The sequence below is a fragment of the Sarcophilus harrisii genome, chromosome 5, assembly GCF_902635505.1.
Source record: "Sarcophilus harrisii chromosome 5, mSarHar1.11, whole genome shotgun sequence".
NCBI lineage: Eukaryota > Metazoa > Chordata > Mammalia > Dasyuromorphia > Dasyuridae > Sarcophilus > Sarcophilus harrisii.
Window position 1 is genome coordinate 176,997,454 of NC_045430.1, and position 60,568 is coordinate 177,058,021.

Consider the following 60,568-nt stretch of genomic DNA (forward strand, 5'->3'; position numbering starts at 1 on the left):
ATCTAAGGAAAAACCCCTTGGTTTCAGATTTAGGTAAGTGGAGGTTAGACCACAGATTGTCAGGAAAGAGATGGCCGGCAGACAGATTGTCGGCCCCTTAAGGGGAGAATTAGAGCCCAAGCTTGGGTGTGAGGAAAGCATGCTTGCAACCATAATCTGGTTGGGTCTCTAAGACTTTTTGAGTTAAAATGAATAAGGCTGGAGCCTCATCCTGCCCTAAGAACCATTAATGGTTCCAGACATGTGCCTAATTTGCCTGAAATGATTGTAGTTCTTAGAAAATAGGGTCCTTGGTATATGGGACTCCAATTCTGCTCAACTGGAAAAGTGTGATTAATGAAGGTGACTGACAGGCTACTCTGTAGGAGAAATGGAATCAGGAGCTAGATTGGGCAGCTTGGGTCTATAGGGACAGGTCAGCAGGTGGTGAGTCAGGGGGTTATAAGCAGCCTGTAGCCCCAAATACTTGGCTGATGAAACCCCCTTGCAAACCTCCTGGGGGACCCCACATGGCCCAGGGGAAGAGGATAGACTAAACCCTCTGCCAGGAGACAGGGAGGTGGGAGGGGGAGGGAGGGGGTTTTGGCAAGACAAGATGAGCATTGTGCACGGTCTGTTCCAGCCCCATGTTGCTGCCCATCCCAGGGCCACAGCTCATGGACTATATTGAGGGCTGAGTCACCGTCCCTGCTGGGTCAAACTGACTAGTGGGCCCTGAGTCAGGACCCAATTTATCCTGGAGAGCAGCAGGCTCAGATTGCAATGGGGGAGGGGCCGGGCAGTGGAGGGGTGACGGGAAACATCTACTGGCAATGTTCCCTCCTCTGCCCCATTCACTCCCCTGTATACTAAGCAGTTGGGGCTGAGGGAAGGCTATCTCTTTGTGGACCCTATGCCCTTCTCTGGGCACTGTTTTCATATTCACGGGGAATTTCCCTTCATTATCCATGATTGATTGGTATTTTCCCCAAGGGGAGCCAGGAATCACCATACTGTCCTATTGGTGCTAAAGGGTCAACACAGGGATGGCTCAATTTCTCTACTCCTAATGTTACGAAATCCCTCACTGTAAACTTCAATTAATTCATCAGATTCAAAGATCATAAAATCATCAACTTATAGCTGGAAAAGACCCAAGAAGCTTATAGTTCAGCCTTCTCATTTTATATTATAGATGAAGGAACTGACATTCATATTGATCTAGTGACTTGTCCAGGCTCATAGAATGAGAATCAGAAATGGGATCTGAGTGTTCAAACTCAGATTCTCTCACTCAAAGCTGCATTCTTTCCACCCTACCAAGCTGTTCTAGTGGCTATGGCTTGGGAATCTAGAACCAGGATTGTTCTTTCTCAGGACCCCACCCCCAATTTCAGCTTTATGGGATGGGGCCTCATGAATGCAATGGAGTCAAAGATCATGTTTTCCAATTTTTTTTTTAAGATTTTAAGAATACTACTTCAGCTTCTTTCCTTCCTGACCCTTTTAGCCCAAGGAGAAAAATCCATATGTGCCCAGGACCTGGGGAACTCTTTCCTCAAACTCAAATAATGGGCAATAGTGATTGCCATGATTTCATGACTTTGTTGGTGGAATGTTAATAGCTTGGTGGAAAGGGAGACTGAGGGAGTGGGGGGCAGGGTGAGGGAGGTGAGCTGCAACCAGGACAGTGGAATTCCTTAGTATCGCGTCATAGCCAGCAGACAGAACATGAGCCTTGGAGCAGAGGGCTATTTATATTCCAGCTTGTCACTATCAGGGCCCCCAGAGCTCTCCTCTCTTCTCCCCTCCCCCCCACCGTCACTAGCCAGGGCTACCACTACCTGATGCTTTGTGCTCCTTTTCCTACTCAAATTCTCAGAACAGTCTCTTGGGGAGTAGGGGAAGCATATATTACAGCTATAAGTCCTCCCCAAAAAATAACAGCACTTCCCTCTAAATGACCCTAATGAGGACAGCCTGGAGAAAGAGTCTGCTAAGTTCCCCACAGCCCCACTCCTCACAAAATTCAGCGAGTCACTCAAGGGCCCCAAGAACATTCCAAAAGTCTCCTCAGCTCCACCGTTCTGGAAAATGGCAACACTGGCTGAGTCAGGGAGCTGCCTGGTCTGAGGCCTTCCCACCTTTCTCTCAGGGAGACCTTGGAGTGTAGCTAATTCCCTCTAGGCCCCCACTCTCACTTCTGAAACTGCTTGCAGAACTGTTCAAGATGGGCTAGCAAGGACACAACTGAGACTAGATTGAGTCCTGTGTTTCTGGGACCCAAGGCAGATCTGTTCCTCAGTTTCCCTAAAACTTATCAGTCTTTTGGGCCACTGTTCGTTCTTGGAAGGGCCAGGGATTTCCTTAGTATTAGTCCCCTCCCTCTCTTCACAACTCCACTGGGAAGGGTTAGTCCCATTGCTCTCCTCTCTCTCCAGGGTTCCCTCTGATTACTTCCATCCTATCTCTACCAGACTTCCCACAACCTCAGCTCACATTCCCCCCTTGGCTGATGCCAACAGGGATCTCCCTGGCTGGCTGGCCAGACGGTCCTCCTTTCTGGCCAAGGATGGACACAATGAATGGGAGGGTGGGGGTTCCCTGTCACAGAGGGGGAGGTCTGTCCTCACTCTTGTCCCTGGAAATATCGTCTGAATCAATTTCTGGGGTCTGAGAGGATGGGGAGTGGAGAGAAGTGACTCATAGTCCAGAATCTGAACGTTCTCCTCACCCATTTCTGAGAGGGTGAGCCTAAATGGGTTGATGACACTAAATGGAGAGTGGGGTGGGGTGCGGAGCAACTACTGTATGTCCAGTCACAGAGGGGAAACCCATTCTAGCCCATAGGGAGACCTCTGTACTTCAATCCCAGAATAAGAGAGAAAGGGAGTCCTTAAGAAAGCCTTTTCTTCAGTCCCATTGCCTTTATTTCCATGTTATTATCCTGTTTCCCCCTCCCTGCCCAAATGCACTCCTCCTCCTACCCCAAAGAGCTCTGACTATGACATGGATGATTAATAATTGGACTTTCAAGCTCAGTCATTGCCATATTAGATCTCTGCTGTCAGTTCTAACCCCTCCACTATTCCTCAGTTTCCCAAATCTATCTCTTCTCTAAGTCTTAGTCATCTCTGTTCCTCTTCCTCTCATCTTCAAAGACTTCATCCCCACCTGTGACTCAGCTCAGATACGGGAGGGAGGGGAGAAGAAGGAGGGGACCAGAAGGGGGAGGAGAAGGCCGTTATGATCCTCCCCATTTTCCTTATTCACCCCCATCTCTGAACTTGGCAGAGAGGCAGATTTGGGGAGCAACGTCCTAATAATAGACCTTTGTTCCTCTGGCTGAGGAGGGGGTCATATTGGTATGAGAGTACGAGGAGGGACTTGGAGAACATCCCCTGTCGGGTTCCCCCTTCCTTTCAGATTCTCTAGGCTACTGAAGGGTAGGCGGGGCCTTCCCTGATCCCCCTCCCCGCCCCCGCCCCCCACCCCCCGCAGGCCAGCCCCGCCGGCCGGCATTCCTGGGAGGCCGGCGCTCTGACGTGAGCCTGAGGAGGGGGAGGCCCCCCCGCGACCCAGGGGCTTCTTAAACCCCCCGCCCCCGGTCCGGCCCTGCATTTCCCCAGAACCGCTCCGCCCCCCCCAAAGGGAGAGACAGAGACCCAGGTTCAGCGAGAGGCAGGCGTGGAAAAGGAGGAGAGAAGATCCCGAGTCCGATCCCCGAGCCTGAGGACTAGAGATCGACCTAGCAAGCTCCCGAGAGAGCCGAAGTTTGAGAAGTGAAGAGGAGGCAGGAGCTCCCAGGACCGCTATCCAGAGCCAGCAGCGGACACTGCCCCTCTAGGCCAGCCCCAGGCTCCGGCCACCCCACACCCCCGCTCCACCGAGCCGGCTCCGGACCCCCTCCACGGGCATCTTCAGGCGCTGCACGCCGCCCCCCCCCCCAATCTAGTCCTCGGGACCCCGCTTCGGGATTCCCGCCAACTTGCTTAGCCCCTTCCCCGGACTTAACCCGAGCCCCTGAAGGGATCACGATGAACAACAGCAACTACCCAGAGGGCCTGGGCGAGGAGATGGACGAGATGCCGTCCACTGAGAAGGACCTGGCCGAGGACGCGCCGTGGAAGAAGATCCAGCAGAACACCTTCACCCGCTGGTGTAACGAGCATTTAAAGTGCGTGGGCAAGCGCCTGGGGGACCTCCAGAGGGACCTGAGCGACGGCCTGCGCCTCATCGCCCTGCTCGAGGTGCTGAGCCAGAAGCGCATGTACCGCAAGTTCCACCCGCGGCCCAACTTTCGCCAGATGAAACTCGAAAACGTGTCCGTGGCGCTCGAATTCTTGGAGCGCGAGCACATCAAGCTCGTGTCTATCGGTCAGTGCCTGGGGAGGGACGGGACGGGACGGGGCAGGGTGAGGTGGGGTAGGGAGAGAAAGGGCCCGGGCAACCCGTACCCACGCGGGGGTGGGACGGCTCCCCCCACTTCCCCAGGGCCGTAGCGCTGGGGGGGCGTCCACGCGCGGAAAGCCAGAAAGGAAACTTTGGGGCTTTTTCCATTGGCCAGTAGAAGGAACCTGGGGGAGGAGCCTTCTATCGTGGAACCCACTGGGCTTGAACCCACTGGCTATTGGGAGAGCCCCTGGGGGTTTGGGTAGGGAGGAATAGTCGGGGAACCCTCCTGGGGAGTGGAGAGGAAGGAGGGTTCAGTTACTGGGACAGAGAAGTTCTCTGGCACCGATGTCTCACACACCCAGACACTGCTACCCACACCAACCCCAAAGTGGAGCACTTTCTCCTGCAGTCACAGACACACACACCCCTTAGCTAGACAAGGAAGGGATACACGTATCATCAGGGGACTCACCCCTTTCTCTGCCTTTCTCCCTCCTATTCCTGACCCACCCCAGCTTGGCACCCAAGCTTCTCTCTTCAAAGCCCTTTGCCTTCCATATCAGACCCTTGCCGACAAGTGCAAGTCCTGGGATCCCCTCAGTTTCCCCTTCTGGAAACTAACAGATAACCTTAAAAGCACCTGTCCTTCTCTTCAGTTTTTTGTGGTCACTAGAACAGCAAGTTTAAGTGTGGGGTTTAGGGGAGACCAGGAGGCAGGATATTAGCCACTAACCAAGTTGGCCTGCCATTGTGAGAAGTGGTTCTGTGACAGAATGGTGACATTTTCCCAAAGAGTTCCTTCTAAATGAGGTGAAGGTGTTGGGGGCTGGGGTAGCTGAGTGGTACTGAAGGCAGCAATGACATCTTCTCTCTCCTCTTGTCCCTCAGGCTAGGCATGTGCCTGGCAGCTGGGCCCAGCCCCTGGGGGCCTTTCCAGGGAGGGGGGGGGGAGAGGGGGGTAGGACCCAGCCTTTGAAACCTAAAAAGGCACTGAGTGAGCATAGGAAACATTAACCCCTGCCTGTCCTTACCCATTTCCATCTACCTATGAAGGGTCTTCATATACAATCCATTCCTCTTCCCACCCCCAGGCCAAGGGCAGGGAACAAGGTCCTCCTAGAGAAGGGGGAGTAGAAATGTTGAGTGTCACTAAAGCCTGAAGTTGTGTGCGAGGAGGGTTGAGGCAAAAGAATCACAGCTGGAAGTGTGTGTGTGTGGGGGGGTAGTGAAGAGGGGGGAAGAACCAGTAACATCTGTCTGGAACTTAGAAGAGCTCTGAGAAAGTAGAATTCCCTTCTCCTGGTTTCTATCAGGAGAGAACTGTGTGGGGGCAGGGAAAGGGGAGGGAGAGAGGAAGGAAAGGGCAGTGGCAGAGCCAGGGAGTTGTGGACATGATTTGAGCAAGAATAGGGTTATGGAGGACTTAGGATCAGTTATTTAAAAGGAATACATGTCTCTGTCAGCTAAAAAAAGAAGCCCTCCCATAAGGGTGCCCTCCACAGTTCCGTGGAGCTCAGAAAGTGAAGGTACATGGAGAGCCGTAATATAGGATGGGATTCCCACACCAAAATAGGGGTAGCTGGCATATTGCACACACATGATGTGGGGGCAGGGAAGAATCCTTCCCAGTGGGAGGTAAGGAGAGACATTCCCTGTTAATTCTGCTATCTGTTGGGCCCCGCATCCTCCCCTGAGCCACTACTAGCTGTGGGCCTGCCTGAATTAGCAGCTGAGGTCAGCATGGGGCCCCTTCTCCTGTCCAGTCCCCTCCCTCAACTTCACAAACTCCTTCCCCAATGACTGACGTCCCCCTACCCCACCCCCACCGCCTGCCCCAGACTGGAAATAGCATGGCCTGGTTGTGACACAGCAGATGTCTCTGAGCTTTCCAGAAGGACAGACCATGTTGGAGCCTCACCCCTGGGTGAGGGTGGGGGTGGAGGTGGAAGAGGGGATGCCCACTGAGGCAGGGGGATCTGGGGAACTGGCAGTTTAATAGATGGGTGGGAAAGGCAGAGAAGATCAAAAGCGTCTGGAACAAGTTTCAGAGGAAACAAGAAACAAATTAGGGGGTTACAGAGGATAAAAGGGACCCCCTCAGAAATACCTGACCTGGCTGAATCTGAGGAGTGGGATCAGTTGGAGAGAGAAGGATGACATCTCAGTGACTAGGCTGAAAGCAGATGATGGGGTCAGAAGCTAGTACAATTGCTGAGCAGAGTTTATTAGAAAAAAGAGTCCTGTTCTTCAGGAACTCCTCCTGCATCTGCCTGGAGAGAGAAATCACTGGTGAAACTGTCAGCCTCATATACCACTTCCAACTCCTATCCGGGGGCCTCATCCTCCCTGGCCCTCATTCATCTCTCTCCACATCTTCACAAAAAGTTTTCAGCCCAACCACCCTCACATCCAACACTGCTGGAGGGAGCTCATGGAAGACCGGGAAAGGGCTGAGGTGCTGTTAGAGGGGAAAGGAGGAGTGGATTTGGGCAGTGGGGAGGAAAGAAGGATCAAGACAGAATTCTTGCTTCCTGTGGGGAAGAAGGAGAGCCGTTCACTGTCTGAGCCAAGTGGCTCTCACACATCTATGAGATAAGCTGTCAGCAATGCAGCTCCAGGGGTTAGGAGGGAGGGAGGGGAGAGAACTATTGACAATGGAAGGGTCTGCCCAGCTGTGAACAGATGTGAAGAGTTGACTTTTCTGCTCTCTGGTGATATTCTGCCAACTGTGGTCAACTCTTTTTCCCTGCCCATTTGAGTGTGAGGGGGGAGACCCTAACACTGGGGGAGAAGCCTGACTCAGCTCTTTCCTGTTGGTACTATTGACCCAAGATGTCTCTGCCTGGGTATCTGAAAATAAGAATTTGCTGGGTTTTCCTTTATCCCACATCTTTGAGGGAGCTAAGGCCCCCAAAGTTTCCCTCTTTCCCCCTTAGTTCTCTTATCCAGGCATTGACTGTTATTTGTGAAGAAGGGGAGATTTGGAACTAAACCTAGTTTAGGAATAGAGAAGAAAAAAGGCTCCCTTGAGAGAGAGGGGAGGAAGGGTAGATTCTAGATTGCTCGAGATCCCCCTCTCCACCTGGCTCCTGTCCTTAGACCTCCAGCAAATACCTCCACTCCCCTTAAAGTCAGAAAACCACCATCAACAAGTGTCCTCCTTCTTTTCCTGTCTCAGCCTTCTTTGAGACTCAGCGGGGGGGGGGGGGGGGGGGGGGAGAGGGATTTCAAGCTAGGTTAAAGGTGAGATTGCCCCTTCCTGACTTCACCTCCCCTCCCCATCCCGTCCCCCAGGACCTGTGAACAAAGAGCCCAATGAGCCAACCTTGTCTCTCAGCTGTTCCCCAGTTGCTATTCCTTCTCTCAGAGCCAACAGCTGGGGGGTGGGGGTGGGAAGAGGGAGCAGAGAGGGGGAACATGAGGGAGTGTCAGCTGTCCCACTACCTCCCTCAGCTCATCCTTTTCCCTCCTCTCTTGCTGAGTCTCAAAGAAGGCTGAGACAGGAAAAGAAGGGGGCCACTTGTTGATGGTGGTTTTCTGACTTTAAGGAGAGTGAAGGTGTTTGCTGGAGGTCTGTGGTTAGGAGCCAGGTAGAGAAGGGGATCTCGAGCAATCTAGAAGTCTCTTGCCTCATAGTTAACGGTCTGCCTGTTCCCTGCCCCCAGCCCTCTCCCTAGCCCATGGCTAACTTCAATGCTTGGACTGGTGCCGGTTGCTGGGGGAGACAAGTTTTCCTTCCCAGCAACCAGGACCTATCCCAGCTCCCACCCCCAACTCTAACATCTCCTTCCCCCTGGGAGCTTCCCCCTCCCCTTCTCATTCCATCTTCATGTGGGCAAACACTGGTGCTGGAAGGGAAGTGTGGGCTTGTTTATATGAGGTTCTAAGTGTCCCCCCCAATTAGGGTGTCAGAAGTGTGAGTTTCTGCAACACTTGTACGTGTGTTTGTGTCTGTTGTATGAGAGAGAGGAGAGAGTGAGAACAGGCTGGGGGAGTGAGTGTGTCATGGAATCCAAGAGCTGCCAAACTATTGTGCTGTGGAGTCCAGGGGCCAGGGGAAAAGGGTGGGGGGAGGAGAACTGATGGGGAAGGAAGGATGAATCAGTGAAAGGAGTATGTGAAGGGGTGGGGGAAGGTGAGGAGATGAGATCAGAGACATTCAGCCAAAGATAGTTAGAACTTTCTCTGGGCCTCTCTTTCAGAGCATCAGGGGGCATCCCCAGGTCTCCTATGATGTTTTTTTTCCCAAAGCCAGGGAAGGAAGGGGAGGCGTCTGACCAGCTCATTTGCACCCCAGCCTTCCTTATTCCACACAATTGATTTCTATTCAGGAAAAGAAAGGAGTTAGAAAGTTGGAGGATTATTTAGAAGAAAGCCTCAGTGTTATTTCCTATCTTGGCTCCTCTGCCCTGAATAATTACTGTAAACATCTTAGCTACCCCTTCCCCACCCAAGCACAATTTCTCCCCCCAAATATTCTCCAAAAAGCTGAAGGTTTCTGGCCTGTGTCTACCTTTATCAACAAGGGAATGGTGTCCAGTTGCTGCTGGTGCTGGGATATCCTTGGATAGGTTTGGGAGTGGGGAAAGAGAAGTGAATATTTGGTTTTTAGAACAAACTTTGGCTTCTCTAATCCATGAAAGGAAGTCATGATTATTATTATCTAGAAAACTAGGTGGAGTTGCTTTTGGGTGAAGGGGACTTTCTGAAGCTAAGATGCCTCCAAATCATAAGTTTATATATTCTTCTTGGCAAGTGCATAAGAAATTCAACCATCTTAAATACTGGCCCCCACTTCAAACCTTAGACATGAGAAAATTCAGCTCTTTCTCATCCATTTCTGGTTCCAAAGACTTTTTTTTATTTCTTCAGGGTATGTTTTGGTCACAGATCAAATAAGTTTCGACCTTTTTCCTCTCACAAACTTTGGGAAACAAGGCAGGGACCAGCCCAGTCCAACTAACTGCTTCAGACCTTCTGCCTCAATGACACCATTGCTCACAAATTTGGGCTCTGGCTCAAGTATTTGTCCCTCTCCTTGAAGCATCTCTAGGAACAGCTGGTACTATCTCTGGGCCCCTTTTTCGGGGCCAGGGGAACAAGGGGAATTAAAGACAAGGACAGAGCCAACAATTCAACCAAACTGACATTTCAGTTCCTCACACAGTCCATTTTCCATCTTTGTGCTTTTGCATGGGCCACCCCCGAAGTCTAGAATTTACTTCCTTCTCACTTCCACAATCTCTCAGTCAATTCAAGCATCATCTTCTACACAAAGCTCTCTTAATATTCATAATGTTCCCAACTGCCAGAGCCCTCCTTCCCCAACTACTTTGTATTTATTTTGTATCACTTCTCTGTGTATGCCTATATACAAATATATATGTGTGTATACATATACACACATACATATGTAGACAGTATCCTAGGGGATAGAGAGCTGGCTTTGAAGCCAGAAAGGGCTCAGGTCCTATCTTTGATACAATTGTCTGTGTGACCCCGAGCCATTCATTTAACTTCTCAATGCTCTTAGCCAACACTAAAATTATAAGTTTTAGAGAAACTGTTGATTTACATGAGTAATCTATATATAATCATATGTGTTCATATTTGTGTATAGACATAATCAGTGTATATGTGTATATGTATGCACATGCACATGTATGAACATATATGTATAGTCACATTTATCTTCATGTTATCTCCTCTAATGTTATGTAAGCTCTTTGAAAAATGTTCCATGTTTTACCTTTGAACTTCTAGCGCCTACCATATTGCCTGGCTCATAGTAGGTGTCTAATAAATATGTGTTGATTTATTGATTGATGAAATGAAAGCTGCAGAAGGAGTGACTTCTTTCATGACACTTCTGCCCACAGATAGCAAGGCCATTGTGGATGGGAACTTGAAGCTGATCCTGGGTCTTATCTGGACTCTGATCCTGCATTACTCCATCTCCATGCCCATGTGGGAGGATGAGGATGATGAAGATGCTCGCAAACAGACCCCCAAGCAGCGGTTACTTGGCTGGATCCAGAATAAGGTGCCCCAGCTGCCCATCACCAACTTCAACAAAGACTGGCAGGATGGCAAGGCCCTGGGAGCCCTTGTGGACAACTGTGCCCCTGGTAAGAAATTTATATGATTCTGAGAAGGGATTTGAGGAAACCATCATTCTACGATAACATAGAACCTGGATGTCTTGGGGGGAAGGGTTGGGAAGTACAAGAATCCTTGATCATTGAATGAGAACTGATCAATTGGTCTCCAGAATCAGAAGTCACATAATTCCCTGTATATAGCACTTTATTTTCCTTACTACTCTGTAAAATGGCTATGCTTATCCCCATTTTACAGAAGAAAAACTGAGCTTTGAAGATGTTATCATTTTCCCCTTTCCCATTTCCCATGGAATCCATGGCTCATAAATGGCAGAGTTGAGAGACTTGGTTTAAACCATGTCTAATCCAAGATCAGTGTTCTTTCTACTTTCCATGTACATTGGGCAGAAGATAGAAGGAAGCAGGACAGGGACTATAGCAAGAGGGCTGCAAGTTAAACCCAAGGAAGTGTTTTCTTTCAAAGAGCCAGGGTGATGAAACATTGAAGCTATTAAGGAGAGGAGGTTTGGGGATCTCTATCCCAGAATGCTTCCCACAGTGGGGTGGCTAGTCTTAGATCACTGATATAGAACCAGAAAGGACCTTAAAGTCCAAACCTTTCATTTGTAGGCAAAGGAAGAGTGAGTTTAAGTGATGTGGCCAAGTTATTTAAAAAAAAAAAAAAAAACTAGAGTATACTTTCACCAGTATAGGGAATTCTCAGTGTGGAGCCTTTTTCACCAGTGTAGATTTTCAGCTTATTTATACTTGAGTCTTAGAGAGTGGTCCAGGAGAGGGATAAGTAATGGAGACTGAGTTTCAATGACCTGTCCCCTAGTGGATGGCAGAGGCAGGACTTGCATCTAAGTCTTCCTGACTCCGTGTCTTAATTTTGTCCACTTTGCCGTGTTGCCTTTTGCTAAGAAACACACAAAAAAAGTAAATATCAGACTCGGGTTCAAACGCAAATAGCCTGTCATGGTATAAGTTTATTCTCTCCACTGGGGAAAAACATGACAAGGACAACAGTGCTGGGACTGGAACCCCTCTCACCCCTTCCTGTCCCTGCCTACCACCGTATTCCCAGGAGGCCTTTGAGCAGAGAACCAGAGTAAGGGAAAATCAGAACCAAGCAGGAGCTAGTGAAATACCTGGTACTGTTGGCAAGCTAAGGATTTATTTTCCAATTCTCCCCAGTTTCCAGTCAGAAAGGTTTATCTCCCACCCAGCCAATCAACCAAGGAAGGTTATTTATCTGCTGACCCCCAGTGGTCAGTCTTAGTGCTGCAGCCCCCAAAGGCTCTTGTAAACCTTTGTAAAACCCTAGGACCTGGAGTGTGTGTGTGTGAGTGTGCGTGTGTGTGCAGGGGAATGAGTGGACGGCAGTCCCGCAGCCTCGGGAAGCATTCCCAGCTGTTGATCCGCTGCCTGAGGCTGCTCCTGCCAACAGTGAGCTCAGCCTTTGTGCTTGTCATGGACTGCATGTTTTTGGCTGGCCCCCTCCCCCGTCCACTCTCAACAAACCATTTCTCCTCCTTTTCTTTGCCGGCCAGCCTGGGACTAAGGCCTTCCTTCCCGTCCCCCATTCCTTTCTGCTCCCCAACTTGTAGGACAGACCTCAGGGTCCCGCCAAGAGAGATTCCTAAGACTTCTCAGTGACTTTCGTAGAGGATCCCTCACTCCCCCCCACCCCGTTACCCCTTTGAATATCCTAGGTTCCTGGAATATATGGGGGGAGATGGGGAAAATGTTCTTGCCGCCCCTCCAAGGATAGTTTGTCGAGTACTCAGAGATCCCAGGCAACAAGCTGAGGTGGTGGGAAGCTTTTGGGATCAGAGTAGGAGCTGCTGCTGCTTTCACGTGCCTTCCCCAGAGAGTGTTGGTTCCTAGGGATGGAAGGCTCCACTCTCGGTTTCCTTTCTCAGAGTCTGTCAGGGGGTCTGGACACGCAGGAGGCTGGCCCGAGAGGAGCCTGGCCTCCTGGCCTGAGAGGAGCACTGGTACCAGGCAGAGCCAGCCTCGGGCAGAAAGACTCATTGTTGGCCTGAGTCAGGGCTGTCCGTAGTGGCCCCGACCTTGGTTGTATCTTTGGGGGGCACCTCAGAGTCTCTGTAGGAGTCTGTTTGGGTGGAAGTGTCTTGGGGAAGGGGGAAGGAAGTCTGTCCAGCTTTTCTGGGTGAGCGGCTATGCAGCTGGCTATACGGCGGCTCATCCCGACTCCCTCATCTGTAAGATGAGAGAGCCAGCTTAGATGCTGTCTAAAGCACCCTCCAATCCTAATTCACCATTCCTTCTCCTCCTCAGGCCTGTGTCCCAACTGGGAGGCGTGGGATCCCAACCAGCCAGTGGAGAATGCCCGAGAGGCAATGCAACAGGCGGATGACTGGCTGGGTGTGCCACAGGTACGGGCATAGGGGAGCAGAAACAGGGCATGGGGAGAGGCGGTCAGGAGGCGAGCATAAGTGGGGAGTGGACTAACCCTTGGGAAAGAGGGGCAGGGTCAGAAGGAAAGTTCTCTCTTGGGAGAGAGGGACCAGGAGCAGAGGGGGAGGAGTGGGGGGCTGACTTGTGGACTTCCCCATGGCAGGTGATTGCCCCTGAGGAGATCGTGGACCCCAATGTGGATGAGCACTCCGTCATGACCTACCTGTCCCAGTTCCCAAAGGCCAAGCTCAAACCTGGAGCCCCTGTCCGCTCCAAACAGCTGAATCCCAAGAAGGCCACCGCCTATGGGCCTGGTATGTAGCCCTAACCCTGGAAGGTAACTCTGCCCCAGCCCATCACGGCCTGTGTGGAGGAGCATATCCCCAGTCCTGAGAGACATCCTGGGGGGCTGTCATATCCTGGGGATTCTTTTTGCACAAGCTAGGGGTGGCAAAAAAGTTGCTTCGCTGTTTCTGTCTATGTTTTCTCCTCTTATTGGTCCCTTCCAATTCCCTTTTCCACAGGCATTGAGCCTCATGGGAACACAGTGCTTCAGCCAGCTCATTTTACTGTACAGACAGTAGATGCAGGACTGGGGGAGGTGCTCGTATACATCGAGGACCCCGAGGGCCACACTGAGGAGGTACGGCAAAGGAAGACTTTGGGATGGGTCAGGGACTGCTGAATTTACCCCCCGTTTTTGGTAAACTATAGGAAACTATTTCCACATAACCCTCTGTGGGCTATAGAAGAGTTAGGAAAGGATGACAGTTAGTATCTGAATCATTAACAATTCCCATTCCCTCAACAGGCCAAAGTGGTTCCCAATAATGACAAGGACCGGACCTACGCTGTTTCCTATGTACCCAAGGTGGCAGGGCTACACAAGGTATCTCCACTAAAAAAAATCCCTCCCACTCTTCTAGACTTCCTCAGTTCTATAAATGATCATGTTTTAATGTTCATCTGTCAAACTCCATATTCTTCCTAGTCTCCAGTGCAGAAGTGGGAGATGACCAGATCCAAAGTCTGACTAATTAATGAGTCTGTGATGACTTACAGGGAAGTCCCTAGTATTCCAAGGACCTCTTCTCAGCCCTGTGCTGTTTAACTTTTTCATTAATGAGTTATATGAAGGAATAGATTACATACTCGTCAGATTTGCAGAGGATATTAAATTGGGAATACCTCTTAGTAATGATCACGAATATTACTAACAGGCTATACAGTTAATAAGTTATAATCAGGATTCAGAAATGATCCTGAAAGGCTAGAACAATGGGCTAAGCCCAATTAGATTACCTTTAATAGAGATAAATGTAAAATCCTAGATGAGTTCAAATAATTAACTTCCTCTAATATAGGTTGGGGGAATTATAGCTAGTATAGATTAATGTAGAGAAAGTATAGAAAAGAGTATAGTTATAAGTATAGAAATAGAATAGATAAGTATAGTAAAAGATCTGAGGTTATTAGTAGAATGCAAGCTTAAGATTGCATCAACAGGATGAAATAATAATAATAATAATAATGCTATTTTAAGCTATACTGAAGGATATAGCGCCCAAGATTAGGAAGGTGATAGTGCTTCTGGATGTACCTTGCCCTAATTGGACAATATCTTGACATATTATATTTAGATCTGGACACTGTATTTATTTATTTATTTTTAGGGTTTTTTAAAGTAATAATATCTTTTTATTTTTCAAAATACATGCAAAGATAGTTTTCACCATTCACCCTTGCAAACCCTTGTGCTCCATATTTTTCTTCCTTTCTCCCTCCTTCCTCCTTCCCAGGATAGTAAATAATTCAATATAGGTTAAACATGTGCAATTCTTGTAAACATATTTCCACATTTATCATGCTGCTCAAGAAAAATCAGATCAAAAGGGAAAAAATGAGAAAGAAAAAAACCAAGCAAGCAAACAGCAACAAAAAGCTGAAAACACTATGTTGTGATCCATATTCAGTCCTCTCTCCATCACAAGTCTATTAGAATTGCCTTGAATCATCTCATTGTTGAAAAGAGCCAAATCCATCACAGTTGATCATCACATAATCTTGTTGTTGTGAACACCATATTTTAAGGGTTCCAACTAAAAAAGCCGCAGATGTTACTAATCACTGCAAGCGTTTATTAAACACCGTACATCTTCTCTAATGGCATCTGCAGCTTCTCACGGTTACATTCCTTCATATATGCCATATATACCATCTCATTACATCATTTCATACCCAGCTTTCTTTGTCTTTACCCCGTCACGGTACAGGCTACTCAATAACAAAATCATTAATCTTGGGGGAAACAACCTTTCACTACTGCCTTCCTGTTTTCCTCCTCTGTACACCTTGTTCCCCCTCCTCAGGTTATTTCCTGCTGTACAGCTCCTTTTGCCACGTATACCTAAAATCATCTAACACTTGGGGATTAACTGAAGGAATTAAGAATGTTTAGCCTTGAGAAGGGAGGACTTTAGAAGACTGTCTTCCAATATTTAAAGTGCTTTAGCCTATAGAAGATAAACTAGCCGTGTTCTATTTGATTCCAGGAGAAAGAACTCAGAACAGTGTGAGTGAGAGATATAAAATAGTCAGGTTAAGACTAGATGTAAGGAAAAACTTCCTAAAGGTTTGTTGTTGTTTAGTCATGTCTAACTTTTTGTGTCTCCATTTGGGGTTTTCTCGTCAAAGATACTGGAACAGTTTGCCATTTCCTTCTCTATCTCATTTTATAAATCTCATATTTATAAATAAATAATTAAATTTTATAAGGGAGGCAAATAGGATTAAATGACAGTTAATAAATGTTTGAACTCAGGTCTTCCTAACTCCCAGGCTGGTACTCTATCCACTGCACCATGTCACTATTCTTCCCAAGGGTCAGAGTTATCCACAGATGGAATGGGCTGCCTCAGGATGAGTAGTGGAGTTCCCCTGCCTAGAGGTCTTCAGATGGAGGCTAGATAATCCCCAAGAGTTAGACACAGTTTTTTCATCAGGTTCAGGGTGAGATTGGACTAGCTGCTTCCAGAGGTCCTTTTCAATCTGTAATTCTGTGTGTTTATTTTGTACCTCCCCCTCATTTGTTGAAGTGTCCCCTGGGATATCTCTGACATGCTGTCCTGCTCCTTACTACCCAGCCTTGAGTCTTTGATCTCTGACTTCCCAGGCGACAGTGCTCTTTGCTGGCCAAAATATCGAGCGTAGCCCCTTTGAGGTGAACGTAGGCATGGCCCTGGGTGATGCTAACAAGGTGTCAGCTAGAGGACCTGGCCTGGAGCCAGTGGGCAACGTGGCCAACAAACCCACCTACTTTGATATCTACACTGCAGGTAGGGGATAGTGGGGGGTTGAGGTGGGAGTACCACTGGCTGGTTGGGATTCTACATTGCTCTGAGGAAGAGGAGAAGGGGAAGAAGAAGGGGGAGAAGGAGGGAGGGGAGAGGAAAGGAAGAGGGAGGTAAAGGTCCTTGAAGGATCCCTTGCAGGAGAGTTGAAGAAGTAGAAAGGTGCCCAGCAGCATGTCCTGTCAGACTTAATTTTACCGGAAGCAATCAGAGAAGGGGTGAATGAGGGGAGGGAAGGAGAGGAGCTGGGGGGAGAGAGGAGACAGAGGAGAGATAGAGGGAGAGAGCAGAAGGAGGGGAGAGAAAGGGAAAAAGAGAGAGGAGAAAGAGGGGTGAGAGGGAGAGAGGGAAGGAGGGAGAGAGGATTTGTAGGTATTAGGAAGAGGCAGGGTAGACCATCTAAAACCAGAAATTGATACTTGTGTCTTCACCAATAGGGGCAGGAAATGGCGATGTTTCGGTGGTGATTGTTGACCCTCAGGGTCGGCGGGACACAGTAGAAGTGGCACTGGAGGATAAGGGGGACAGCACCTTCCGCTGCACCTACCGGCCTGTGCTTGAGGGGCCCCACACAGTACACGTGGCCTTTGCCGGGTCCCCCATCAGTCGAAGCCCTTTCCCCGTTCATGTGGCTGAAGGTGAGGACTTGTCCCCTTCTCCCCTCTCCTGACCATTCCTGCTGGACAAGGGCACAATCTATAGTCGCATATAAGCAACAAAGCTGGATAGATGCTGTGTGTAGGAAGAGTTTTTAAACTTAAGGGTGCTTGTTGAACACCTGAAATGAGCAGAAGAAAATCCCAGGTAGGGGGACCTATGGCAGAGACTTTGTCTTACCCAGACCCAAAAGACTTGGGTTAGTGGAAAGCCACATTTCAGAGCAGCTGAGCTGTGGAGCAAAGGGTAGCAATGAAGGACCGATGAGTGGCTCCTACCTTAGAGGCATTAAGAAGGAGAAGTAGATGCAGGGATTGGGGCAAATCAGGGTTGCCTAACATCCAAGGACACCCCCCCCCAGACTGGTGACATCCTATACTCATTCTTTCCCCCTGTCCTCAGACCTCCTGATGCTGGTTACCCGCTTCATACCCATCATCCACCAGGCCAAGAAAGTACCACCACGTTAGTACTATCCAGCTAGCTCAGAGGTGGGACTTAGCTGGTCACCCCATGGCATGCCATGACTTCCTGGCACTGCCTCTGTTCCTTGGCATGGCCCAAACCCTGAGATTCTCTTCTTACCTGGTATCCCATAGCAAGATGTGAATTCTGTGGCATTGCCTGGTTTCTATGCCATCCTGTGTATTCTCTGACAAGACCAGGTTCCTTGCCAGTGCCTGTTCTGTGGCAAGACCAGGTTACTTCCAGTGCTTGTTCTGTTCCCAGTTTCTTGCCAGTGCCTGTGATCTATGGCAAGATAAGTTTCTTGCCAGTGTTTGTTCTGTGCAAGACCAGGTTCCTTACCAGTGCCTGTGATCTGTGGCAAGACAAGTTCCTTGCCAGTGCCTGTGATCTATGGCAAGACAAGCTCCTTGCCAGTGCTTGTTCTATGCAAGACCAGGTTCCTTATCAGTGCCTGTGATCTGTGGCAGGACCAGATTCCTTGCCAGTGCCTGTTCTGTGGCAAGACCAGGTTCCTTGCCAGTGCCTGTTCTGTGGCAAGACCAGGTTCTTTGCCAGTGTTTGTTCTGTTCCCGGTTTCTTGCCAGTGCCTGTGATCTATGGCAAGACAAGTTTCTTGCCAGTGCTTGTTCTGTGCAAGACCAGGTTCCTTACCAGTGCCTGTGATCTGTGGCAAGACAAGTTCCTTGCCAGTGCCTGTGATCTGTGTCAGGGCTGGGGCTCCTTGCCAGTGCCTGTTCTGTGATGTCTTTGTTTCATGGCACATTTAGCTTTTTTTAGGGACTAGGGCTGGTCCTGAGGGGTGCAGAAGTCTCTGAGGAGGAATTCTTTGAAGGGGAAAAGTTCTCTGCCCTATGGTTCTCTTTGTCTCACTGCTAATCCCACTAGTTCTAAGTGTTGGTACCATTGAAGAATGTCCCTCAGGGCCCAGCAGAGCCTCTGCTGCTTGTTACAGGGACGCCACCTTCTGCTTGGGACTCCAGCCACTGTGTGGGCAAACATGCTGGCCCAGGGGGCCAGCAGGCGGGGATGGGTCCTGCGGGAACAAGGGGGGTTGCATATCAGGATAAAAGGTGCATGATCCTAATGGTCTGCATGAGGATATGAAATCCTGCTACCACAGAAAGGAAGGAAGGCCCAACCAGATTGCACGCCCACTAGGGCTGAGAAGCAGGGATCATGTTGCCCAAGTGAGAAGTCTCCTGCCTGGTCCCTCCTAAACTACCACTCTGCCCCCTCCCTCTACAGCTTGCAACCCGAACGCTTGCCGGGCAGCGGGCCGTGGCCTCCAGCCCAAGGGTGTCCGAGTAAAGGAGGTCGCAGATTTCAAGGTGTTCACCAAGGGAGCGGGCAGTGGAGAACTCAAAGTCACCGTGAAAGGGCCAAGTAAGTGGGCCAAGTTGGGGAGGACAGGGAAACCGAGAAGTCTCGCCAGAAGCCCTTCTGAGGGAGCAGATTGGGCAGTGCTGCCCCTTCTCTTGCCAACCTATTAAGTTAAACTCAACCACCTCTACCAGTTCTCAGAGTTCTTGTAAAGACACAATGAGAAGATATGTGTGAAATAGTAGTAATGGTGCTCAAAAATATAAATCAGCATCATTGTCACTAATTAACTCTCCCCTAAGAACATGTCCTTTGATATGTCCTGGCGAGACCCATGGGTTTTCTCTTTCCATGAGAAATTCCTAGAATCCTATTCCTCTATGGGGAAATGTGGGGATAAGGGAGGCCGACCCTCACAGCACCGTCTGCCTCCCCACAGAGGGTACAGAGGAACCAGTGAAGATTCGGGAGGCAGGTGATGGCGTGTTTGAATGTGAATACTATCCTGTGGTCCCTGGAAAATATGTGGTTACCATCACATGGGGCGGCTATGCCATCCCGCGCAGGTGAGTCTCCGGGCTCTTTCCTTTCCCAAGCCAGGCCCCAGCAGCATTGGATAGTGTTAGGGTAGGGATCTCCTCGTCTGTGCAGTGTTAGGATCACAAGCTCCCAGGCTGGAAGCTGAGACCGCTGGGTCCTAAACACAGGGTTGGCTTTTTTGACACTTTCTAAACTTGGTCTGTTCGGTGCCTTAACAGAGGGAAGGAGGGGGAATCCCTTACCTTTTGACATCGGAATTCCCTCTATTTGTGAGGATGAGGCACTCCCAAATAGGGGCATTGATATTGATCTTTTCCCTTTCTAGGATCTGCCCATAAAGTAGATTAGCTTTCTTATCCTGTTTAGTAGGGAATATAAGAAAGTCAGGTGTGTCTGGGGCAAAGGGAAAGGGGAAATTTGGAGAACAATTCTTTCCTATCTTGACTGAAGCTCCTTCCCTCCCTCCCTCCTTTCCATCCTTCTTCTTCATTCTTTCCTTACCCTCTTCATTCTTTCCTTTCCCCCTTCCTTCATTCCCCTCTTCCTTTACTCTCTACTTCTTTCCTTCCTTCTCTTTGTCTCTTTCTCCCAGCCCCTTTGAGGTACAGGTGAGTCCTGAGGCTGGAGTCCAGAAAGTGCGGGCCTGGGGTCCTGGCCTGGAGACGGGCCAAGTGGGCAAGTCAGCTGACTTTGTGGTGGAGGCCATCGGCACAGAGGTGGGAACACTGGGTAAGTGACAGGAGAAAGAGGCTGAGGCTGTCCACTGAGTGACAGGGAAGCGAGGAGATGGGAATGCCGACTGTCATCCGGCCAGCACCAGCAATGTCACACCTTTTGTCCATCTCTCCCTCTCTGCTATTCAGGCTTCTCCATCGAGGGACCATCCCAGGCTAAGATCGAATGTGATGACAAGGGAGATGGCTCGTGTGATGTGCGTTATTGGCCTACAGAGCCAGGAGAGTATGCTGTCCATGTCATCTGTGATGACGAAGATATCCGTGACTCTCCCTTCATCGCCCACATTCAGCCTGCCCCTCCAGATTGCTTCCCAGACAAGGTACTGCTTCTGCAGATCTCTGCTCATCCTCTGTGAATGAGGCTAGAGCCTTCTAAGCCAACACCCCCTAACTCTCGTCCCCCTCCTCCTCTGCAGGTGAAGGCCTTTGGACCAGGGTTGGAGCCTACAGGGTGCATCGTGGACAAACCAGCAGAGTTCACCATCGATGCTCGTGCTGCTGGCAAGGGTGACCTCAAGCTCTATGCCCAGGTAAAGACATTGTCCTGGATCCCTTGGCTTATAGAAAGGCTTGAAAGGAGAAAAAACTCCAGCCCAAAAGCAAACAGTTCCCCAGTCCCCAAATTATTAGACAGCCAGGAGACACAGATCGAAATCCTCCACCAGACAACTTGCTAGTTTGGCAAGTCAGTTCACCTCAGTTAACTATCTCAGTTTCTTATCTGGAAAATGATGATAATAATAATGTGTGTATGTGTGTGTGTGATAATAGCGATGAACCTAGCCCACAAGGCTGTTTTGAGGAAGAAATGAGGTAACATATGAGCTTTGCAAACCTTATGATGCTCTCTGAATGCTCACTATTATTATGAATATTAAAATATTAGAACTGGCAGGGATAGTTAAGGTGAAATTACATACCCACAGTCCTACAGCCAATTAGTGTCAAAGCTAGGAGTAAAATCCATGACTCTTCCCTCTGCCCCTGCTGTCCTTTACTCATGACCACATGTGGTACTAAGAATTGGTGGCTCAGCTGTGACTGAGATAAAGTGGAGCATGTCGGCAGAAGATATTTCAGGGGCTCGTTTGATGCTGGCAAGAGATCAGTGGCTGAAGTCCTGGTTCTTCCTGAACTTAATCTATGTATCTGCTTATTTTCACAGGATGCTGAAGGCTGCCCTATTGATATCAAGGTGGTTCCCAATGGAGATGGAACTTTCCGATGCTCCTATGTGCCCACTAAACCCATCAAGCACACCATCATTGTCACTTGGGGAGGAGTTAATGTTCCCAAGAGCCCCTTCCGGGTATGTCTTCCTTATTCCCACTCAGAATTTATGGACGACTTCTTCTTCCAATAGTGACCTGTACCCTACACACATAATCTCTAAATGCTGGTGAAAGAGCAGATCCTGGGAACTTCCTAGACATTCTGCTTCTCCCCTATCCTCAGGACCTTTGGGGAAAGACTTGACTTTATCTGAGAGACAAAGGAGGGGAGATGGGGATTTGCAGGGGCTCCCGATCTCCTTGGGGAAAGGAATGGCTGTCTTAGAACTTCATGCTGGGCATTGGCATTTTGCAGGTAAATGTGGGAGAGGGAAGTCATCCTGAGAAGGTGAGGGTGTATGGTCCAGGAGTAGAGAAGACTGGCCTGAAGGCTAATGAACCAACCTACTTTACCGTGGACTGCAGTGAAGCTGGGCAAGGTATGCAGGTGGAAATTGGGCTGTGAAATGGTGGGGCCAAGGATGGGTAGGGGCCAAGATGTAGGAAAGAAAATATAGACTCAGAGACAATTAGAAGTGGAAGAGACATTAGAATTTTTGGTTTGCTTCCTCTGCACCTATATAGAAGAGGAGAATGAGATCCTGCTAAAGGCCACATAGCATAAACATGGTTGAAAAGCAAGCTGTACCTAATAGAGATCCACAGTTTCATGTACAATTCTCTTTTATCTTCTACTATGTATATGGAAATGAAAAAAAAAAAAAAAAAAAACCCTGTTCTTAAAAGTCCCTGGCTGTGACTACCTGCATGGAGTGTAGGAGAAGAGGGGTCAAGAGGAGGCAGTCAGAATGGGTGGGCTTTCCTGGTGCCCCTTCATCCATGGGAGTAACCAGGCTCTTCATCCCTCAGGGGATGTGAGCATTGGCATTAAGTGTGCCCCAGGCGTGGTGGGTCCTGCTGAAGCCGACATTGATTTTGATATCATCAAGAATGACAATGATACCTTCACTGTCAAGTACACGCCCCCTGGGGCTGGCCACTACACCATCATGGTGCTGTTTGCTAACCAGGTACCCCCCCCCCCCTTTCCCTTCCTGGTCAAGACGGCTCCTTTCCTCTTCTTCATCTGTCCCATGAACCCCAACCTTCAAAAAGCGAGCAATACCCTCTTAAAGGTGCTGTGTTTTTCAAGCACATTTCCTAGGAGATGCAGAACATAGAGAAAAGGGGAAGATCAATAGTGCCCCAAGTTCTGAGGTGGACAAGCTCTGGACTTGAGGATTCCCGCGTTCCCTTAATATGTCCCCCTCTGCTGTCTTGTTTCTATCTTATGCCTGTTTTTCCCTTGTCAGATAATCTCCCCTTCCCTTTGCCATTCTGCCTTCCATTTGCCTGGTAAGGGGCCAGCTGGGCTGGGACATCCGTGGCCAGTCCCCTCCTATGGCCACCACTGACCGTTTAGGAGCCCATTTCCTGGGGGATCGGGGAGTGTTTGGCTGGGAGGGGACTAGAGAGTTCCAACCTGTCCTTTCACCCTTCCCTCTCTTAGGAAATCCCAGCCAGCCCCTTCCACATCAAAGTGGACCCATCCCACGATGCCAGCAAGGTCAGGGCCGAGGGTCCAGGGCTCAACCGCACGGGTGAGTGTCTGCTGCAAGTTCCTCCTGCCTGGGCCATCCTGGGAGGAAAAATGGGCCCACAGCCTCTTTAGTCCCGGAACTTCCCTTACTTTTTCTTCTCCCCCTTTCTCCTCTTGGATTCCCAGGCGTGGAAGTTGGGAAGCCCACACACTTTACGGTGCTGACCAAAGGTGCTGGCAAGGCCAAGCTGGATGTTCACTTTGCTGGGGCAGCAAAGGGAGAGGCTGTTCGAGACTTCGAGATCATTGACAACCATGACTATTCCTATACTGTCAAGTATACGGCTGTCCAGCAGGCAAGTGCCCTTTTCCTGTCCCTCCCCTGCAGCCCTACCTTGACCATAACATCTCCAGGCCTAGGTCTTGCCCCCTCTTCTCAAGACCATTCTGTCCCTCCTTAACTCTTCCCCTCCCCATCATCTTTCCCTAGTAACTGTGACTTTGATTTAGTCTGTTTCCTCCTCTTTAAAAGGTGGTGGCAATGGTGGGGTGGGGATGGGGAGAGAGCTCCTGGTGACACTGCCAACTGTAACTTCCCGTGTATTCAACAGGGAAACATGGCAGTTACTGTGACTTACGGGGGGGATCCTGTTCCTAAAAGTCCATTTGTGGTGAACGTGGCACCCCCTCTGGACCTCAGCAAGGTCAAAGTTCAAGGCCTTAATAGCAGTAAGTGTATATGTGTATGGGAGAAGCAATGTTGTGCACTATGCGTGTGAGGGGTCGGTGAAAGGAGAAAAGGGTGGCTGGTGAAAAGAGGGAAAGGACAGACTTGGAAGGAGCTGGACTGCGATTTCTCTCGTCCTCATCACTGCCCCTTCCCATCTGTCTCCTCCTCTACCTGCTGTGGCACAGAGGTAGCAGTGGGACAGGAACAGGCGTTCTCAGTGAGCACCCGGGGTGCAGGCGGCCAGGGACAGTTGGATGTACGGATGACTTCACCCTCACGCCGACCCATCCCCTGCAAGCTGGAGCCAGGAGGTGGAGCAGACGCTCAGGCTGTCCGCTACATGCCCCCTGAGGAGGGGCCTTACAAGGTGGACATCACCTACGATGGACACCCGGTGCCTGGCAGCCCCTTTGCTGTTGAAGGTGTCCTTCCTCCTGACCCCTCCAAGGTAAGCTGGGCATGACCAAGATGGAACTGAGAGGAGCTGGCAAAACTAGGGCTGGACTCAAAGTGGAGAATCTGAGTCTTAGAGGCAAGAAAGACTGATGTATCTGAAAAGTGATCAATGTAGAGTGTGTGTGTGTGTGTGTGTGTGTGAGAGAGAGAGAGAGAGAGAGAGAGACAGACAAACAGATAGACAAAAATATACAGAAACAAAGACACAAAGAGACAGAGAGAGAGACAAAAACAGACACAAAAACAGAGATAGAAACAGAGACAGAGAAACAGACACACACACACACAGACAGACAGAGAGATAAACAAAAACAGACAGAAACGGAGACACAGAGAGACAGAAAAACATAGAGATAGAAACAGACACAAAAACAGAGATAGAGACAGAGAAACAGACACAGAGACAGACACAGAGACAGAAAGAGAGGCAGAGAGACAGAAAGATAGAACAGAGTGAGACAAAAAGACAGAGAGACAGAGACAAACAGAGACAGAGACAAACAGACAGAGAGATAGGGATGGGAGTAGGGAAGTCCCTAACTATAACTAACTATGTGACTTTGGACAAATCTTTTAATCTCTCAGTCTCAGTTGCCTCATCTATAAAAATGGTGAAAGTAACAGCACCTCCTCCCCAGTGTTTCTGTGAGAATAAATGAGATAAGTCACTTTCAGACAATTCTTTGCAAACCTTAGGGAGCTCTCTGAAAGCTAAATGCTTACTAGGCATTTGCTACAGAATAGACATGGAGGTGGGTACACTGAGGACACAGGAAAGAGACATTCTCTGTCTCCAAAGACTTCATGATCCTGTGGGCAAGATAAGACCATGCCCATGAAACAAGGAATATTGTAAAATAATGAGAGGCAGCATGGCATAGTGGATAGAGAGTTGGCCATATGGATTCAAAACCCACCTCAGGGCTGTCACTCAACCTTCTAATGCTTAAGATGGAAGGTTTTCACCTGGATTCCAGAAGCCTATGAACACTGGATGGAATCTTCATTTTCACTAATCTCTTAGTGAAACATGAGCAATTCTTTTGATTCTTTGAAAACATTATTCTGGGGCATTCATGTATTTTATCAATTTGTTTAAAAAAAAAATTAAGAAGTTCTGTCTGCTTGTAACAATACAATTGCTTCAGGAGTTCCGAGAAGGGAGTTTATTATGCTTTGAAGTAGTCAGGAAAGTCTTTGTGAAGGAGGTAGAATTTAAGCTAAAGGGAAAAAGTAGCATCCCCACCCAGGATAAGTGGGCTTATCTCCTTCTCCAAGGGCAAGGAGCCCAGGCGGGCCAGGACCTCTGAAAGACAGGCTGACCCTGAGGAGGTGATAGATGTTTGAGGGTTTAAAGAGAGTAAATCAGACTGCTCAGGAGAGGTCTGAGAAGAAGCTACCCTCATCATGGTATCTTCTCTCCCTTGCTTTTCCCCAGGTGTGCGCTTATGGCCCCGGACTCAAGGGTGGCTTGGTGGGGACACCAGCACCATTTTCCATCGACACAAAGGGGGCAGGAACAGGGGGCCTGGGGCTGACAGTGGAAGGTCCCTGTGAGGCTAAGATTGAGTGCCAGGATAACGGCGATGGCTCATGTGCAGTGAGCTACCTGCCCACGGAGCCAGGAGAATACACCATCAACATCCTCTTTGCTGAGGCTCACATCCCCGGTTCACCCTTCAAGGCCGACATCCGCCCGGTCTTTGATCCTAGCAAGGTTCGGGCTAGTGGGCCTGGGCTGGAGCGAGGCAAGGCTGGGGAAGCGGCCACCTTCACTGTGGACTGCTCAGAAGCGGGCGAGGCCGAGCTGACCATTGAGATCCTGTCGGATGCCGGAGTGAAAGCCGAGGTGCTAATCCAGAACAACGCTGATGGCACCTACCACATCACCTACAGCCCTGCTTTCCCTGGCACCTACACCATTACCATCAAATATGGAGGACATCCCGTACCCAAATTCCCTTCCCGCGTTCACGTCCAGCCGGCGGTTGATACTAGTGGCGTCAAGGTCTCTGGACCTGGTGTGGAGCCCCATGGTGAGTGAAAAACGGGGAACAAGGGCAAAGGGGAGCAGTTGAGTGTATCAGGCTGGAAAAAGGAACTAGGAAGAGATGTAAAAAGTAAATGGGGGAAAGGAGATTAGGGAGGTTGGAATGTGGGGAAGTAAGGAGATGGAGGAGATTAAGTGAGAGGGGAATAGTATAGAAGAGCTGAAGGACCAAGACACGGAGATGGATGGTGGAAATTAGAGTAAAAAAGAAGGGAATGGTTGGAGACAAGGTGAAGCCTCTGAGTCTTGGAGGCCTGAATGAAGGAAAAGATCGTAGGGTACATCAGAAGGTTCTGGGGGGATAGATGGCCCCAGTGGAGATGTCAGGGGGAAAACAATAGCTGAGCTATCAAGATGGAAGGAGTTGCTCTAGGAGCCCAGGGTGGAGAGGGGACCATAGGAGATTGGGGCTACCTGCCACTGGGGTTTGGAGAAAAAGAGGCCCCAAGGAAAGGCTTACACAGGGGTACAAATGAGAGACTGCCAGGGGTTGATTCAGAAACCAGGAACAAGAAAGGTAAGGGACTGCAGCTATGGGGATAACAGTGGAAATGTGGAGGTAATGGCAAAGACAGCGGCATGGGACTCAAGTCTGCTGGCAGGGGAAAAAGGGCTTGCACTTGTCTTTGAGAGACTTCTGAGGTGGATTGGGGTGGCTTGTACAGGCCAACCTTCTCATTCTGCCACTGTGCTCTGGCTCCCAGGTGTTCTCCGAGAGGTGACCACAGAGTTCACAGTAGATGCTCGATCCCTGACTGCTACCGGTGGGAACCACGTCACAGCCCGGGTCCTGAATCCCTCGGGAGCTAAGACTGACACCTATGTGACAGACAATGGGGACGGCACCTACCGAGTGCAGTACACGGCCTATGAAGAAGGTAGGGGAGGCAGGGATGTTGGGTACAAGCACCCACTCACCCAGCAGTGGGAGGAGACGAGGGGCACATGACATGGCTTCACCTCTCCTCCAAACCCACACACCTTATGTTGCCATCCTCAGGAGTCCACTTGGTAGAGGTATTATATGATGACGTGGCAGTGCCCAAGAGCCCGTTCCGTGTCGGTGTGACCGAAGGCTGCGACCCTTCCCGCGTTCGGGCCTATGGGCCTGGCCTGGAAGGAGGGCTGGTCAACAAAGCCAACCGCTTTACGGTAGAGACCAGGTACATGCCATCCGCTGTTCCCACTCTCCTTCACACATCTTCCCTCCTTCCTGCGTTAGCATGTCCAGCCATAGTCAAGAATCAGAGGATCTGGTTTCAAATTCCACCTCTAACTGTACCATGGTGACATTGGGCAATTCATTTAATTTCCTGTGGCCTCAGCTTCCCCATTTAGGTGGGTGGGAGGGTGGAAGTGGACTGGAACCTTTGTGGTTCCTTCCAGTTTCAGAGCTGTGAACTTATGAATAAGGGTGGGAGCTGGCAGGCTATATCTTTAGATCCCTAGATCTTTGTACCTGGAAAATTTCCAAAACAATTTCTCATCCCCATTACTGGTTTGGCTACAGTAAATACTAGGAGAAAACCCAGCCATTCCAAGCTCGCATATCCCAGCTAATCCTAAGGACTTGTACCTCAGATCTTCCACTTAGTCTCCAAAAAGCCTTGTCTCTCCCCTTCCTTCCCTTTCCATGGCTCTCCCTCCCTTTTCCCGATCTCTTGCCGTGAACTAACGGAGGCTGTTCTGCAGGGGAGCTGGCACTGGAGGCCTGGGCCTGGCTATTGAAGGTCCCTCAGAGGCAAAGATGTCCTGCAAGGACAACAAGGATGGCAGCTGCAGTGTGGAGTATATCCCCTTTACTCCCGGAGACTATGATGTCAACATCACTTTTGGAGGGCGTCCTATTCCAGGCATGGTCACTGAGACAGGGGAAAGACTGAAAGGGCATGGGTAGGGGTGGCACATTGTACAAGAAAGTGGTGGAAAGAGAGGGGAAGAAATGAATAGCTCCTTATTTCCTAGAGGAAGAACATTACTAGAGGCACTGGTAGAGGTTGGGAGAGAAAGGTATAAATATATACATACATAGATACATACATATATATATATATATATATATATATATATATATGCATATAAATATATGAGGCCAGAATCAAACTCTGTGTCTCCAGGCTCAGCACTTAATCCACTGTACCACTTCGTTTATAATAGCTCTAGGTCACGGAAACAATGATATTTATACTTCCTTAAATTATTTTATCAATGTGGGTTTCTTCCAATTCAAATAAGACACCTTCTTCCGTCCCCTTGTCTCTTTGCCCCAGAATATTAAGGTTTTGCCATGTAGTTCTCAACATCTAGGTTGGTTGGCACTTGTTTGTGTTCTGATTTATTTTATGAGATGGCTAGATTGTAGAGTAGAAAAGGTGCTGGACTTGAGTCAGAAAGATCTGAATTCAAATCCTGCATCAGATACTTCCTAGTTGTATGACCCTGGGAAAGTCAATTAACTTTTCTCTGTCTCAGTTTCTTCATTTGTAAAATAAAGATGACAGCACCTACATTTGAGCATCAAGTTGGATACATACAGTGTATCCTCCATATATATACTCCGTACTCCATAAAGCATTATGTAAATGCTAGCAATTAGTATGAAAGTGCTCTGATGCATTGTCCTACAGTCCTGTCTCTGCTCTGGGACTGTGGGCTTCTGGATGGTAGAGCCTGTGACTCTTCTCTCCTCCCTGTCCTCTCTCAGGATCTAGTATATACAGCATATTAGTGGTGGTGATGGAGGGTGGAGAGGAAAGAGGGCTTAGAATGTTAGTCTATCCCTGGGAAGCTAACCCTTTAATTCTCTTCTCCTTCCAGGGAGCCCCTTCCGAGTGCCAGTGAAGGATGTGGTGGATCCTGGAAAGGTGAAGTGTTCAGGCCCCGGTCTAGGAGCTGGCGTCCGAGCCAGGGTCCCCCAGACCTTCACCGTAGATTGCAGTCAAGCCGGACGAGCCCCACTGCAAGTGGCAGTGGTGGGACCCACAGGTATGGAAAGAGTTGGGGAGCCCCCCGAAAGTAAGATGGGGTGGAGGGGAATAATCAGAATTTTTTTAGAGGCTTATGAGACAACCTGAATAAATTTTTTTGCACTCTCCTCCCTCCCCAGGAGTGGCTGAACCAGTAGAAGTGCGAGATAAGGGAGATGGTACCCACACGGTGAACTATACGCCAGCCACTGATGGGCCATACACTGTGGCTGTCAAATATGCTGACCAGGAGGTGCCACGCAGGTGAGCCACAAAGAGAGACGTCTGGGGGTAGGGGAGAAGGTAACCATGGCAAAGCCAAAAATGATATGGCAGATGGTGAAGGCAGGGGAAATCCTCAGTCAGCTTCTCTAGAAAGCACTTATGCTCAGATTTGGGGGGCTCATCCTTTTTCTACACTATTGATCTTAATTAAGTGGCATAGAGAAGCTTGGGGTGACTACCCCTCCCACTGCTTTCCACTAAGTCCTGGCCCTTTGCTCCCAGTAATCTCTGTCTCAGCACAGAACCAGAATCTGGCATGCCTGTGAGAGTAAAGTAGGGACATGGGCTTGGGATGAGACATAGGGGTGGAGTGATTCCCCTGCACTCACCATCTGAACTTCCTCTCTTTTACCTCCAAGCCCCTTCAAAATCAAAGTGCTGCCAGCTCACGATGCCAGCAAGGTCCGAGCAAGTGGTCCGGGACTCAATGCCTCAGGCATCCCAGCCAGCCTTCCTGTGGAGTTCACCATTGATGCCAGAGATGCTGGAGAGGGACTGCTTACTGTCCAGATCCTGGTGAGGGCTTTCTCCCTTTGAGGGCTTAAGGGGCAAGTCCCAGGTTTGGAGCAGGGAGCACTTGGTGTAAGTGCCAAACTCACTCCTGGAATCTCCTCCTCACCCACCCCAGGACCCCGAGGGCAAACCCAAGAAGGCAAATATACGAGACAATGGAGACGGCACATACACTGTCTCCTACCTGCCGGACATGAGCGGCCGATACACCATCACCATCAAGTATGGGGGTGATGAGATCCCCTACTCTCCCTTCCGAATCCATGCCTTGCCTACTGGGGATGCCAGCAAGTGCCTTGTCACTGGTGAGCACCTCGTCTGGTCCTTCCCCTCTGTTTTGCTGCTGTCCCTCGTAATCCTTCCTACACCCAGCACACAGAGACATCCATACTTGTACTTGCCACATCAGGGGGTATGGAGTTGGGGGGGGGGTAGAGTCTTCTTTGCTTGCCCCACTCTCTGGATGTTGTACATGCTCTGTCTACACTGGTCTCACATTCTTCTCTCTTTCCAGTGTCCATTGGCGGACATGGCCTGGGTGAGTTGCATCCATACTTTCCATGGGAGGGTTTGGACCACAGGGGATCAGGGGAAGGGATGGGGATCTAGCCCCAAGTCTGCATGCACTTCTCTGGCTCTCATGTGTATAACATCATGAAGGGGGTTGGATTGGAGGATCTCAAGGGCCTTTCCAGGATAAAAACCATATGATCCTGTGACTGGGTACTTGGTCCTATGACTGAGCCGGGACTTGAGGATACCTCACATCTTTCTTGATGATCTCCCTCCCTCCTGAAAAGGTCCTGATCACAGTTCCCTCCTTTGCTTTCATCAAATGCCCTCTCCTGTTCTTCCCATGCAGCCACACAGCCCCTGACTACGTCTTCTCACCCCCACAGGTGCATGTCTGGGCCCCCGCATCCAGATTGGGGAGGAGACAGTCATCACAGTGGATGCCAAGGCGGCAGGAAAGGGCAAGGTGACGTGCACGGTGTCGACCCCAGACGGGGCAGAGCTGGATGTGGATGTTGTGGAAAACCACGATGGCACCTTCGACATCTACTACACCGCCCCTGAGCCGGGCAAGTACGTCATCACCATCCGGTTTGGAGGAGAGCATATCCCTAACAGCCCCTTCCACGTCCTGGTAAGTACCTGAGGGCAGATGGGCTGGGGAAGGGAGACCAAGGATTGGGTCTGTGAATTAGGCCCTGCTACAGGCATATATAACACATTGTATATATATATGTATATATATAACATATAATGCATAATATATACTATATAATGCAATTCTATTATAGATTGTGTTTTATTACATATAACATCTATAATATATAATGTTTAATATATGATCATTTAATACATGATACATATTGTTGTATGATGAAACTGTTTTAAAATACTTTCTTATACTTCAGATTGTGTGTGGGGGGGGGTTCCATTCAGAGCAGATACAGTCTCATATACTTAGTAGGCCTTTGTTATATTCACTTTTGATTTCAGCACTATTCCTGTTCTCAGATACCAGTTCATGTAGGCACGGGGACAGAGAAGCAATCATTCCCCTCCATTCTCTTTGAGAAATTAACCATTCCCATGAAGTTGTCAGCTTTCAACTTGAGGGCTGAGATACACCCTGCCTCTCCCTTCTCAGGGTGGGCAGGACAGTGGTGACTCATGGTCTGAATCCCCAGACCTTTGTGTATGGGCACTTGAGCTCATCAACATGACAAAGGCCCAGCCACTCTTGTGAGCCTGTTCTCATGTCAGCTTTTGAGACTATATTGACCAATGTTGTTTTTCATTCTACCAAAATAATGCATATTGACCTATATTAGACCACTTATTAAGACTCCTCTGTGGACTAAGCGCTATGTTGATCCTCTATAACTCCATGTTATTCCATGTCTTGCTTCCTCAGGCGTGTGACCCCATTCCCCATGTGGAGGAGCCATGTGACACCTTACAGCTGCGCCAGCCTTTCCCTACACACCAGCCCAGTAGCTACCCCACCCACTGGGTACCTGCTTTAGCAAAGGGGTCTCTATCTTCCCTTTCCACTCCCCTCCTTCTTACTTTTAGCCTTCAGGATCATGTTAGGTTAAAAGTCTCTCTTCAGAGATAGAGTCCTCCCCCAAAAAAGGGTCTTCTCAGGTTATGCAAATGAAGGGCCCAGCTCTGGGAGGGTAAACTGACAATGGGGGGGTCTGAGCCAGAAGCCTTGGGTCAGGAAAGGGGAAGCCTTCCTCAGTGTGACAAGCACAGTCTCTCATCCTATTTTCCTCCACCTTTTCTCTTGCAGCTCCTGCCTTCTCTTCTGCTGCTGAGCTACTTCCTGACATTAACTTTACTTTTCTTTCCCCTTTTTTTCCATCTGATTTTCATTTGGGGTATGGAGTGGGACTTCCACTTTCTTTGACCTGCTATTACTAATCATCCCTTTCTTCTTCCCTTCTCCTTCTCCAAGGCCACAGATGAGCCAGTGGTCCCAGCAGAACCCATGGAGTCCATGTTGAGACCCTTCAATTTGGTTATCCCATTCACAGTCCAGAAGGGAGAGATCACAGGTACTGTCTCTCCAGGATCATAGTACCAGAGAAGTTCAGAATTAGATTATTTAGCGATTGATTACCTTAGTCCAACTTCCTCACCTTACAGAGGTAATATACCTAGTTAATGGCAGAGTTAAAATAACAAAACAGGTCTTCTTATCACTGTATGAGTTTCTTTCTTCTTCATATACTATAATTGCTTCCTGATCTAAAGCAGCCCCCCTGGCCCAGTGGAAAAAAATGGCCAAGTCCTCTTCCCTACCCAAGGAAGAGGCTAACTCTCCTAGATAGGACAAAAGTGGACAGAGATGAGATAGCCTTCTCCTAAATGCTGGAATGGGGAAAGATTTTGAAAAATATATGGGACAGGGCAGGGAGATAGAGATCAGGTAATCTGTGAGATCAAAGGGGCAGATGCTGTACCCTTGTTGATATTGACTGTGCCCTGACATACCAGGTGAGGTACGGATGCCCTCTGGGAAGACTGCAAGACCCAATATCACAGATAATAAGGACGGCACCATCACAGTGAGATATGCGCCCAGTGAGAAGGGACTTCATGAAATGGGGATCAAATACGATGGCAATCACATTCCTGGTAAGTTGATTGGAAAAAGATGCTAAGATCTGGGTGACTAGACAAATAATCAATTGAGGGACCATCGAATACAGTTACAATTGACTTAGCACAGTCTGGGGAATAGAGAAGTTGGGAACAGGGAGCCATTTGGAAAGGGAAGTGGGGGAAGTCCTGGAGTTGGAAGATGAGGTTGGGATGAGTTTATTTAGAGGCAGAAGAGGTTACAGGTAACTTCAAATAGATGGGCATCAGGGCAGCTAGGTAGAGTCAGGAGGACCTGGTTCAAATCCAGCTTCCAACACTTACTAGATTTGTGGCCAATCACAACCCTGATTGCCTCAAATAAATAAACATATAGGTGTCAGAAATTTGAGAAGTTGGAAAGATCGATGGAAGGAGTTAGAGTAGCTCTAGAATTCGTGTGATTTAATCCTGTGGTCTCTTCTCCTTCCCTCAGGAAGCCCCCTGCAGTTCTATGTTGATGCCATCAATAGCCGCCACGTGAGTGCCTATGGGCCAGGCTTGAGTCATGGCATGGTCAATAAACCAGCCACCTTCACAATTGTCACCAAGGATGCTGGCGAAGGTAAGAGGATGGAGGAGATGAAATTTGGAGGTGGGGTAGGTTGTGAGACGGAGTACAACCTGAATCTCTAACATCAGTTCCTCCTACACTCTCCTAGGGGGCCTGTCTCTTGCTGTGGAAGGCCCATCTAAAGCAGAGATCACCTGTAAGGACAACAAAGATGGCACCTGTACGGTATCCTACCTCCCTACTGCTCCTGGGGACTATAGCATCATTGTCCGTTTTGATGACAAACACATCCCAGGGAGTCCCTTCACTGCCAAAATCACAGGTACATTTGTTCTTCTGTCCCCCCAATGAATAACCATTCAGTAGTGCTTATTAAAAGCCCACCCACTAAGACTAAACACTGTCCTTATTGTGGACAAGCATGTGAAGAATATGGAATTAGGTTACTGACCTTAGGGATCTTATGGTCCCTCTTGGGGAGACCCAGCATGCGCACATGTGGAATGACCAAGGAACATTGAAAAAAGGCAACCTATCTTGGAAAGAAACCTGCTTCCTCAGTAAACTCCAGAACAGGAAAACCTGAGACATTAGGGCGAATGAAAATAGGTGGTAAATTTCCTGGAATTCCATTTGGATATCTCCCTTCTCTGCTCCCCTCTCACTGCCACCACCCTAGGTCAAGACTTTATTTCCTCTTTCTCTCAGATCATTATAATAATCCTAATTAATCCCCTTGTCTCTAGGCTTTTCATAACTTATGACATTCTCCATGCAGTTGCTAAAATAATCTTCCTATTGTGTAGATGTAGTCATGACGCTTTCCTGGTCAGGGAAGAAGCTTTCATGATTCCCTTTTGCCAATAAGATAAAGCATAAACTCCTTCGTTCTTTCAAAACTCAATATGTTCTGACTAAAATTTACTTTCCCATATTCTGTCACATATTTTTGCTCCAGTTACAAAATTATAACTTGGGTCTCCTCAATATAGAAACTCTAGGTGCTGAACTGAAACCGTAACAATGCATAATAAAATTTTATAATAATGTTACATTATGTTACATTATATTCTACTACTACAGCATTCCATAACAAAACTTGACTGTAATATCAATCGACCATTTGACTAATTAATACTGACAGACAACTGATATTTTAGAACATTGTTTCTTTGAACGAATTAGATTTTATGATATTGTTTCATCTGATTATCTTTGTTAGAAGGGATTGTAGAAGTTATGTCATCCAACTTCTCCTTCACTATAGGAAATGCCTCTATAACATGCCCATCTGATAATTCACTTTATCTAGGACACTTCCATTGATAGGGAGCTCACTATAATACAAAGTAGTCTATTCCATTGGCATGTAGTTAAATCAATATAAAGTTCTTTTATATTGAGCTCCAAACCTTTCACCTATATTGACCCTTGGTCTTTTGGAATTCCCTCCCAAAAGTCTACTACCAATCTTACATAATGGCATTTTAAATGATTGAAGATAGCCTTAAATCACCTCTTCTATCAGTTAAATATACACAGTTCAACCATTCACAATATGACATTGCTCCTAGGAACCATCACTAGCTAGATCACTTTCCTGTACATGTTACCTAGTTTATCAGTGTCTTTCTTAAAGCATGGTACCCTGAATGAAAGAGCTTCATTAAGGGAATGGGAAATAAATCTTTAACTCACTGATCTCAACAATACGAGTCTAAGCTCCAGGGGTGAAGAACACAACTGTCCATGTCTGCTTTTTCTCTTTCCTCCCTTTCTTTCCCTGCCTCCTTTCCTTGCTTCTTCCTTCTCCTATAATACCCTAGTTCATGTGTTCTCATAAATCCCTAGAAGGGTGGCCTTCCTCTAGGCTTCTTCATTTGGGGAGTCCCAACACTCCTAATGCAGTTTTAAACAATCAAAGCTTAGAAAAGTCCTTATGCTACATTCAGGCTGATTATCTGTTATCCCTCAGGATCACTATATACTGGCCCACCTTCTTTTCCAGACTTATAGCACTTTGGTTAGATCTTTTATGCTATTTCTGGTGGTTACCATTGTTATTATGCTAGTCTCATTCATGTCCACGTGAAAATTTATGAATGATAATGCCCCAGTTAAGGGGAGGCCAAAATTGATCAATCTATAAGCATCTATTAAGTCCCCATTGTTTGCCCTGTACTATGTGTCATTTATGTGCTGAGTACTAGAGATACAAAGACAAAACATACCAGGCCCTGACCTTGGGTATCTTATATTCTATCATGTTTAGGGTCACATCCCTAATATCCAGTTATAGATGCCATGGAATAGGGGCTTTGCCACAATTTACTCATCTATCCTCCCTCAGAAGCATAACTTTGAGTGAACTTGATCCAACATGGGATTTTGCTCCTTTTGTGTCATAGAACAACTTGAGTTCATAAGTATCTTGCACATAGTAGTTGCTTAATATGTGTTTGATATACATTGAGATGAATTTAATAAGATGCAAAGTGAAAAAGTGATCAAGATCAGATGAGAGTTAATCAAGGAAGGCTTCTCAAAGCAAGTGGGTTCTGAGAATTGATTTTGGAAGCTGAAGATCTGGGTTTGGAGGGGGGGAAGAAAGATGTGGCCAGGATCTAAGTTCTTGCTCCCTGTGCCCAGGTGATGACTCAATGCGGACTTCACAGTTGAATGTGGGCACATCTACGGACGTGTCACTGAAGATCACAGAGAGTGACCTGAGTCTGCTGACTGCCAGCATCCGGGCTCCCTCAGGCAATGAGGAGCCCTGTCTGCTCAAAAGGCTGCCTAACCGGCATATTGGTGAGCTGGTCCCTAGAGGAGGTCCCTAGAGAACCTTCACCTTTCTCTTCTTGGGCTTGGGAACACATTTCAGGGCTCCCTATCCTTCCATGTCAGGTACTTGGGGAAGGGATGCCAAGCAGTACCAAGGGGTAGGGTCCCTAATGCCCAGGCCTCTGTGCCCATTACAGGTATCTCATTTACACCCAAAGAAGTGGGTGAGCATGTAGTGAGTGTTCGGAAGAGTGGGAAGCATGTCACCAACAGCCCCTTCAAGATTCTTGTGGGACCTTCAGAGATTGGTGACGCTAGCAAGGTTCGAGTCTGGGGCAAAGGTCTGTCAGAAGGCCACACCTTCCAGGTGGCAGAATTCATTGTGGACACAAGAAATGCAGGTATGTATCTCTTTGGTACCAGTATCTCTTCTCTAGAACCTCTGAGCCTCAGAGTATCACATTCTTCCAAGTGACTTTCCATGTCCCAGTTCAGTCCTAGTCTGAATCCTTAATATGTAAGCCCCTTATCTTCATATGTCACTTATTAGATAGGTACCTTTGTCAGGTCACATAAGCTGAGTTTCAATTTCCTCATCTGAAAAATGGGAATATTTTATTTGTACTATTATAGGATTCATCCTATATTATAGAAATGACATGAGCAAAGTGCTTAATAAGCCTTAAAAAAAAAAAACCTATAGAAATGTGTGGAGGTATCATTACTGGCGACACACAACTTCTCAAGGAGATTTGGAATTTATCTTCTTGGAGTCCTTTGAGGGAGAAATTAATGTGTTCTATGCATGTGTCTTAAGCTTGAAGTGGAAAGGTGTCCTTTCTAGGAGTTTAAGACTGTCCTTTACCCCTGCCCAGGCCCAATAATCACTACTCAGTCAATTAGAAAATACTTCTAGGACATAATCATGTGCCAAGATTTGCCCCCTCCTCCCCACACCTCAGCAGGCCTAGTGCTGAAGCCCCTGAGGAAGAGGAGGGTGGTGGGATTGCTACTAAGGCCACTGTGGCACTCGCTTTCCCACAGGGTATGGTGGTTTGGGGCTGAGCATTGAGGGCCCCAGCAAGGTGGACATCAACTGTGAGGACATGGAAGATGGTACTTGCAAAGTGACCTATTGTCCCACTGAGCCTGGCAACTACACCATCAACATCAAATTTGCTGATAAGCATGTGCCTGGTGAGCTGAGAGGCTGGGGGTTGCCAGGATGGGAGGTGCTCCTAGGAGCCTGGGGGAAGCTGGAGAGGAGCACTCTGAGGAACAGGAGGGGAGGGACTCACAAGAGGCCTGAGTGCTCCCTCCTTTTTCTTTAGGGAGTCCATTCACTGTGAAGGTGACTGGTGAGGGGCGGATGAAAGAGAGCATTACACGGCGCAGGCAAGCAGCTTCCATCGCCTCTGTGGGGAGCACCTGTGACCTCAACCTGAAGATCCCAGGTTAGGGTCTGAGGCGGGAGTGGAAGGGAGTTGGAGGGGGTGGATTCTTGTTTTATTGATGCCTTCCCTCTTCCTCTCCTTCATTCCCTTTCTTCCTCTCTGGACTCCACTCCCTGCTCATCTTTTCCCCTTCTCTCACTCAGGAAACTGGTTCCAGATGGTCTCTGCCCAGGAGCGCCTGACCAGAACATTCACAAGGAGTAGTCATACATACACACGGACAGAGAGGACAGAGATCAGCAAAACGCGGGGTGGGGAAACCAAGCGAGAGGTCAGGGTGGAGGAGTCCACTCAAGTCGGGGGAGATCCCTTCCCTGCTGTCTTTGGAGATTTCCTGGGTCGTGAGCGCCTCGGCTCTTTTGGCAGTATTAGCAGACAACAGGAAGGTAAGTGGAGATGGGCACAGGGGGGCACCTCCCGTCTTATTCCGGGCAAAGCCCTGACAATACAGGCGATCAGTGCAGTGCAGAAGGGACCATGGCTGAAATCAGGAAGACCTCGGTGCAGATCTTGGCAACCATTGAGTCATTTAACTTTTCTAAAGACAGTACCAGTGCTTATCTTCCAGAGCTGCATAAGGATTGACAGGACTAGCATATAATAAATGCAGGCTATTATGCAGAAAATCGGGCCAATTTTTGCCCACACCCCTTTTTGTGGGGAATCTGAGTGGGTGTAACTGCGTGGCTCTTGGGCTCATCCTGTGACTGTCCCCTAGAACTCACCATGGCCAGAATTGGTCCTGGATCTGGCAGGTCGCTGGAGGGGTTGTATCTGAGCCCCCTGGGCTGGGCTGGCAAGGGCAAGGTTAGAGTCTGTTTGGTAGTTCATTATTAGGAACTGGCCATTTCTGATCCCCTGGTGTTCATTTCAGCATCTTTGCACAAACTTCTCTTGCCTTCAAACTTTTGTTCTGGAGGGCCCATCCTTTACCCCGCCCCCCCTTCCTTTGCACTTAGTAAGAGCCAGGCATTCACTAGACCCTGGCTCGGTGTTCTCTCTCAGATCCAGCATTACTGTGAGGCTGTTTTGGGCTGTTCTGTGAGCTTGGACTAGGTCAGAGAAAAGAGCTTTGCAGAGCATGAGCTCTTTGGCTAGGATTGGTTTCATTCTTTGCATCTGCATCCCCAGGGCCTTGTCCAAGCCTGCCATATGTATGGCAGAAGGGTAACAAATACTTGTCATTTGATGAACCACTATATCTTCCCACACATCCGTGTTTTGTCTCCCAGGTGAGGTGGGCTCTCAGGACATGACGGCCCAGGTGACCAGCCCCTCGGGGAAGACTGAAGAAGCAGAGATCCTGGAAGGAGAGAACAGTGCCTACAGTGTGCGTTTTGTGCCCAAAGAGATGGGGCCTCACACTGTCACTGTCAAGTATCGGGGCCAGCACGTTCCCGGCAGCCCCTTCCAGTTTACCGTGGGGCCCCTTGGTGAAGGGGGTGCCCACAAGGTGCGAGCTGGGGGCACAGGACTCGAGCGTGGTGTTGCAGGAGTGCCAGGTAAATGAAGCCAGGATGAGAAGGGATGGGGAGCTAGTTAAAGCAGATCACAGGGTCAAGGATGAATGATAAAGACTTCAGGTGGGCGAGTGCTGGGCCTGGGACAACAAAACTGGCAGATCTCTGGCTAGTCCACCCAGAGTGGGTTAGGGGTGGGGCTGTATGGCTAGTTTGGAGGTTAAGACTTTGGGGACTGGTACCAAACCCATTCTCTCCTTCTCTACCCCTCAGCTGAATTCAGCATCTGGACCCGGGAAGCAGGGGCTGGAGGCTTATCTATTGCTGTGGAGGGGCCCAGCAAAGCTGAGATCGCATTTGAAGACCGCAAGGATGGTTCCTGTGGTGTCTCCTATGTTGTCCAGGAGCCAGGTAGCTAGCTGGGGGAAAGCCTGAGAGTCCTGTGGGGAGGATCTCAGGACAATTGGGTCCCTCTCACATCTGGACCCCTACTGAATAATCTGGGATAATTACTTCAATTTTTTCTCATTCTGAATTATCAGAGGCCCAGCCTGGTAAAGAGAGAGAGAGAGCTGGCCTCAGAACCCAAAAGACCTGAGTTCAAGCCCTGCCTCTCACACCTACTACATGTATGACCCTGGGCATCTCACTGAAAGTGCCCTGGGTGACTCTGAAAATGTAATATTCAGAGAAGGTGCCAACCCGCATGTTATAGGGAGTTTCCTTATCTGGGAATCCCTAAATCTGTGAAATCTCAGGTCTAGTCCCTATTCCTATGAATTGAACAATCACCATCAAACAAAACATTTCAATATACAAAGGAGAACAAGAAAGAGGATTACATCAGAAACCATGAACTATCATATACAGTTGGATTTAAGTATATATTAAATTTAACAAGGTAGTAATAGATAATTATAACTCATCTAGAGTAAAGCTTCTTAAAACTGTGGTCATGACCCCACATGGGGTCACATAGCTGAATGTGGAGGTTGTGAAATGATGATTATTAACAAATGTTTCATTTGCATACCTATTTTACATATTTACAAACTCAGGGTCATGTAAAAATTTCTTGGCCAAAAAGGGGTTATGAGTAGAAAAAGTTTAAAAAGCCCTGCTCTGGAATATTGTTCCCTCTGTTCTTCCCTGTGACCCTAAGCCTCTCCCCTTTCCTTCCTTCCTTCCCCCAAGATCCTTCTCTCCTTGGGATTCCCATTGGGATAGGGACTGCACTAGAGACCTCGGAGGCTCCTTCTGACTCAGAGGGCTTGTGACCCTTACCTTACTCCATGTCCTTGGACAATGACTTGTTCACTTTAGATACATTTTCCTTGGGGCTGTGCCATGGTCCTAGTGGGCTGCTGTGGGAGGAAAAATAGGCTGGCCTTCATCTGGGGACCAGTATGAGACAGGTTTTGTTCTTCCAGGTGACTATGAGGTCTCCATCAAGTTCAATGATGAGCACATACCTGACAGCCCCTTCGTGGTACCTGTGGCCTCCCTCTCTGATGATGCTCGACGCCTCACCGTTACTAGCCTCCAGGTGCGAGCGCTCTTCAGATTGTGGGGTGGGGTACACTGGGGACTCTATGAAAGGGAAAGGGAGTTACTCTTAGAAACAGATGCATCTAGCATCTCCAAATTTCTATCCATGTGGTACAGAAACGTATGAAGTGTAGAAAAGGTTGCAACTTTTGCCACATTTACTGAGCCCTCACTGTGGGCTCACCACTGGCTCAGAAACAGCTATTGACATTTGAAGCGTCAATTGTTTTTAACCATTTTTGATAGAATCTTCTAGAAGATAGCACTTCCAAAACAGCATTTTGAATTTAACTTAACTTTTCCTGGAAACTTGGGTCTTTAGATAGTGAATGTCACTTTTTGGACTGCTGTAATATATGAGTAATACTGACTGAGGTCTTTCTGGGCTATCTGCCTTTCTCCTAAATGGGCCCAGATTGACGTCATGGCTGGGGCTTGCTGCTGCTCATTATTTACAATAGTTCATGCCCTTTTTCAGTATCAGTTATTAAGCTGTCACTTTGTGTTTCTGAGTCTCATTATGCCTACATACCCCAACTCTAATTTGCAATTCCTAATCTGCTGGGGTAGAGTACTCAAGGAAGGAAAAGATTCTTAAACGTAGGTTATCATCTTTTCTTTTTTTTCTCTCTGTTATTCTAAACTTGACAAATGAACTCGGGTTTTCTAACTTCATGTCCAGTACTCTTTCTATCATGCCAATGCTTTATAAATATATTTCTTGCCAACATGAGCTTTTGAGGGCAGAAAGGCAATATGGTAGAGTGTTTTTATCATTAAAAAAAAACCTTTATTTTTCTCATTTAGCATTTTTTCCTCTCTGCAACCCCTCCCCAACTAAAAAAAAACAAAACAAAACAAAGCCTTTATATAGTAATAATAAGGCATAGTTGAGCAAAAAAGAGGAAAAAAACAAAAAAATATGACGTAGGACTAAAAGTACTAAACTTGAAGAGAAGACATGGATCTAAGTTTCCTGATATTATAACTTTGGCCAAGTCATATAACCTCTTTGAGCCTCAGTTTCCTCATTTGTAAAATGGGGGTAAGAATACCTGCACTACTAACATCAATAAGCTGTGAGTAAAGAGGTTTATTAGTCTCAAATTATTATATAAATGTGGGAATACCACTGAAGATGATGGTAGGCACCCAATTATATGATGGCTTGGTTACTACCATCATCCTGAAGCCCTTCTTGAGTACCCAATGTACAGAATATAGGAGTGACATATACAAAGAGAATTACCCAGACCTGTTTCTGGAAGGGTAGTTCCCCATTAAATCTGGGTTCTTTTTGAACTCTGTGTTGAAGGAATAGTGTCATAGAGAAGGCACTAGAGACTGGGTAACTAAAGGAAACAGGGAGGGTGCATCCCAGGGATTGTTTGGGGTTGGGACCTTGACCAGGATCTGGAAAATCCTGGGGGGTCGGGGGTTCAGTGAATGTTGAGATGTAGGGGTTTTTCCTTATTTTCTTTACTGGCTTATATTTTTATGTGGCTTCATTGCAGGAGACTGGGCTGAAGGTGAACCAACCAGCTTCCTTTGCAGTGCAGCTGAATGGTGCCCGTGGTGTGATTGATGCTAGGGTGCACACCCCCTCAGGAGCTGTAGAGGAGTGCTACGTCTCTGAGCTAGACAGTGGTGAGGACCCTGTTCTCCAGCCAGTCCCACTACCTCATGCCCCAAGTCCCCAGGCCCTGTCCATGCAAATTCATAGTTGATCTTACTACAGGTTGTTCTTGAGATATAAATCCTAGGGGACTTCCTTTCATGGCTCAAAATGAAAACAGCTAGGTTTCACAACCCTAGAAGGATCTAACTAGCAAGGATCTAACTAGCTCTCTGGGCAGGCAGGAATCAGGGAGGACTCATCTGATGAACTCTTCTTCTCTACAGACAAGCACACCATCCGCTTCATCCCCCATGAGAATGGCGTCCATTCTATCGATGTCAAGTTCAATGGATCTCACATCCCTGGAAGCCCCTTCAAGATTCGTGTTGGAGAGCAAAGCCAAGCTGGAGATCCAGGGCTGGTTTCAGCCTATGGGCCTGGGCTTGAGGGAGGAACTACTGGTAAGCATTAGACTTTGGGTTGGGGCTAGTCAGCTGAGCATTTGAAGGGAAGCAGCAGAGCTAGAAATGATGAAGAAGTCATAGAGAACTGAGAACTCCTTCCCTATATAGCTACTCTTTTCTTCCACAGGTGTATCTTCTGAATTCATTGTGAACACCTTGAATGCGGGCTCAGGGGCCTTATCTGTCACCATTGATGGCCCCTCTAAAGTGCAGCTGGACTGTCGGGAATGCCCAGAAGGCCATGTGGTCACCTACACCCCTATGGCCCCAGGCAACTACCTCATTGCTATCAAGTATGGTGGCCCCCAGCACATTGTGGGCAGCCCCTTCAAGGCTAAGGTTACAGGTGAGAGATTTTTTTCACCCTAGAATCCTAATCATCCTGTTAGTCCAGGATGGTTCTAAGGAGGTGTTCTCCGGATTCATATTATTCCCCCTCCCATCTGTGATAGAATTCAACCAATTTGGCAGATGTATCTGTCACATTTAATCTGTTAACGTTCAGCTTGCAAGTATACCTAACTTTATAGAGCAAACATATTCTTGAATAGTAGCTTGTAAATCATTGGTGTTTACTTGTTTGCCCACCATTTTCTAAGTTACTTTAGAGAATCATGGGAAAATAGGGTTATGAATTTAAATCTAGAAGGGATCTCTGAGGTCTTCTAGTCAAATCCCCTCATATCAGAGACAAAGGAACAGAAACCAGCAGAGGTGAAGCCTGAATTCAAGACCTACTTATTGAGTTCCCAACCTCAGACTCTTTTCACAATCCAATTTCTTCCTACCCACTGGTCTTCACTTAGTAGTGCCTTAGTTTATCTTGCAGTTTTTTCTCCCAAGTATGGAAATGCATAAGCAAAACATTATGTCCAACAAGCAGAGCTGGTGGTTCCAGAGACCATTTGAGTGCATCATTTTTATAAAACAAGAGTCTTTCTGTAAGGTAATGCTGCCTTGAGTGTTGAGGAAGACATGAACTGGATTTTATTTACATAGTTCTGTTAGAAGATACAATATGCAAATGTATAGAAAAGATCAAATTTCGCTGCAGCCAAGAGTCCTGCTCTACAGAAACTGGAGTGCTATTCTTCCTGGGCAGATGGTGTGGATAGCATGGTACAAAAGCATCTCCATTACAAGAGATATAATCTTAAGTACTTACCATAAGAAAGTGGGTCAGTCAGTTATAGGTCTGGGAGGAGAATAGAGTATTTTCTCCTATACCTTTCTTCACACCTATTGGGACTTCAGAAGACTTAAGCATAAAGTATGCTTCCTGCCCTTCTGTGGTGGACCATAGCTGAAAATATGGCCAGTTTGTTCATTTCGAGAGAGTTCTGTTGGATGAGAATCACTGGGAAGTGATAGTAACATTTTTAAAAAGTATTCAATAAAACATTTTTTTTTTTTTTTTGCTGAGGCAATTGGGGCTAAGTGACTTGCCCAGGGTCACACAGCTAGGAAGTGCTAAGTGTCTGAGACCCGATTTGAACTCAGGTCCTCCTGACTTCAAGGCTGGTGCTCTAACCACTGCGCCACCTAGCTGCCCTTCAATAAAACATTCTTAATGAAATTAAGTTATAGTTTTTTAAAAAATCAAACATTTAAAGGAAGAGATTGAATGAGATGAGCACTAAGGTCCTTTTCAACTCCAAATCTTATGAATGCTCTCCAGCTTGTGCCTATCGCTGGGAACTTTCAAAGGAGAGGCAAGCTTTACTAGGAGCACTAGCCTAGTGCCCGTTGGTTCTGTGACTTAACGGCCTCTGGGGGAGAAAGCTCTTTTGTGTGCCTTCTTCTCCTAAGGGTGCTAAGTCCATCTCCTACTCACGGTCTCTTTCCCAATCTCATCCTTAGGGCCCCGGCTGTCAGGAGGCCACAGCCTTCATGAGACCTCCACAGTGCTTGTGGAGACAGTGACCAAGTCGTCCTCCAGCCGTGGCTCCAGTTACAGCTCCATCCCCAAGTTCTCCTCAGATGCCAGTAAGGTGGTGACCAGGGGTCCTGGGCTGACCAAGGCCTTCATAGGCCAGAAGAACTCCTTCACAGTGGACTGTAGCAAAGCAGGTAAGGTTGAAAAGGAAGACCTGGGGGCTATGTGAGATGTAGGGAGAACAGGAGCAGTGAAGAAAAGAGGGGTCAGAAGGGATTAGGGATTATAGAGCTGTGAAAGAAATGGAGAATCAATGTTCTTGGTGTAAAGTCCTTCCTTTTCTCTTATTTGCTAGGCACCAACATGATGATGGTGGGTGTACATGGGCCCAAGACTCCTTGTGAGGAGGTATACGTGAAACACATGGGAAACCGCGTGTACAATGTCACCTACACTGTCAAGGAAAAGGGGGACTACATCCTCATTGTCAAGTGGGGAGATGAAAGTGTCCCAGGCAGTCCCTTCAAGGTCAATGTGCCCTGAGCCCCCAAATGCCTCTCCCAGCCCCTCAACCTCCCTGGCTGAAAACATACACACACACACACATACACACACACACACCAAACACACACAGATTTCCAATACAGACATTTGCAGATACACAGACACACCCATATACATGGAATACCTGCTTTGGGGAATAGGCCTATACTTGGACAGGGGGAGCTGAATGATCAGATTCTCCCACTGACCCCTCTGGGAAAAGATGGGGAACTTTGTCAGCTAATTGAAGACATTGTCTATCCCCTAGAATGTGATCTTGGTAGGATGAGTTGAGACCCCCTTCTCCTCATCCCCAACCAAGGCCAGAGGAATAGTGGGAAGAGACATATATTAACTGGGGGAATTCAGGGGGGTGCATGTGTGTGACTGTGTGTGATTGCCCCAAAGTGCACTGATAACTAAGACCCTGGGACAGCTCCTCCTGCCTCCCCTCTCCAAACTTTTCTAAGACTTTCCCTCCTACCTCCTCCCCTCCCTCCCCAAAGACTGTGCCTTGCCCCTCTGGTGGCCAGTAGTCTGTGGTGCTAAGGACTCTGAGAAGCTAAAGAAGAAAAACCATGTGGAGAAAAGAATCCAGATGGAGTAATAATAACAGCACCTTGGCTGGCCCTGGACTCCGAGGGTTTGGTACACTTCGCCCAGCCCAGCTTTTTGGGGGCCTGTTTTTGTTTTTTTTTTTCCTGTTGTCATTTTTAATTGTTGCACAGCTCTGCCCCAGTGGGGGGCCTTTTGTACACATTGCGCAGCCCAGCATGGAGCTACTTGGGTAAAAAACACCAAACAAGCTCAAATAAAGAATGGCCTGTTGCAGAGGCTCTGACTCTTCCTTCCATGGGATCTCTAGTTCCCCCTGTCCTTTTTCACCTACTGAGCCATAGTGCATGGCTTCCAATCTTTTCTCACCAGGGCCCACAGGCCCAATTGAAGAATACATGAATTTTATATAGCAATGTCCTTTCGTTCTCTGTCTCATTTCTCTCTACTCTATTTTAGTATGTGTATATGTATATATAATATACATACATATATAGTTACATACAAATATATACATACTTATGTAAATATACACACAAATATATATCACTTTTATGTCCAAAGCACTGAAGACATAAAGACAAAATAAAAAATAGCCCATGCCCTCCAAAACTTACCTTCTAGTCTATTGAGATTTCTGGATTTTTGACTCTCTGATCCAGTGAGTTTTGTGTTACCTGCAGATTTGATCAGCATGCTATATATAGCTTTATTCAAGTCAATGATAAAAATGTTAAAAAGCACAGGGCCAAGCACATCTCCCTGGGGTGCTCCATTGGGCAATGCTACCAAGTTGACATTGGACCACAACTGAATCGGACTTTATTATTCTCTTGTCCATCTTTCTCCATATTTGTCACAAAATTAGGAGTACTTTACTTTGCTAAAATCTAGGTGACTTAGGGACGTTTTTGTAGATGACAATGAAGGTTGGATGATGTGTTTGTCATCTTGGCAGATGATACAAAACTGGGAGGGGGAGCTGACGGCAATCAATATCCAAAAGTGTCATAAGATGAAATTTGAGAGAGACATGCGGACTCTTACACTTGGGTTCTAAAAAATCAATTTCACACGTACAAGGTGAGATATATTAAGTAGCAGTTTGCTGGAAAGATTTGGAGAACTTAATGAGACCGCAGTGTGATTTACAAGGCGAACCACAAAACCACCAAAAGTAGCCGCGGCGAAATTACAAAGATCAAACATCGTGCCTTTGCACAGACGGAAGGCCCTCTGCGGGTTACTCGCCACATATTTTAGGGGGGGGGGGGGGCGAGCCTGGAATTGTGTTTTCCTTGCTTTCTCAGTGGGGAAGGGGAGAAAAAGAGGGCGAACCAGATCTTTTGGTAATAAGTGAGGTTACAGGGGATGGCTCCCCGAGACAGAGAGGAGGAGGAGGGGAGGGGGAGATGCGACGCAAAAATACAAGTTTGCTTAAAAAGTCTGGAAGGCCGTTCACCGTCTTGAGCCATCCCCGACGCTTCCTGGCACTTGGAGGCTCTCCCTTCCTCAGGGTCTCCTCCGGGGGCGAGGATACCCTCCCATCTCCAATCTTCCAGGGCTCGGGAGAGAGATGAGTGCAGGCTCCAACGTCGGAGCACCCTGGGCCATTTACAGTCTGATTCCTCGGTGCTCCGTCCCACCTCAATCTCGGCGATCCTCCGCTCCAACCAATGGCTCGGTCGCCTTCTCCTGTCATCCCCGAAGGCGTGGTAGGGTACTGTTTGGCCCGTACCTAGCCTGGGAGGGGTTTTATTGACTCGCAAGGAACTATGGTATTGAGCCGCAAGGAACTCTGGGAGTAGTAGTTTCAAGATCGGAAACTACTCGGTTTGGCGCAGGCGCGGCGGCGTTTCGAGAGCTGGACTAATCACAGGGCTGCTCAGAGCGGGGGCGGCCGCGAAGACCAGCGCACCACAAGCAACGCGCATGTCTCGAGAAGAAAGGTCGCCGCCCCCTCGACATTGTGGCGAACTAAGGGGCGGGCGGTGGGAGGAGCCGGCGTAAGCGGGGCTTCTCCCTTTCCGCCTCTCGCTGGGACCCGGCAGCGCTCGCCATGGCCGTCCGAGGGAAGCTGATCGCGGTGATCGGAGACGAGGACACTGTGACCGGCTTCCTGCTGGGTGGCATCGGGGAGCTCAACAAGCACCGCCACCCCAACTTTCTGGTGGTGGAGAAGGACACGACCATCAATGAAATCGAGGACACCTTCCGGTACGGTGGCCCACGGGCTCCTGCTGCGTCCTTCCCCCGCGGGAGCGCGAGGTGGGAGCGGGGCGGCGGGGGGGGGGCTGGCCTGTCAGACGCGGTTTCCTCCCCTCCTCGGCGCCGCCGGGCCGGGCGCAGCCCCCCTCCCCCGCTCTCCGTCCTGTGACTGTGCGTCAGAGCAGAGGGGGGCGGGTAATTCTGGGGCGGCGGCGGTTCCGCCCGCGGGACCCGCTGTCGCCGGGGCTTGTTCCTGGGGACCCTCGGGCTCCCCCCTCCCCCACCAGTGGCGGCTCTGGGAGGCCCGGGACGGGACTCCGCTCTCGTCTGGTGAGAAGGAGCCCCCGAGGGGATCCCGCCTCCCGCTTCTTACCCTGACCCCACTGACGCTGTCTTCAGCGAATGCTTGCTTTGTACCCGCTGTGTAACCCGCTGGCCAAAGGGATCTGAGCGCAAAAAGCTTACCCAGCCCTGTCCGGTCGGGCCCTGAGTCCTAAAACGATGAGTTAGGTTGCTACAGGTGACCTCTTATCTCCCCTCCTTTCCCTTAGAGGCCGAGCTATCTTCTGCTGCTTTTTGGGTTATCTCTCCGAGCTGCAGACTTAATGAATGTCTAATGACGGATTTGGGGCCGTGCGTGGTGGGGGGGCCGAGGACACCTGGGCTTGTGAATTCTTCTTCCACGATGAGGGCCAGATTCCCACCGAGAGGCCGAATAGTCTCGCACTACTCCTTCCTCTGCTCTCTCTGTGTTCTGTGAGGGGAGGACTTGTGGTTCTGGGTGACCCGTGTTGCTTTCTTCAGATCCGGTGTCTCTGTTTTACCCCAAACAGCCAGGTTGCAATGTTTCAGGCTCTGGCTGGTTCCTACTGCTTAGGGCCACCTAAGCTCAATTCTGCCTCACAGCGCTGGCTCTCAGGCCGGGTTCTTGTGCTGGGAGAAAGAAGGGGAAATCCTTAGGGCAAAGCCACCATGAGAGCAATCCCTTTTTTTAAACTTTTAATACCTATTATTTATTTAGTGGGTCCTAAACTCCCCGGGTTCCAGGTTTGGTTTGGTTTTATTTCTGGGGCACAGGGGGGCACAAAGGAGCAAGGGGAGTTTCTTAGCTTCTTTAGCAAGGAAAAATGAAGGATCAAGAGTTTTTAGCTGGCTCACTTTTTCCCCAGTGGAACTAGAACTGAGTCAACATAGGTAGGCCACATCCATTTTCTAGAAGAGCTTCCTCTTGTCTGAGTTCCCTTATCATAGCCCTTACTCTATAGGTTTTGTATACACTTCCAGGATCCTCCCCCACATACCTCACAACTTGAGGAGTGAAGATAGGTTAGTCTATATCAATTCTCTGGCCTTGACTTTCTTCCTTTCTCTTTGCCAATCCTCCTCCACAGGCAATTTCTGAATCGGGATGACATCGGTATCATCCTAATCAATCAGTATATTGCTGAAATGGTGCGACATGCACTGGATGCCCACACACGCTCAATACCTGCTGTTTTGGAGATTCCTTCCAAGGAACATCCCTACGATGCAGCCAAGGACTCCATCCTACGTCGTGCCCGAGGCATGTTCACTGCTGAAGATCTTCGCTAAGGGACAACCCATATTACCTTTCCTACAATATTCCACTACTGAAATGAAAAGGGGGAGGGCTCATGGTACTTGCCATTTGTTGGGCCCTGAAGTAAATCTAAGACAGAATGAAGACTGGAAAACATAAAGCCCAGCTCCTTAAATGTGTCCCTCTTTTGTTCCCTCTTCCTTCTTCTGGTTGATTTTGTGCTATCTTTATCTTATGTCAATGCTAAATTAAAGTTCATTTCCCCAGGAATCTTTTTTGGGGGGAGTTGGGGACTTGTAAAGGGTGTGTCTGTTTCAGAAATGGAAGCCAAAATTGGGCTTGATTTCTCCCAACCCTACTATCTCCTGGGCCGAAAAGAGACTGCAGGGCTCAGAAACATGGGAGCAAGCTGAAAGTAGCTAGAGAAGGCCATGACCCTTGTGATTCTGGGATGAGGATCATAAGCTCCTTATTCTAGGCCTGGACCTTAGAAGTCATCTGGTTCCCAACTTCATAAACTGGCTCAAAACCCCATGTAGGGTTTTGCAGCTGAATGTGGGGGTTATGAAATTATGATTGATTATCAGTAAATGTTTGATCTGTATACCTGTTTTATATGCCTACATACCCAGAATCATGTAAAAATTTCTCAGATAAAAAGGAGTCTTGAGTGGATAAAGTTTAAGAAGCCCTGACACCTCACATATTTCACAGGTGAAAAAACAGGCCTAGAGAGATGAAATGACCCATTTCCCAAGGTCACACAAATCACAGATCATTAGATTCCACATGAGGTTCTATAGCATGCTCTGCTTGGAGGAGGAGAATCCCAGTATGATGTTAAGAATGGGAAAATAAAGCCTTGCTTCCAGGGCTAAGGACATCACTTCCATTAGGGTCAAAGATGCTTCCTAAAGGGTGCCTCCATCCCAGGGGCTTGTAGGAAGGAAAAGGAATGGGAGCCTTGTCTAGGCAGAGGGAAGGCAGCATATGGAATCCCTGGGACTGTATGAGGTGAGGCCAGGTTGCCAAGGCAACTGCTGTCCCTGAGGCCGTTGTTGCCTTAACCTCTCCGGAGGCAGTTTGCCTCTTCAGTTGCCTTAGCCCAGGTAGCCCTTCATCCCGGAGGCTGTTGTTGCCTTAACCTCTCAGAAGGTCTGTTCACCCCTTGTTGCCTTAGCCCAGGTAGCCCTCCGTTGCTGAGGCTGTTGTTGCCTTAACCTCCCAGGAGGCCCTTCGCCCCTTCAGTTGCCTTAGCCCAGGTAGCCCTTCTCCCTGGGCCACCATGGCGCGGCACCTCAATATGGACACACAGCGACTAAACTTCTGGAAAGAAGAACACCTAAAGGAGATGATGTTGCGTTGTGATTGGCACCGAAAGTACGCGGCGAAGGTGAAAGCCAAGCAGATGGCGAGGGATGCCACAAGAAAGGGCTTCAAACTGCCTACCTTGGGCCCCAAGGCCCCACCTTCTCCTCCTCCTCCACCAAAAGAGCCTCCCAAAACCCCTCCTCCCGTGGTGGAGACTCCGGTAGAGTCAGAAATGTTCCCAGTGCCACCTGAAATACGGGAACTCCTTTACCAGGGAATCTCTCATGATTTCCAGGGTCGCTTCAACTACTTGCAAAAACGCAGAATTACCAAGCCAGAAGATCGCTACCTCTTCCCCATCACTACCAACTTCACTTACGGCTGGCAGTTGGGTAAGACCACATCCCTAGAAAAAACTAGACCCCCTTCTCCCAATCTCTTAAAGGCTCCTCACCTTCCCATTTTCACGGTGTGCCTTGTGTTGCTACTGCTGGGGTTCAGGTGAGAGCAGAAAGGTGAAAAAGGAAGCTAATCCACCACTTCTTCCACCTTGTTCATTGTCCCCAATCCCAGCATTGAATGGAGCTAAGGCTACCACTAGTTGTAAGGCCCATCTGTGACCTGGGGAAAGGTCTGGTCTGCCTCCACTTAAATTACCTTTATCATTGTCCCCTCCCATACATCAGCCATTCAGAATCCCTCTTTTTATTTATTCACTAATATCAATGAAATGGGAGCCACAATCACTTGTGCCTCACAAAGCAAGATTCCCCCATTCCCCTCCCCTTCTTACTTCAGGAGCCCAGCCCCAGCTTTTGCCCTCTCTTCTCCCAGGCACCCCAGTGGAACGAAAGATGGTCTCCTGTAAGATGTGCCGAATAGAAACCTTCTTCCGCAAGAATGGGGCCTTTGCTCTACTGGACCCTAAGGACTTAGCCCTCTGACCTTGGGCTTGGGGGGAGGGTGGGCAGGGAAATGGAGATTACATGCCCTCAGGTGGGGCAAAGCTGGCTCCCTCTGTGGTGGGTGTATATGTCTGGGTTTCCTGGGCACTGGGGGTTGGTTAAATCCCTGGCCTTTCTGTAGTTCTGGCCAGTGCCGCTGACCTCTTGTTTCTGGCCATCAGAGAGCATTCCACTGCCTTTCTCCCCACCATCCCCTTGACCACTAACCCTCCTCAGGCCCCAAGAGGGCTGGCCCAGAGCTGGGAGGAGTCGGTTCTCCCCAGTCCTTTGGGGTTGCAGCAGCTCCTGGAAATTTCTAGTGTTCCTGGGGGAGACAGCCACCATCAGGTCATGCACCAAACTGTGCATCCCTTGCCCTTGCCCCCGGCCCAGGAGAGCACCCCAAGATGAGCTCTCACCGCTCCCGCTGGGCCCGCAGCAGCCCCGTCCTTTCCTTGTGTCGCTGCTCCAGCTGCTCCCGCAAGTCCATCCCTGCCAGCCTCACCTCTGCCGGGCTACGTCGTCCTGGTGGGTCGGAGACCGAGTAAGCCCATGGTTCTCTGCAGAGCCAGGACACCCAGCTACAGGCAGCAGCGCCAGGTGCTCCCCCATCAGCCTGAGACCCGGGCCTTTCTCCTTTCTTTCCCCCCTCTCCCAGGGACTTGCCTGCATCCGGGGCTGGGGGGGAGTGATCGGGGACCTCAGGAGGTCTACCCCTGAGCGGCGATTCCTGGCGATGCGCAGGCGCTCCTGGACCTGAAGATGGACGAGGGCATTGTCCCAAGAGCTGAGGTCCTAGGGCCTGGCCTCCGAGACCAGTCACCTAGAAGGTGTCTCCCCTTCCTTGGGTCGGATAGCCCCTCTTAGCCTGAGCCTTTGCTGTTCTCGGTCCCTCTGGTGCCTTCTTCCAGCCTCACCCTGTAGCTCCAGAAGCCTTTTCAGGGTTTTTCTTGCTGGCTCGGAGTGAGACCCAGGAAAACCAACTCCTTGCTAGGGGGATTGCGGAGATGTTGCTGAAGTGGGAAAGAAAACTGGGAAACTTCTGTCCATCCCTGCCAGCCATCAGTGTGACAGAAGCAGTCTGCCATTCTCGGGTAGCTTCATCCTTATTCATCTACCTTGAGCTCCACAGCCCTGGGATTTGGCAGCAGGGATGGTGACTAAAACCGGCCATCTTCCATGTCCTTTAGTCTGTTCTCCGCTAGCTCTGGTCCCTTCCCACTGGCTCCTAAGGCTTGCTTGCTCTGCCCACTGAGTGTCCCCAGCTTGACTGCATCTTGTTCCCCAGGTCTGTGCTGTGTTGGGGTCTTCAACTTGGTTTCCTGGCTTGGCAGCCACTGCCCTTCTAGTACAGCCCCCAGCCTCACTTGACCCCGGAGCTGTGGGGTGACTTTCCCAGGGACCCTGAGATTTCTATTCCCCAGGTGGATGCAATTGCCTCTCCTTGACCCTATGGGATCTTGTTTCTCTGAGGTTATAAGATTGCCTTTTCCTGGGACTGTGGGTCCTCTTCTGGGGGAAACAGGGGTATCCTCTTTGGGGGGCTGCTTGGTCTTCTTTCTTTGAAGCAGAATGGGAATCTCTCCCTAAGCTCCTCCCTGTGGATTTTCCTTTTCCCATAATTTTAGAATATCCCCTTTCTGGAACTGTGAGACCTCTTCTTCATGGAATTGCAACTTCTCCCCTTCCAGGGAATGTAAGAATTGGCTTCCTTGACATTGAAAAATCTGTCTATAGACTTGTTTTTCCCTTTCCTGAATTGGTGGGATTTCCTCATGCCGGGCCTGGGAGGTTTCTCCTCTCTGAGGTTCAGCAGTTTCTTTCATTAGGATTTGGGGAATTTTCCCTTTGTGGGCCTTTGGGGTTTCCTCCCTCTGAGCTTGGGGAATTTCTCTTTATATTTCTGCAGTCTCCACTTGGGGTCCAGGGAATCTCACTCCTCTGGACTTTTGGAGTTTCCTCCCTTTGAGCCTGGGTCCACAGGGTCTCCTCTCCCTGAGCCCTTGGGGTCTCTTCCCCCTGGGAATTTTGGGTCTGAATCTGGGGCCTCTCCTCTTTTTGAGCTCTTGGGGATTTCTCTCTCTGAACTTTTGAGGTCTCCTCCCTCCAGCTCTGGGAACTTTCCCCTTCGGGGTCCCTGGGGGTCTCTGTCCCCACTAGTGCCTGAGCTCTTGCTCTTCCCTGCTCAGACTTGGCCTCCTTCTGTAAGCCCTCCAGTTCCCGGAGGGGCCATAGCTCCCCTGGCTTGAGAGTTTCTGGAGAATACAGAATCGGTGATGATGGCTGGTAGGATCTCTGGGCCCTGAATTCTGGAAGGTTTCTCCCTACTTCTTGGCCTGAGTCCTAGAGAAAAGATATATATATATATATATAGGAACCTGACTTGTTTACAGCAAATCCCACTGAGACTCTGGGGTCTTAAGCCAGGGGTCAATGTCCCCAACGACCTGAAGGAAGATTAGATGTCTACTGGGTCCTATGAGGCAAATCTCTACTTCCACTCCAGCTATTCTGCTCTCTCCTGAATTTTTGTCTTAATCCTAAAAAAGGATTTCCATTTTATAAAGTATATAGGGAACTTCTGTTTTGAGACATTCCATGTCTCCCCCACTTCCTCACTGATCACCCTCTTAGTAGAACACAGGCCCAGCCAACATCCCACCACATTCCCAATGATTCCTCCCCTCCCATGAGAAATAGGTGGTGCTGAGACCCCTGACCCTTTCCCTCTCCCAACTCTAGCATGAATAAGAACCCCTGCAATGTTCCCCCCCTTTAGTCTTTTTTGTCTGCCTGGGCTTTCCTTGTCCCTGGAGATGCTCTCAGCTGTGATGTCAGGTTGTAGTATAAATCCTGAAGGAAGAAAGGGAAGAGAGGATTATTAGAAGGCTTTCCATTTATGTCTGTCTGCTCCTCTCATCTTTCTCAAGCACCAGTTCCTCCTCTATGGGAGACTACGACATCTGGGGACACTGAATCACAAGGAATCATAGGGAAGTTTTATGGCTCATAAAGATGGGGAAGGAGGAAGGCATCCCAGCTTAGGACTTGGTATGGCTGTGGAGAAGAAAGATACTTGAGTAGATACTTTACTGTGTGTCTGTATGAGCAAAATGTGCTGAAGGGAGAATGTGTGAAGGATTATTTGCTGGGGCATCTGCCATGTATCTTTGCTGCAGGCTCTGAATTCAGGGTCCTCACTTTGATTATGTCTGCTGGTTTCCACCTCCCTTTTACTTTATTCTAGAAGCAAGAGAAGGGGAAGGTTCTCGGGTTCTGAAGCAGGGGTCTTACTTGGCTCCTCCCCAGGTGTTCTCGCTGGCTTTTCTTGAGCACACCTTCCAGCACCCAGGTATCAGCCCCAACCTCAGACTCTGGACCTTTGAGGAAAGAGGAAGTAATTGTCCCCCAGCCCAGAGAACAGAAGACCCATCTGTCCCCTGCCAGATGTGATCACTTACCCAGGGCTGCCCACACCATCATTCCGGGCCTGCCCCCACTCTGCTCCAGCTCTGTGCCTCTTTTGGCACTGGCTGTGCTCTGCATCTCTGCGCGGCCTTGGGCTCCACATCTGCGGGCCAACCAGAGCTTTCAGTCACCCGACAGGAGGCTCGGCAAAGCCCGAACGAGCCTGGATGAAGGGACGGGCAAAACCGGCCACTCCCACTTTAGGGTTTGCCATCTACAATTATTTGTCTCTTGAACAGCACCTCCAGAATAGACCCATCCATGCTCATCTTCTACAGCCCTGAAGCTGCTCCCAGTGCAGGACCCGGGCCCTGGGCCAAGAAGGCCTCCCCCCTGTAACTCCGACCCATCTCCCAGGGAACGCCCCTTGTTCCCTCTTGGCTTGTCTCAGGAACAGAAGCCTGGGACAAGGAGAAGCCAGGACTGACTGAATTAAAAGAGAGCAAAGGGGAAGTCTGAACTGAGGCTTTCGCCTTTAGTCCAACCCTCAACTAAGGCCTAGGAAAATGTAACAACTTGCCCACTTAGGACGCTGGGACCAGACTCTAGGGGTCCCGAGTCCAAGTGAGTTTCCTTTCCACGACATTGCCTCACCTCCCAGAAAGGACCCCTTTACTCATGGTTTGACCCCTGGGTCCCCCTGCTCTGGAGAGGGCATCTGGGTGGGTGACAGGAAGGGACCTGGATACAGCATAAGGCTTAATTAAGAGATGATGCTGGGAGCAAAAGGAAGAGGGAAAGGTTCATTAGGCACTCTGCTCTTGGTGTCGGGGAGCACAGGAAACCATTAAAGAGGACTCACTTTTCCAAAAGCTGTTGATTTCGCTTCTGGATATCCCTCTCCTGGGCCAGCCTCCAGTGCCGGGGATGTTGGGGAGGAGATGCTGACGGGGGCACAAGACCTCAAGCCACCTTCGGGATCAGACTTCTACCCTATCCTCATTCTCTTGCCTCCTTTCAGCTGCAGATCTCTCCCCAAAACAGCCTAAGGGGGAGGCAGGAAGCTCTGATCTTCCCCTAAGCTTTTGCAGCCATCTCTGAGAAGGTGACAAACTACAGGATCCCAGAATTTAAGATAAAAATGGTCACAGAGCTCCTAAGTCCCGGGCCCCTGCGGACCATGAGAATAGAACCCAGGTCTCCTGACTTCCACTTCAGACTATCCCACCCAGACCCTTGGCCACTCCTTCTGAGGGAGTCTGTCCCTCAAATAAGACACTTGGACCAGCCACTCGACTGCGATTCCCTCTGTCATTCCACAATGTCACACTGCCCCAGCAAGTGGCCAATCACCAACTGCGCCATTGATCCTGGAGAGAAGAACAGGAGGAAGGTTGGTACAAGACAGGGCCTGCTGGCTCATGGTCCTGGTGAGACTCAGAGAAATGGGGCTTTAAGGAGCTTTTCTCACTTAGGTCTTGTTCCACTAAGCCACCCTGCCCCTCTTCTCCTGTGGCCAACACCACCTCCTCCCTGGCCTGTCTCTTCCCTTCTCACCCCCAACTCACCAGCTCCTCTTTCCCACGGGGCCAGACACAGGGCTCCTGCGTATGGTTGCCCGAGCTCCTGACCTCGTTCCAAGGGCTTCTGAACTGTCCCCCTCTTGACCAGAAAAGACTGAGTCCAGCCCCAGTCAGCAGTTCCAGGTCCCACAGAATCTAAGGGAAGGTGAAAATAGAGGGGTGTAGGGGAAGGATGTCTATGGGGGGTGGGAATGGGCCCGTCCTTGGTGACCTGTACCTGTTCTTGCTCCTGCCATCTCCTCTCCATCTCCAGCAGCACCAAAGGTAGTTCAAGTTCCTGAGGGCTGTTGGCCCCCTGTACCTGGGAGTTCCCGACAGTAGGGTCAGGCCCCAATCCTGGCATTTGGCTGCCACTTTGTTCTCCCTTCCCCACCTCTGCCTACCTGCTGCACGGCCACCAGAAGCTCCTCAAGCCTGGCAGGAGCTTGGAAGAGCTGCTGGTAAAGAGCTAGTATTTGCCCCAAGGGGAAGGGGAGCTGAGGATCCTGGACTGCCACATCTGACTCCATGGGGTGAGTGTAGTCCCTTGCCTGTTGTCCCATGAAACCTGAAGACACAGACATAGCTATCCCCCACCTCCCATCAGCTCTCCAAGGGCACCCCTGAAACCTCCCTCATATTCATCTGAAGTTGGAAGAGACAGGACCCCTTTTTAAAAGGAGAGTCTTGCCTCCAGAGGTTCCTCAATGACCCTTAGGAAGTATGGGAATAATGGTGAAGAGGAAAATAAAAAGAAGAAAGGAAGGGACAATTCTATCCCCTCAAAAATGCAGAAGTCTCTTGACATCTGAGCTGACCTACTGGAGAGGCACCTGTCGGGAGCAGGGAAAGAGTGAGCCAGTTCAGTGTAATGTTCCACGGCCCCATTTATGGAAATTTTATAGTTACACTGGGGGAAGCAAAGTTTCTTGATGACTTTGCCAGCGTTTGGTCAGGGAAACAAGAAATCACTGGTGAATTCAGAATTCAGGAAAAAAAAAATGTATAAATACATAAATGTGGGAATTGGAAAATTTGCTCAATATTACACAGCTAACAAATTGCAAGAGTGGGATTTGAGCTCCAGGCAAAGCAGGAGAAATGGGTAGAAGTTGAAAAGAGGCCGGCTTAGGATTGATAAGAATTTCTTAAAAGCTAGAGCAATCCAAAAAGTAGTATGTGCTGCTGCGGGGGGGAGGGGAGGAGAGGGAGAAGGGGACAGGATTTTGCTCCAGGGCCCTGGAAATCAGATGAGGTTGACAGCAGTTGTACTCTGGCAGGTAGTAACAACTAAATCAACCAATTACCAAGAAAATAGTTAAAACAGAAAGCTACCAGATTGTTTCTTCAGACTGAAATTCTTGCTCCAAGTAGGGGCCTTCCTAGCCCTGCCCTGCCCTGCCCTGCCCTGCCCTGCCCTGCCCTGCCCTGCCCTGCCCTGCCCTGCCCTTCTCCTCCCTTGAGGTCAGTCTCCCCACCAGTAGCCTCTATAGACAGAGCCTTGTGGGTCAGAGCTGCTGAGACCTCCACTCTCTCCCCTTTGGCCAGTTGAGCTTTGTGTCTCAAGGCTTAAGGTCCCTTGCTGAAGTCCACCACCTCTCCCTTTGAATTTGTCTCATTAAGGTGATTTGAGGACTTCTTTCATGTGGCTTGTCCAAAGTACCAGAATTTCTGGTTATGTCCCTGCATCTCATTGAAGGTTTTTAAAGGACTCCTTGTTAGGAATGATACAGGGACTTCTTGCAGCAGCCCTGCAGGGTCCTCTTGAGTCTCCATTGCTCCAAATCTAGTGCTTCTCCTACTAGACCATAGCCATCACAGATAACTTTCTCTCCTCCCCTTCTTCTACGCCTCTATTTTCTTTGCGGCCTTTACAAATATAGTGTTTCAGAGACTGGAAATGATTGAGAATAGTGAAAGAGGCCATCAAGGAGGCAGGAATACAGGATGGTGCATTTTTTTGAACCCCTGTACCCTCATCTTTCCCCAATGTTGTAGGAATTGGATTTATTGGCTGTTCTTCCTCACCAAAAGGTAATTCTGGAAAGATAGTGGAGTAAAGTAGGAACTCACCTGAACTCTCCCAAATTCACCTCCAAACAATTATAAAATAAGGGCTCAAAATAAAAGGTAGCTCAGAATGAGCCAAGCCTCTTGTCTCTCATCTCTCACCAGTAGCCAAGCAACAACTTTCCATTCAGGGAGAAGAGTAAATATGTGTCTATGGTAATCTTATGCTGGAGGAGTGGAAATATGGGGATATACCATTGAGAAGAAAAACCTGTTGGAAAATATAGGATTGACAGGTTGTGGGATTTAATTGTTCTGATCTTGAGGTAGTAGAAATGTTCTAGCTATCCGTAATTCCTTCTCTGTCCCTCAATGGAGGAAGGCAAAATTAGTGTACCTTTTCATAATTAAGTGATTACAGGACAGGATAGACATTACATGACAGAACCTTGTGGGTGAACCAGCCACAAGCTAGACATGCCTCTGGAGGCTTTCTGATGTACTGTGAGTGAACCTGAGACTGGTCCAGAGAATCCATATATATGAATCCCAAATTCTGCTGAGATGAGTTGTAGAGAAGATCATGGCCAGAAGCCCCATAAATGGGGCAATCAGGAATAGCCAAGCAAAGTCTAGAAGAAATTTTAGAAGAATAACTCAGGAAGTGTAGGGCCTAGTCTGGGACTGGGTAGGCTCATCTTATGTAGAATCTAGTTACCTTATCTTGAAGTATATTTACAGAATTTGTATTTCTTTTTCCCTTAAAAATAAATCCTAGAAAAACATCTTTTTGACACTGACTCACACCTAACACCATATACCAAGGTAAGGTTGAAATGGGTTCATGATATTATAAACAAATTAGAAGAACAAAGAATAGTTTACCTCTCAGATCTGTGGAGAATAAAGGAATTTGTGGCCAAAGAAGAAATGGAAATCATTATTGAACAATAAAAGGATAATTTTGATTACATTAAGAAGTTTTTATATAAACAAAACTAATGCAGACAAATTTAGATGGAAAGCAATAAAATGGGAAAATATTTTTATATTCAAAGGTTCAGACAAAGGCCTCCTTTCTAAAATATATAGGGAATTGACTCAAATTTATAAGAATTCAACCACTGATAAGTGGTCAAAGAATATGAACAGACAATTTTCAGATAAAGAAATTAAAACCATTTCTAATCATATGAAAAGGTGCTCCAAATCACTATTGATCAGAGAAATGCAAATTAAGACAACTTTGAGGTACCACTACATACTTCTCAGATTGGCTAAAATGACAGGGAAAGATAAGGACAACCATTGGAGGAGATGTGGGAAAACTGGGATATTTTTATATTGTTGATGGAGTTGTGAAATGATCCAACCATTCTGGAGAGCAATTTGGAATTATGTCCAAAGGGATATCAAATTGTGCATACCTGCTTTGATCTAGCAGTGTCTCTACTAGGTCTATATCCCAAAGATATCTTAAAGGAGGGAAAAGGGACCCACATGTGCAAAAATGTTTGTGGCAGCCCTTTTTGTAGTGGCAAGAAATTGGAAACTGAGTGGATGCCCATCAGTTGGAGAATGGCTGAATAAGTTATGGTGTATGAATGTTATGGAATATTATCGTTCTATAAGAAATGATCATCAGGATGATTTCAGAGAGACTTGAAGAGACTTTCATGAATTGATTCTAAGTGAAATGAGCAGAACCATGAGATCACTGTACATGGCAACAAGATTATACTAAAATCAATTCTTATGAACATGACACTTTTCAGCAATGAGATGATTCAGGCCAGTGCCAATTATCTTG

The 60,568-nt window shown here is 48.5% G+C and overlaps 3 protein-coding genes, 1 long non-coding RNA gene and 1 pseudogene across 5 annotated transcripts; 3 read left to right on the forward strand and 2 right to left on the reverse strand.

The window, feature by feature from the left end:
* Window positions 1–3,484: 3,484 nt before the first annotated feature.
* Window positions 3,485–46,033, forward strand: FLNC (filamin C). 2 transcript variants are annotated; one of them, XM_003771593.3, is made up of 48 exons: window positions 3,485–4,356; window positions 10,254–10,502; window positions 12,780–12,877; window positions 13,063–13,213; window positions 13,424–13,542; window positions 13,711–13,788; window positions 16,072–16,234; window positions 16,687–16,887; window positions 18,620–18,757; window positions 19,134–19,260; window positions 19,827–19,963; window positions 20,098–20,291; window positions 20,388–20,501; window positions 21,137–21,280; window positions 21,559–21,682; window positions 22,113–22,273; window positions 22,753–22,843; window positions 22,969–23,138; window positions 23,394–23,511; window positions 23,698–23,960; window positions 25,407–26,004; window positions 26,723–26,896; window positions 27,019–27,181; window positions 27,711–27,871; window positions 28,836–29,003; window positions 29,125–29,248; window positions 29,629–29,785; window positions 29,898–30,087; window positions 30,297–30,320; window positions 30,682–30,929; window positions 31,707–31,805; window positions 32,253–32,352; window positions 32,795–32,935; window positions 33,375–33,503; window positions 33,601–33,774; window positions 36,102–36,263; window positions 36,434–36,637; window positions 37,281–37,433; window positions 37,568–37,690; window positions 37,834–38,076; window positions 38,923–39,192; window positions 39,424–39,561; window positions 40,581–40,696; window positions 42,213–42,345; window positions 42,601–42,777; window positions 42,908–43,126; window positions 44,641–44,850; window positions 45,012–46,033. In XM_003771593.3, the coding sequence occupies exons 1-48, from the start codon at window positions 4,017–4,019 to the stop codon at window positions 45,197–45,199; spliced, it is 8,166 nt and encodes a 2,721-aa protein (XP_003771641.1). In that variant the 5' UTR covers window positions 3,485–4,016; the 3' UTR covers window positions 45,200–46,033. The 2 variants fall into 2 exon arrangements, with proteins under 2 accessions (XP_003771641.1, XP_003771642.1); XM_003771594.3 differs by lacking the exon at window positions 31,707–31,805.
* A 1,656-nt stretch (window positions 46,034–47,689) lies between these two features.
* On the forward strand, window positions 47,690–49,824 carry ATP6V1F (ATPase H+ transporting V1 subunit F). Its single transcript, XM_031939031.1, has 2 exons — window positions 47,690–47,971; window positions 49,354–49,824. The coding sequence occupies exons 1-2, from the start codon at window positions 47,814–47,816 to the stop codon at window positions 49,553–49,555; spliced, it is 360 nt and encodes a 119-aa protein (XP_031794891.1). The 5' UTR covers window positions 47,690–47,813; the 3' UTR covers window positions 49,556–49,824.
* A 325-nt stretch (window positions 49,825–50,149) lies between these two features.
* Window positions 50,150–52,659, forward strand: ATP6V1FNB (ATP6V1F neighbor). The gene is made up of 2 exons (XM_012551032.2): window positions 50,150–51,226; window positions 51,669–52,659. Exons 1-2 carry the CDS (start codon window positions 50,809–50,811, stop codon window positions 51,776–51,778), a joined length of 528 nt encoding a protein of 175 aa, XP_012406486.1. The 5' UTR covers window positions 50,150–50,808; the 3' UTR covers window positions 51,779–52,659.
* LOC111721122 lies at window positions 51,827–58,524 on the reverse strand (annotated as a pseudogene).
* LOC116419025 lies at window positions 54,576–55,149 on the reverse strand. The gene is made up of 2 exons (XR_004229672.1): window positions 55,073–55,149; window positions 54,576–54,631 (listed from the first exon to the last, which is right to left on the reverse strand). It is a non-coding gene; the product is annotated as an uncharacterized LOC116419025 (long non-coding RNA).
* Window positions 58,525–60,568: the final 2,044 nt, after the last annotated feature.

Coding starts and splice junctions, on each gene's coding strand:
- ATP6V1FNB (XM_012551032.2), top strand. CDS start 50,809: ATGGCGCGGCACCTCAATATGGACACACAGCGACTAAACTTCTGGAAA. Junction 51,227..51,668: donor CACTTACGGCTGGCAGTTGG/GTAAGACCACAT, acceptor CTCTTCTCCCAG/GCACCCCAGTGGAACGAAAG.
- FLNC (XM_003771593.3), top strand. CDS start 4,017: ATGAACAACAGCAACTACCCAGAGGGCCTGGGCGAGGAGATGGACGAG. Junction 19,964..20,097: donor CACAGAGGTGGGAACACTGG/GTAAGTGACAGG, acceptor TCTGCTATTCAG/GCTTCTCCATCGAGGGACCA. Junction 36,264..36,433: donor GCTGCCTAACCGGCATATTG/GTGAGCTGGTCC, acceptor TGCCCATTACAG/GTATCTCATTTACACCCAAA.
- ATP6V1F (XM_031939031.1), top strand. CDS start 47,814: ATGGCCGTCCGAGGGAAGCTGATCGCGGTGATCGGAGACGAGGACACT. Junction 47,972..49,353: donor GAAATCGAGGACACCTTCCG/GTACGGTGGCCC, acceptor CCTCCTCCACAG/GCAATTTCTGAATCGGGATG.